Source organism: Chiloscyllium plagiosum, unplaced genomic scaffold (assembly GCF_037043375.1).
Source record: "Chiloscyllium plagiosum isolate Xiang-an unplaced genomic scaffold, Cpla_swu_hap1 HiC_scaffold_27, whole genome shotgun sequence".
Classification (NCBI taxonomy): Eukaryota; Metazoa; Chordata; class Chondrichthyes; order Orectolobiformes; family Hemiscylliidae; genus Chiloscyllium; species Chiloscyllium plagiosum.
Genome location: NW_028270165.1, coordinates 1,797,501 through 1,869,589, shown reverse-complemented (window position 1 = coordinate 1,869,589; position 72,089 = coordinate 1,797,501). Strand labels below are relative to the sequence as shown.

At 46.1% G+C, this 72,089-nt stretch overlaps 1 non-coding gene and 1 pseudogene across 1 annotated transcript; one reads left to right on the top strand and one right to left on the bottom strand.

Moving 5' to 3' along the window:
• Positions 1-31,476: 31,476 nt before the first annotated feature.
• trnae-cuc (transfer RNA glutamic acid (anticodon CUC)) lies at positions 31,477-31,548 on the top strand. The gene has a single exon. It is a non-coding gene; the product is annotated as a tRNA-Glu (tRNA).
• Positions 31,549-39,821: 8,273 nt separating this feature from the next.
• Positions 39,822-44,615, bottom strand: LOC148142832 (uncharacterized; annotated as a pseudogene).
• Positions 44,616-72,089: the final 27,474 nt, after the last annotated feature.

The following is a 72,089-nucleotide window of genomic DNA, read 5'->3' as shown; positions in this document are numbered from 1 at the left end:
GAATTCATAAAATCTCACATGGATTAACTGCCTGTAGATTGTATTTGGCTCAAAAAGCGCACAATGTATCTGCAAATACAAAATCACACCAAAGCCTTGTATGTAAGTGCGCATGCATGAGAGTATGGGTGAGTGTGTGCGTGCTTGATAAAGTGTGTGAGTGATGGAGTATCAGCCTGTGAGAGGGTGTATATGTGTGTGTGTCTGAGAGAGGGATCTGTGTGAATGTGAGAGTGTGTGTTTTGTGTGGGTGTGAGAGAGCGTGACAGTGAAGTGGGGTTACCTGTCATGTGACATGAATCCAAGGTCCTGGTTGATGCCATCCTCATGTGTTCCGAACTTGGCTACCAGCCTCTGCTGGGCCACTAAAACTGAATAAGCAGTTACATAGTACACATTGTAGAGGGCAGGGTGGGACTTGTCTTTCGATTTGCAGAAGGTGGGAGGTTCTGGGTGCTGGAAACGAGGGAAAACACATGCTGGAGGACCTTCGGCTCAGAGAGATGCAGCTGGAAGCCAGGCTGCAGACACGTTGGGGGAATCATCAAACCCCCTACACTGTAGAAACAGGCCCTTTGGACCAACAATCCACACTGACCCCCCCCCCCCCCCCCTCAGAGCATCCCACTCAATAAGCTCCACAGCTTATCCCTGAATTTAGAACACCCAAACCACTCTAAGCTGCACATCTTGGGAGGAAACCAGAGCACCAAGAGATTGGGTGGTGGGGGGGGGGGGGGGGGGGAGGTAGGAAAGTGCAAACTCCACACAGACAAACACCCTGAGGGTGGGATCGAACTCAACTCCCTGGTACTGTGAGGCAGCGGTGCTAACCACTGAGCTGCTTCCGCGCCGCCTACAGTCTTGGATTGAAGGAATCGATTGGCTCCATGCCAGTCCTGGTGACACTCCAGCCCGTTTGGGGAATTGAATTTACTTCCACAGAGTTTCCACGGTGCAGGGGTCATTGCGTCTCAGCAGCTTCAACGATCCAAAGAAGGGCTCGTCTACAGCGAGAACACTAGTCCACATTTCGCTACAGAGTTAAAGTTCTCTGCACAGCCAGAGCCCTGGAACACTCCCACGCAGGCTGCGTGTAATCACGGGGCTTCTCAAGTCACGTTGATGTTTGAAATAACTTCCCCTCCTGGATTTAAACGCTGCTGATATTCAGGCCCTGGATTCGTTGCTCTCTTTCTCCCCACCCTCTGCCCCCCTTTCCATTCTGGATTCAGGCCCTAAATTTCTTGTGCACGCCTGAACAGCAAATCCTCCTCTGCTAATACCTTGAGAAAACAGATCATTGCTGTCAGTGCAGGGCAGGAAATAGGATAAGAGAATTCTAGTTTGTACCGAACAGCCTTCCCTATCTCCTACCCGAAATCTCTGTCTCCCATTTCCTCCTCCTTTCAATGGATTCCAACTCGAATTCATCCTTCCATCCTCCTGTTTTTGCCCAGCTCCCCTCACCGGAAAGCGCTGACTCTCGGTTCAGCTTCTTAGTCACTTCTTGCCATTCCCAGTATATTGCCCACATCTTTATTTAGTTTTTAAAACAGAAAGACAGTGGTTTGCTGATGCCAGGATCTGAGGGGAATTGCGCTCACGCTCCAGATTCTCTCTCACGTCATTCACAATAATCTGCACTGCACATGTGCAAAGAAGGGGATGCTGGGAGTGGGTGGGACGCATTCACCAACTCCCCATTCAATCAAGATCCAATCGTGCCCACAGCGCCCCCTGTCTATTCTCTCTCGCTATCCCTAGCTCCCCCCTATCACACACGCCACCTTCTGCACCTCCGTCCATTCTATCTCCATACCCTCTGCCCCCTTTTCAGTCCAGTCTCTCGTCCACCCTCTGCTTTCGTCCATCCAGTCCCTCTCCCCACATTCATTCTCTCTCTCCTCCCACTCTCTGCCCCCCTCCATTCTCTCTCTTCCCCCACCGTCTGCTCTCCATCCATTCCCTCTCTCTCCCCCCACCCTGTCCTAACACTCATTGTTTCTCTGTTTCTCCCCACCCTCTGCCCCCCTTTCCATTCTCTCCCCACCCACTGACCCACGTCCATTCTCTCTCCCCACACTCTGCACCCTCATTCTCTCTCTCTCTGACAAACGCTTTGCCCCCCACCGTGTGCACCCCCAGGATTTCTCTAACTCCAATGCTCTGTCCCCGTGTCCATTTTTCTCTCTCTCTCTTCCCCCTAGCCTCTGTTTCCCTTTCTTGTGTCGGGAGCTCTCTTTGATCATTGTATCAGCCCTTCTAAGGATAGAGAGAGAGAGCGCGGATGGTGATGACTCTACCTGGGAGATGGGAGGGTGTGGTTTGAGAAATGGCTGATCTTTAACATTGAGAATCGCTAAAATTATATTTTCAAAAACATCAGTAAAGGTTGAAAGCAAATTCAATTATTTTTAAAAAATGCTCCAGACATTTTTCTGAAACTTGCATTGAAATCTCTGCAATTAGGCCACAGTTGAGGACAGGCTGTCAGGATGGAATGGCCAATTCCTCGTCTTGTGAAGTTGGTTTAAATTAAGTAGTAATAGAGTCATAGAGTTGCAGAATAGGGAAACAAACCTGTCGGTGCATGCCAACCACATATTCTAAATTAACCTGGTGATCCATTTGGCCCATATCTCTCTCAACCCTTCCTATTCATATACCCATCCAGATGCCTTTTAAATGTAATTGTTCCAGCCTCGACCACTGTCTCTGGCAGCTCATTCTATACATATACCACGCTATTCATGAAAATGTTACCAGTTCGGTCCCATTTAAACCTTTCCCTCTCACCCTAAACCTATGCCTCTCCAGTTTTGGATTTCCTCTACCATGGGGAAACGACATTCAAAAATTGAGCAGCCAGACAAAATGCAAAAGGAATAAACTGTTGAGCCCCAGGAAAACAAAAGAAGTGTGGCTCCAGCCTTTTTTTCTCTCCGATTGGCAGTTGGACCAGCATCTCCACGGGGCATACTGCGCATGCTTCTCGGTGTCAGGAAGCACTGCGCATGTACGCTGGTGTCAGCAAAATACTACGCATGCTCTTTGCTGTTAGCGGAAATAGCGCGCAACATTCTTCTGATCGACCAATGGGAAGCTCTGATGGACCGGAAGGAGTGTGGTTCTCCTGCCATTGAGAGCCTCCCCCCCTATTGTCGGAATGCGGAAGTTGGACAATGCGCTTGTGAAGGTGTTGCTGCTCCTCTCTCTATGCATGAAGATTGAACTTCATCCCAGACTGCAACCTCTTTCCTCTGTCCAACATCTGTGAGTACAACACACTCTTCTCACCCCTTTTCCATTTTATTTTTTCACTCTGGTGTTCAGTTCTTGACTTCCAGCAAAGTTGGCTCAGGTATGTGTCTCAATTGGCAAACACATGGTAAATGTAGTAATGCAGTGTGAAATTATAGCCTTTCCTATGAAATAAAAACAGAAAGGAGGTACATTGTTTAAATGGTGATATATTGGGATGTGGAGGAAGCGAGGATTGCAGATACCGGAAATCAGAGTCGAAAATTGTGGCGCTGGAAAAGCACAGCTGGTCAGATAGCATCCGAGGTGCAGAACAGTCAACGTTTTGGGCAAAAGCCCTTCATCAGGAATGATGTGTGGATGTACAAACGTGCCTCAGCTACCTTCTGCTCAGGCTTTCTACTCCAGTCAATGCCAGTTGTCACATAGGTGCAGCAAGCAATCAGCAAGGCAAGTGGTATATTAGCAAGAGGAATTGAGTTCAAAGTGGGGATGCCTTTCTGTAGTTAGGGAGATATTGAATATATTCAAAGCTGAGTTCGTCTGACTTTTGAATGTCAAAAATAGGAAGGCAATATTTTTTTAAAAATTTTTATTAGAAACTTTTTCAAATCTCTCACAAGACCTATATATACAAAAAAGAACAATACCAAAATACAGAAAAATAGCAGTACAACAATGTCATATTATGATACTATTAATAATGAGCTACCTATTATTCTACTAGAACAAAGTTAGCTTAAACTAAACTACAATCAAATTGAATAAAAATAAAATTAAACATAATTTAAGTTAATTTGAATTCTATCACATTACTTTATTCTATTTCACTCACCACATCTCCATTAAGGCTCCCATCCATGGGAGCACCAGTTATTGCATCCGTATTCCTTTCACCCAGCCTTGCCCTCCCAGGGCCCCATGAGCACCCAGACTGATTCCCACAGCTATACCACGGCTCTAATTAATACTGCTGATCAGTCTGCATCAATATAACTTAGAAAGGGCTGCCACATCTTGTAAAACTACTGTTTTGTGGTGCACCATATTTGTGAGGTCATCTTGGGGGAGATGCTCCATCACCAGCATATGCCACCCCATAAGCCCTGGGGGGTTTTCCAACGTCCAATTAATTAAAATGATCTTCCTTGCACAGTGCATAAGAATGTTACACAGTCTGTTGCTGTGTTCTCCAAGAGAAGGCAAATTTGGCAACCCCAGAAGAAGAAATACCGGATTCACATTAACTTCAATCCCCCAGGATGTCCTTCAGCTCCCTTACTATAGCACTCCAGTATCTCTGGATCTTACAACATGACCAATAGCAGTGTGTGAGTGCCTATACTAATTTTACATTTGGGACACCTTGGTGATGTGCCTATCTTGAACTTAGCTAGCCTCTCTCGTGCCACATAAGCCCTGTGTAAAATCTTCAATTGCATACCCTGTACTTGGTTACATATTGAAATTTTCCTTACATTTTCCCATATATCTTGTCATACTTCAAATGAAATATCGTATCCTAGCTCACGATTCCACATCCTAGAGAGTCCTCCACATGCCCGAAGGTACGTCCCTTCTGTAAATGATACGACGTACTAACTGAAAGAGCGCCTGTACACCAGAGTACTCTTTATTCCACATTTGACCTGTAATGCTGAGCCAGGAGCGTGGTATTCCTCTGTTTATAATCCCTTAGCTGAAAGTACCGGAAAAGGCCCCCATTAGACAATGCATATTTCTGACTTAGCTGGCTAAATGACATCAAGACCTAACCCTCAAATAAATCTCTCAGACAGAAGATTCCCTTATTCTCCCATGACTTAGAGCCGGAGTCCATTGCCCCAGGTTTAAATCCTTGGGCTGCCACCAGTGGGGTAATCAGTGAGCCAATTGCCCTTGTCTTGCCTCATTATCCTCCAGGCTTTCACTGTATTTAAAATGATTGTACTCTTACACTGCTCAGTCTCGGATTTCATCTTATCAATGAATAATAGATTAACTAGGGGACATCTCGACTGCAATGCTTCAACGTCAAGCAAATTCTACCCAAGTCCCCCCGTACCCAGTCACCCACATATGCTAAGAAAGCGCTTATTTGATATCTCTTCAAGTCCAAAAGGTCCACTCCTCCTCACCCTGTGAGAGCTGCAATTTGGTAAACTTAATTAGAGGGCGGCTGCGACACCAAATAAAAGAACCGAGCCAACCATTGAGCCTCAGTAATACTCATCTGGGTAGCAACAACAGGAGCATTCTCATGGGGTACAACAGGCGAGGAAGAACATTCATTTTAATCAGAGCTATTCGGCCTAACCATGATAACGGTAATCCGTCCCACCGCTGCAAATCCTGCTTTATCCTCTCCAGTAATTGTATATAGTTAGCTTTATACAGCTGGTGGAATGCAGGGGTAATAAAAATTCCCAAATACAAAAACCCTTTTGACGACCATCTAAACAGGAACTGCATTCCATCCTTCAGATCAGGCACCTCCACTATTTCTCTCCCCCCACCCACCCAAATAAATTAATTGTTCGAATCAATCGAGGAACTGACTCCTCCAGATTGGCCAAGAACAAAAGGACGTCATCAGTATATAGGGTAATCTTATGTTCCCCCATTCCCACTCCTGGCGCCACTATTTCAGGATCCCTCCTGATAGCTTCAGCTAATGGCTCAATTGCCAAGGTAAATAGCAGTGGTGAAAGAGGACACCCCTGTTGACTACCTCTTCCAGTATGAAAGTTATCTGACTTCGTGCCATTTGTGATGACTGCTGCCTTAGGATCATTATACAACACCACCACCATCTAGCAAAGTTTGTCCCCAGACCAAAGCGCTTGAGGACCCCAAACAGGTACAGCCATTCTATCTGGTCAAATGCCTTTTCTGCATCTAGGGAGGCCACCGAACCCAGGATCAACCTTTGCTGGCATACCTGCACCATGTTCAGTACCCTCCTAATATTGTTGGAGGAGCTACGGCCCTTAACAAAACCCATCTGATCTTCTTTCACAATACAGGACAACACCTTTTCCAACCTCAGGGCCAGCGTCTTGGGTAGAATTTTAAAATCTACATTCAACAGTGAAATGGGTCTGTCTGAAGCACATTCTTCGGGCTCTTTCCCCTTCTTTAAAATGAGGGAGATATTAGCCTTCCTAAGAGAGGGAGGAAGATAATCCTGTGCATATGAATAGCTATGCATCCCCACCAACACATTTATGAATTTCGTATAGAATTCACTTGGGAATCCATCTGACCCCAGTGCTTTGCCACCTTGGAGATGCTTTATTGCATCCTGCACCTCCTGTATCGTCATAGGCCCATTCAACAGGAAACCTGTTCCGCGTTTATACTAGGGACGTGCAGGATCTCAAAAAAAGGCCTGCATTCTCGCTGCACTGTGTTCATCTCCCTCCGACCGCTTTAACTCTGCAAAGTATTCCCTGAATCTTCTTTAACTCACAGGTAACTGTACCAGCCTTCTCGCTAACAGACATAATGGATTGGGAAACATTTTTCTTTCTGGCCAGACATCTACCTGGTTTAACTACAAAATCAAACAATCTTTGTTGTACAAAGCAGGCCTTTTTTTTCCCAGTGTGTGCAATGAGTTGGGAGCAGCCCGGAGAGCTACAGCTTGACCAGTGAAGGCCTATTGTAATATACGTCCTCAGCTATCTGCAGACGGGTCTCCAACATCTGTTGTTACTCCTTCCTCTGCGTCCTTCTAGTCGTTGAATAAAAAATAATCAGGCCTCATAAATATGCCTTAGTGGCCTCCTACAGTATTTCCAGATTACTGGCCGTACCAGAGTTGATATCCCAGAAGGCTCTGAACTCTTGTGATGTACTCAACACATTTGCTATCCCTTAACAGGAATGGGTCCATGCACCAGTGCTGTGCATCCATTCCACCACTCTTGATTTTACCATCTAAATACACTGGCACATGGTCCGAGACAGCTATATTGCCAATTTCACAAGCCAATGTACTGTCCAAGCAATCCAATGGCATTAAAAAGTGTCAGTTCCCATGTGGTACTTGTGTGGGTTGGAAGAGAAAGTAAAGTCTCTTCCATTAGGGTGGAGATGCCTCCACACATCCACTAATCCCAACTCCTCGCACATGCCCACCTACTGCTTAGGTTGCGCGGGTGTACCTGCCTGGCCCCTTGGCACCCTGTCTCCCTCGGGATCTATTAGGCGATTAAAATCCCCTCCAGTGACCATGCGGCGAACCCCAAGACTCATTAATTTAGCAACTGCATCAATTAGAAATTTAAGAGGGTGCACCGGGGGGACAATACACATTCAGGACGCCATACTCTTCACCATGTATTAGAGCTTTAAGAATGACGGACAGTCCATGTTTGTCCTTAATTTGCTCAATTACCTGGAAAGGTAGGTTCCTTCTCACCAGTTTTGCCACTCCTCTACACTTGGAGTTAAAGGAGGAGAAGAATACCCTATCATAACCTCCTTGCTGCAGTTTCTGATGTTCCTTATCAGTTAAATGTGTCCCCTGCAGCAGGGCGATGTCCACCTTTTCCTTCCTGAGGCTTGACAGCACCGTCTTTCTTTTTAATGGGGAAATGGCTCCCTTTTACATTCCAGGGGCACCACCTGAATGAATCAATAGCCATGGTCATCCTGGGCAGCCCGTGGTTTCCCAAGATGAGGAAGCTTATCTGAGGTGTGGTGAGCAACAAAGACATTAACTCTATAAAGTCTAAAAACTGCTCCTCTTCAAAACTGCTATAAATAAAAATATAACCACCACATATAACTTAAGCAAATGCGCAAATAACCCCCAAATATGTAGAGATCTCTTACCCCCCTCCCCAAACCCCACCATTGCCACCATCCTGGCTCCTTCCCACTGAGGCTGTGCCCCAAACTCCAGGCAATTCTCAGATTGAAAAAAACATGTTATTTACATTCTGAGAGTTAACAATGGTTGCCCATCTCCCTACACCCCTTCTCCATACATCTTAAGCACAGGTATAGCCACTCCCAATCCAAAAACAAAAGGACAGCAGTAAAGAAAAGCCCCCAGACATTACCTAACTGACCGATATACTATATAATTCCAGTTTGACGTCAAGGCAGTACGTATAAAGCCGATAACCACAAGAAAAAGGGCAAAAAAGTAATGATGTCCCTCCCGCCTTCACCCCGACTCGATTTCTTTAATTCAGAGAATTCACAAAGTCCTTCGCCTTTTCTGCTGAATCAAAATTATATACCACCCCTCCATGAGTGAGACGCAATACGGTCAGGGACCTCAAAGAATATTTTATGTTCAGATCCCTTAATTTTCTCTTAACTTCATCAAATGCCCTTTTCTTAATCCAGGCTCCTGAGAAGTCCTGAAAATATATTATTCTTAAGCCTTTGTGCATTAAAGCCTGTGGATCTCTTCCCAGTCTTCTTGCTGTTTCAATCACGAACTGTTTTTCTTTATAATGCAGGAGGTGCACTAGGACCACGCGGGGCTGCGGGTCCGATCCGGACCTGCGCATTTCGATCCGGTGGGCCCGCTCCACACTCAACAGGCCCGACTCCAACTCCAGCCCCAGGAATCCAATAAGGTCTTCGCCTTCCTCGCATTCCGGAAGACCCACGAGCTGGAAGATATTTCTTCTACTTTAATTTTCCAGGTCGTCCACCTGCTCCTGAAGGACCCGAACCTGGTCTTCCAGCGTTTGGATCCTTCCTCCTGAGACCTCCGCCGCAGTCTCCGATGCCACGGTCCTCTCCTCCGCTGCCTATTCTCTTCGGGCCAACATTTGAATTTCCTGCTCCATGCTTTTCCAGGTGGCAGATAATGGTTCCACCGCTGCTTCAATTTTTTCTCAGAGTTTGCCAAACTCCGAGAGTAACTGCTGCTGTCCCATTAAACCCAAAGGGACTGCCCTGGGAGTTTGAGCAATGGCTCCAGGCACCCCTGATGCAGTCGGGGAGTGCCCTGCCTGATGCACCCCTGTCAGCCCCTTTCCTTCATTTGCTTTCATTCTGGTCCTAAAGCTGTCAAACCACAATTATAGCAGCTCCAGACGTTCAGTAAGTTTATATTAGGAATTGTTTTCTCCTACAGATGGTTAATGAGGTGGGGGGAGGGGTAAAAGCCCACCTTGCCGGGGATATGGCACAGAGCCCAGCACAGCAGACCACTCAAACCACCGCCATCTTGGATTTCCAAGAAAATGATTTTAAGATCAGTACAGAACAGCTACAGGGTCATACAGCACAGAAACAGACCCTTCGGTCCAACTTTGCTGACTATGTTCTCAAACCCGACTATGTTCTCAAACTCAAGTAGTCCCGTCTGCCAGTGATTGGCCCATATCCCTCTGAACTTTCCTATTCATGTACATTTCCAAATGTATTTTAAACATTGTCACTGTACATGCATCCACTACTTCCTCTGGACACCCATTCCACACACAAACCACTCTGTGTTAAAAAAGTGGAGCTCTTCATGTCTTTTTAAAATCTTTCTCCTCTCCCCTTGAAAATTTGCTCCCTAATCTTGAAAGCCCCATCCTAGGGAAAGGACACCTGCCTTTCACCTCATCTGTACCCTTCATGATATTATAATCCTCCATAAGGTCACCTCTCAATCTCCTCTGCTCCAGTGAAAGAAAACCCATTCTATCCACCTGGCTGTAGGTATATTCATATTCAGTTATGATGTGTTCAGTGTTGGTGCAGGCTCAAATGGCCAACTCCTGCTCCCAATTCTCTCACTGTGTCCAGGACAGCATTAGGAGATTGGGAAAGGGGAGGGATAGATATCTTGTTTGTTTTTATTTTTAAAATGCACTTGATTCCCACAAATAAAATCAACAGGTACAAGTACAGCACGTGCAGTATTCCTCATTGCAGCTTCAAGGTTTTGTGTCCTCTTCTTACGCGTTGGCTCCAGCACATTCGGCTTCCTTCCCCCCCCCCCCCCCCCCCCCACCCCCCCTCCCCATCCCCGCCCTGAGCCGTTGATGCTTCCATTGTTTATAAAATCAAGAGAGGAATGGATAGGGTAAATAGACAAGGGCTTTTCTCTGGGAGTGTAGAACTATAGAGTAATAGGTTTAGGGTGAGGTGGCCCGGGGAGGTGGCGAGGAATTTAAAAGGAACCTAGGGGGCAATTCATGCAGAAGATGGCACGTGTAATGAAAGAGCTGCCAGAGGAAGTAGTAGATGCTGGTATAATTATGACACATTTAAAAGGCATCTGGGATAGGTTTATGAATAGGAAGGGTTTAGAGGGATATGGGCCAAATGCTGGCAAATGAGACCAGATTCTGTGAGGATATCTGGTCAGCAAAGGACCTGTTTCTGTGCTGTATATCTAGATGACTCTGGTTTGCCACGCCAGTCTGTTCAATTTCTCTCTGGTGTCATAGCCTTGATGTCTCATTCTAAAACTCCCCCACCCCCGTGGGGCACGTTAACCATTTTGTGTCTGATTGGTTGCCAAGAAGTTGCATTGCAGGTTCATCCTGCATTTACACACTATATGTTTACTTCCAAAAATCAGACCTGCTCACTCTCAACATTATCCCAATGTCGTGGAAGATATTAATTTTCAGGTGGAGGTATCCAAAATTCAGAGAGGTGTCAGTTGTGACTGTTTTGCTCTTCTGTCCCTGTCAGATCCTGAATCAGCACTTTCAGGGGAATTAGAATGGAGTGAGAACAGAGGGAGAGAGAGAGAGAGGGATGGTGCTTTCAGTTTTGTGGAATAACAAATGAAAAGAATGATCTGCAGAAAGTAGAATTGCTTGTTCTGAATTTCTACCCTGGACTGACAGTGATGACTTTTGTAATCTCTTTTTAAACTATTTGATCTGAAGATGAAGTGTCAAAATCAATAGATGAAGGGCTTATGCCTGAACCATTGACTCTCCTGCTCCTCAGATGCTGCCTGACCTGCAGTTGTCGACTCTGATTCTCCAGCATTTGTGAGTCTGCAACAATTTTCAACTGTGATCCAATTGGTTCCTGTTTCAGTAAGATTTCAGCATCAGTGGGACTGGAAGAGAGACCCTACGGTTGCAGCAATGCACTGAGTGTGGAGCCTGAAACAGTTATCTGGCCTGGAAAGAGGAATTCAAGGCAGGGAGGGGATATACACACGTTTGTGTGCAACTGTAGCTTCGGCCATGGAGAAACCATGGAAGTGTGGCGACTGTGGGAAAGGCTTCCGTGTCCCGTCTGCCCTGAAGACACATCGGCGCAGTCACACCAGGGAGAAGCCATTCTCCTGTCCTGAGTGTGGGAAGGCCTTCAGTAATTCCTCTGCCCTGCTGAGGCACCGGCAGGTGCACACAGGGGAGAGGCCCTTCAGCTGCCCTGAGTGCAGGAAGAGCTTCAGCGATTCCTCCGCCCGGCTGAGGCACTTGCGGGTTCACAGAGGGGAGAGACCCTTCAGCTGCCCCGATTGTGGGAAGGTGTTCACTCGCTCCTCCCACCTCGTGATTCACCGGCGGGTCCACACCGGTAAGAAGCCCTTCCCCTGCCCCAAATGTGGGAAGGCCTTCAGCGATTCTTCTGACCTGCTGGCCCACCGGCGGGTCCACACCAATGAGAGGCCATTCACCTGCTCTGCCTGCGGGAAGCGCTTTACACGCTCTTCCGACCTGCTGAAGCACCAGCGAGTCCACACTGGGGAAAAGCCCTTAAGCTGCTCTGAGTGCGGGAAGGGCTTTATCCAGGCCTCCAACCTGCTGACGCACCAGCGGGTCCACATTGGGGAAAGGCCGTTTGCCTGCCCCGAGTGAGGGCAGAGGTTCACAATGTCCTGCAGCTTGAACAAGCACCAGTGGAGGCATCAATGCTCCTAACAATCAGATCCTGCCGGTAACGCTGCTGAGGGTCACCCCCCGGACTGAACCTCCTGCCCTTTCTGACAGTGGGGGTAGTGGGAGAGTTGGTAGGCTTTTTTGTTTTCTACTGGGGGAGTTGGGGGGAAGGGGGGTGGTGGCTCAGTGGTTAGCACTGCTGCATCATAGCACCAGGGACCCAGATTTAATTCCATCCTCAGGGTGACTGTCTGTGTGGAAATGAATGTAATTCCCCCTTGTGTCTGCATGGGTTTCCTCTGCGTGTTCCAGTGTCTTCCCAAAGTCCAAACGTGCGCATGTTTGGGCGAATTGGCCAAGCTAAATAGTCCCATAGTGTTGATGAATGTGTAGGTGTGGTGCATTCGTTAGGGGTAAGGGCAGAGTGATCGGGTAGGAGAATGTGTCTGGGTGAGTTACTCTTCAAAGGGTCGCTCTGAACTTGTTGAGCAGAAGGGCCCGTTTCCACACTGTAGTGGTTCTATGTTTCTATGAACCTTGCTTCCAGTGGGCGCTGCTGCTCATTGAGCCCAAGACCCGCACAAACCTACGACCACAAGACCATTGGAGCAGAAGTTAGGATATTTTGACCCATCGAATCTGCTCCACCATTTGTTAGAGACAAAATAAAAAACTGCAGATGCTGGAATCTAAAATAGACAAACAGGAGGCTGGGCACAACAAGGCAGGCAGCACCAGGAGGTGGAGAAGTCAGCATTTCAGGTATTATCCCTCAGGACTGAAGAAGGGTTCTACCCGAAACGTTGACATCTCCATCAGAAATGATTTATCAGGATGTTGTTAGAACTAGAGGGCATAGTTTAGAGTGAGAGGGGAAAGATTTAAAAGGGACCTAAAGGGAAAACTTTTCATGCAGAGTGTGGTGCGTGGATGGAACAAGCTGCCAGAGAAAGTGGAGAAGGCTGGTAGAATTACAGAATTTAAAAAACATTTGGTTGGGGACATGAATAGAAAGGGTGAGAGGGATTTGGGCCAAGTGCTGGCAAATGGGACTAGATTAAGTTAGAATATCTGGTCAGCGTGGACGAGTTGGACTGAAGGATCTGTTTCCGCGCTGTACCTCTCTATGAAAACTGGTCCTGATGTAAGTTTAGAATTGAGTACTTTGAATAATTAAATCTTGTTGAATTCAACTCCTGAAAGGTTTCAAATGAACCGCTCCAAGCGATATGAGTTAACTACGCCGAGTTGGATAAAGTATCCCATCAAGTTCAACATGAATGCACAGTTGAAGAAGTCAGAAGTCACACAACACCAGGTTACATCCAACAGGTTTATTTGAAATCCCAAGCTTTGGGAGCATTGCTCCTTCATCAGTGCTGCTCCTTCATCACTTCACCTGATGAAGGAACAGTGCTTCGAAAGCTCATGAGTTCAAATCAATCTATTGGGATTGTCACCTGGTGTTGTCTGACTTCTGACCTGTCCACCCCCAGCACCTCCACATCAGAGTTGACGAATGAGATCAGATTTGATTCAGCATGATTTAGTGAGATATTCATCTGGATATCCTTATGCCTGAAACATCGATTCTCCTGCGCCTTGGGTGCTGCCTGACCTGCTGTGCTTTTCCAGCACCACACTCTCAACTCTGATCTCCAGCATTTTCAGTCCTCACTTTTTCTTGGTTCATGTGGAAACTCAACACTGTCAGAGTTACAAACCGGTCCATGCTGGCCAAAATGTTTGTCAACACTAACCTAATTTCCCTGCACTTGGCCCATATCTTTCTAAAGCTTTCCTATCCATGTATTTGTTGAAACGCCTTTTCAATGTTGTTAATGTACCTGCTTCAACCGCTTCCACTGGCAGCTGTTTCCCCAGGCGAACTACACTCTGTAAATATTTTGCCCCACATCTTTTCTTCCATCTTTCTCCTCTCACCATAAAAACGCGTCCTTGCTCTTGAAATCCTCCCCCTCGGGAAGAGACATCTACCATTAAGCTAACTCTACCCCTCATGGTTTGAAAATATTGCCTCTCAACTTCCTCTGCTCCAGTGGAAAAACATCCCAGCCTATCCAGCCTAAATTCTAATTTGATAATAATGGCAGTGATGATTTTGGCTGTGTGTGTGTCAAGGATCTCTCATTTCTAAGCTAATGCTGTGCCTCTTAAGTTCACCTGATCTTAAAACGAATGGCACCCCATTCAATTAAAATGTCCATGTTTTCTGTGTAAAGTCGGTCCTGGTCAGGAAATAGGCAGTGGTGTCTTATATTCCCGTAGACTTCTTGTGAGCGGGTTGATATGCTCTGTTTTGAGATGTATGAGTAAATCTTCAGAACTAAAGATTAATGCAGCACTTTATTCATGTCTCATTATTAAAAACACTTTCTCCATTTACAGATGTGATTGAGAAGCTTCTCCCAATGAATCTTTGACTGATAACAGCATTTGTCAGGCTTTTGAAAGTCACTGCAGCTCTGTCACAGCACAGGGGAGGGCTCTTTCAGACACAACGCGTCATGCAGAAAATTCTCCCACATTAGTCGAGCAAAGTTGACGTCTTTTTAAGACATTGTGAAACTTGAAAGGGTTCAGAAAAGGTTTGGAAGGATGTTGCCAGGGCTGCAAGATTTCAGCTACAGGGGGAGGCTGAATACGCTGGTACTATTTTCCCTGAAGCTTCAGAGTCAGCCAGAAACATCTGTTGAATCAGGAAACATCTCTTCCTGCAGCAGCTTCAGACAGACTGCTTGCTAAAACCCAAACCAGGGGACAACTGCCCTTTCATTGTAGAAGTGTTTTAGAAAAAAAAATATCAAACCCTTTTCCCGGATTCTTGCCTTAGCCAGTATCTGTTAACCATTAGCGAAATCCTTAATCCTAAACGAATGGGAAGCTCTGCCTTTTACAACTCCTCCTGAAAATAAACCAACAAAGTAATCTTCTTAAAGGAGCAGCATGATCACAACAAAAAGCACCTGAACTGAAACGTTTGTAACAGAAGGCTGTACAGTTAGCAGGACAAGAAAACGGTTTTCAATTTCACCAATCAATTTAAATCAGCCCCCTTGGCTACCAAATACTTATTGAATTTAAATCCTAAAGTTTTGACAACAGGACCAATCCTATCATAAAGAATTGGCGCTCTCAGTCATCTGTGTATTAGAGAAAGCATCATTTAGAAAAACAGAGAAGGGCATTCCTGACAGAGGAATCGGAGGAGGCATCCCCGACAGAAGATGGCACAGAATATTCCGGAAGACACATAACCTGGTTGTAATCTGAGAGATTAAATTCTATTTTATGTTATCTGAGTGGGACATGTATTGATTGGAACAGCATACCAGAAGAATCTTGATTTATTCCAGAATACCCAGTAGTTAGGACGGATTTATTCAGTTTGTTAGTAGTGTTATTCATTTATTCACCGTGAGAGTTGGCTAAATAAATTGCTGATTGTCGATTTTAAAGTGTCAGGGATTTATTTTTAACACTACAGCAGGTTACACCACTTATCACACTGACTTTACAGATTAAAGGGCAACGTGCCACTCTTTGGACGTTTCAGTTTGAGATCTTGGTGAGGGGGGAGGGGGGTTCAGTCTTCGCTTTGTAACAGTATTGATGACATTCTCTTGAATGCAATGGAGTCAATACTAATCCCAGCCTCTTAGTGTGGTTGTGGGTGAATCAACTTAATTTGGCTCCTGACTCAGAAACCGCACAGAGAATCAACTGCTGAAATAATGATTTGCACTTTATTGCATGTAGCAACCACAAATAAAACCCCTCAAGTTCATTCAGCTTCACCCCCCCCCCCCCAAACATGGCTATCACCCAGTTGATGGCTGAATTTAAATGGGTTTCCACAGAAGTTGCCCATCTCTGGAAGTTCCAGGGGTTTGATGCAGTATCATTCTTCTAAGCACTGCTGCGGCTGCATCATTCTGGAGTTGAATTTTGGTGGCGTTTCCTCAATTTCAAATCTGTGGTGTGACTTTTTTTTAAGACTCTAACATCACCTCACATTGCTGGAGACCTCAGGTCTGTAGCTTACCTTCTTATCCTTGAGGGTTAGCTGTCTGTTTGAAACAGTCTGCCCTGCAATTAACCCCGCTATGTCAGGGCTTTCCTTCTACAGGCAGAATTAATTGTACTTTTGTCACACCATTATTAAATAACATTATCTTACCTGTCCCAAGAAACAACTTATTGTGTTGCCTCCTTCTTCCCAGGGACGGTTAATAAGCCATTTATCGTATTGAATCTGTCTGCCATTCAATCATAGCTGATATGTTTCTTAATCCCATTCTCCCTGTAACCTTTGAGCCCCTTGATACTCAAGAATGAGTAAATGGTAGAGCAGACTCAATGGGCTGAATGGCCTAATTTCACTTCCTGTGGTGTCACAGTTTCTCGTCAGCCCTTTCGTTTCTTGGTCCAGAAAGCGTTATTGTTGACCCGTGAAGTTTGGGAAGCTCTGGAGTTTACAGGTGCACACCATGCTCCTCTCTGCCTCCTCCCAGAATAACGATTCCTCCTGAGATACTGGCAGTTCTTGAGATCCCTGGATATCCCGGAATACAAATCAGTGTGTCTGGAAGTCTCTGCTGCTACCCTGGAACAGAAGGATTATGGGGAGAAAATTCAGAAATCCGAAGAGCAAAGAGACTTGGGACTTCTAGCCCAGGATTCTCTCAAGGTAAACTTACAGGTTGAGTCAGTAGTTAGGAAGGCAAATGCAACAATGGCATTTATTTTGACAGGACTTGAATATAAAAGCAGGGATGTACTTCTGAGGATCTATAAGGTTCCGGTCAGGCCACAATTGGAGTACTGTACACGGTTTTGGGCCCCATATCTCAGGAAGGATGTACTGGCCCTGGAACATGTTCAGAGGAGGTTGATGACAAAGGTCCCAGGATTGAAAAGCTTAACATACGAAGAACATTTGATGACTCTGGGTCTGTACTCAATGGAGTTTAGAAGATGACAAGGGAACTAATTGAAACCTTCAGCATACTGAACAGCTTAGACAGAGTGGATGTTGGGAAAATATTTCCATGGGTAGGAGAAAATAGGAGCCGAGGGCTCAGCCTTCAAGTAAAGGGAAGATCTTTTGGAACGGAGATAAGGAGAACTTCTTCAGACAGAGAGTGGTGTATCTATGGAATTCACTGCCCCAGAAAGCTCTGTAGGCCAGATCGTTAAATATATTTAAGATGGGATAACTAGGTTCTTGAGTATCAAGAGGATTAAAGATTACGGGGAGAATGGGGTTGAGAAACGTATCAGCCATGATTGAATGGTGGAGCAGATTCAATGGGCTGAATGGCATAATTTCTGCTCCTATAGTCTAATGATATGCTGATGTGTGGAGGGGTGAGAATGGGGGAAAAGAGATAAAGAGGGGAACACAATTAAGGTGAAGCTGGATACAGATACATAGGAAATACAAGAATTGTACGATAAATTTCAGACCACATAGAAGCACTGGCATACAGAGGGATCTGGCCATATAGATCTCCAAAAGTGGCAATACAGGCGGGTAACGTGATCAAGAAGGCACACAGCACGTTTGCCTTGAATGTCAGAGTTGGCGAGTTATGTTACAGCTATTTATTCCGGTCACATTTAGAATATTGCGTGCAGTTCTGGTCCCCCACACTACCAGAAGGACATGGATGCTCTGGGAGAGGGTATAGAGAAGGTTCACTCGGACATTGCCTGGTCTGGAGGTCTCATTATGTGAAGAGATGTGTGAACCTGGATTATTTTCACTGTAAAGATGGAGGCAGAGGGATGGCCTCATCAAAATAATGAGACACACAGATTGACTGGACGGGGACGGCATGGTGGCACAATCATTAGCACTGATGCCTCACAGCGCCAGGGAAACTGGTTCGATTTCAGTCCCAGGTGACTGTCTGTGTGGAGTTTGCACATTCTCCCTGTGTCGATATGAGTTTCCCCCGGTTTCCTCTCACAATCCAAATGTGTAGGATATGGTGGAGTGGCTATGCTAAATTATCCCAATGCCCAGGGATTGGCAGGTTAAGTTGGATTGTCCGTGCTTAAATTGCCCCACAGTGTTCAGGAATGTGAAAGTTAGGTACATTATTCAGGGGTAAATGTCGAGTAATAGGGGTAGGGAAATGGGTCTGTGTGGATTATTCTTTGGATGTTTGGTGTTGGGCCAGATAGTCTGTTAGATAGTCAGAGGCCCCCCAGGGTGGAAAAGTCAACTACAAGAGGGCACAAGTTCAAGGCGAGAAGGGGACAGTCTGGGGGAGAATTGAAAGGGAAAGTTTTTCACACAGTTGGATGGTGGATGCCTGGAATGCACTGCCAGTGGATGTAGTGGTAAGAGGCACCTTAGCAACACTTAAGGTGTATCTGGATAGACACATGAATGGGAGATGAATACAGGGACAGAAACCACGCATCGGAAATCAATAGCAGGTCTAAGTTAGGATTAAGAATTGGCACAGGCTTGGGCGGGGAGGGGGCAGGGGGTAAAGTGAACTTTCAAAAAGCAGGGGATACCTGTATGCTGATGAAGGGGTGGGTGGAGGCTCAGGTGGAGCATAAACACTGACAGAGGCCAATTGGATCGACTGTGCTGGAGACTCAATGGGACAGAGACAAATGTATCTATTTCAGATCTACCTGCACTTCAGCCGCTTCTGTGGACTGTGTCCGTAGGGAAGGTGCAATCCCAGGCTCAGAGAGCGTCAGCCCCAACTGGAAGTAAAGTGGGTGAGAGAGCGTCCATTCAGCATAAAGGAACCCCTTACCCCTCCTACTTCACCCATTAAACAGGGTTCAAGATGTGACTCTCAGCAGCGGTAACAGCAGAGTCCAACCCGAATCCCTGCACCATCTCACTTGTGAAGTTGCTGGTGTCTCCACAAGTTGCACGACTGGGTGAAGCCCTTCCCACATACTGGACAGGTGAACGGCCGCTCCTTGGTGTGGATGCGCTGGTGTTTGCGCAGGGTGGAGGAATCACAGAAGTTATTGCTCCACATGGGACAGGTGAACGGCTTCTCCCCAGTGTGGACGCGGAAGCTGAGCAGCAGGTGATACGACTGGGTGTAGCCCTTCCCGCACACGGAGCAGGAAAACGGTTTCTCCCTGGTGTGCATCCGCTGGTGCGGCAGCATTTGGTGTGACTGAGTGAAGCCCTGCCCACACACGGGGAAGATGAACGGGTTCTTGCTGGTGTGGACACACTGGTGGGACAGGAGATTGTGTAACTGAGTGAAGCCTTTCCTGCACTGAGTGCAGGTGAACAGCCGTTGCCCGGTGTGCAAACGCCAATGAATCTCCAGCACAGATGGCGAAGGGAAACCATTCCCACACTCCCCACATTTCCACGGTTTCTCCATGGTGCAGGTGCCCTCGTCTGTCTCAGACCTTAACAATCAGTTGAAAACTCGCTCACGCTTACAGCATGTGTGTGGTGTTACTGGTGAACCCTCTGATAATTGGAACACTCTCATTCAGTCTGTAAAGCTTGTTCCAGTCACTACTCTGGTGTGTGGGTATGTGAGACTCTGAGTTTCCAGTCACACTGACGTTTAAAACCTAACTAAGCTGACAGACCTTCTCTCCTTTGTTTTCAAGGCCATCAATATCCACGTCCTCGTGAATCAAGTGACTGTCAGACTTTGATCTGATGTTTGGTCTGAGATTTCTGCCGCCAAATTCTTCTCTTGTAATATTCCTGTGAAGTGATTGCAAAGGTCATCACAGTCAGTCCATGACAGAAAATCTGAACGTAATTCTAGTTACTGTGGAACATTCTTTCCTCTCAATCCCAAAGATTGTAGATCTATAGATCTATATGTAACTGTAAACCAACAGGGTTATGAGGCAGACTGCATACCTCCACGAAGAGTTCACATGGACTCAAGTTGCTGAATGGACCTCTGTCGTGCAGTATTGACACTCTTACTGAAGATCTACAATATGCTACAGTACGATATTATAAGCCCAAGAACAACTGCAAATCAGACGAGGTCTTTTCTGAAGTTTGACCATGAACTTCTGAAGGTGCTGCTGCTCTTCCCCTCCCTCCCTGAATGAAGATTGATCTTCACCCAAACTGCAACTTCCTTCCTCTGTCCAAATATTTGTGAACACATCCCTTTTTTTGAAGGATGGCATGTTTTCTGATCATCACAATTAAAGGGGTGTTTTCCCCCTGATATGCAAAGGGACAGTCAGTCAGGGGAGGGCAGGGTCACGTCTGGTGTTGTAGTGTGGAATCTGTGGTAGCTGCAACAATTCATCCCAACTCCTGTACTCAGTGCTCTGACTGATGAAAGCAAGCATGCCGAAAGTCTTCTTCACTGCCCTGTCTACCCATGATTCCACTTTCTAGGAGCTATGAACCTGCACCCTTACATCTCTTGGTTTGAAATACTGCATATGAAACAGATTTGGTGCTTGTTGGTATGTGTTATTATTAGGTGCTTATCTCGACTCTAATTCGGTATTTTATACTGAATGCCATGACTGATGAAGGCCAGTGTGCCAAAACTTTCTACCTGAGACTCCACTTTCAGAGAACTGTGAACATGTACTCTAAGATCCCTCTGTTCCACTACACTCCTTAAGGTCCTACCATTCACCATGAAATTCCTACCTTGATTTGACTATACAAAATGTAAGACCTCACACTTATCTATATTAAGCTCTATTTGCCATTAAACTTAAATCTGTGCCCTCTAATTTTGGACTCCCCCAACCCAAAGGAGAAGACCTTGCCTATTTACCCTACCCATGTCGCTCATGATTTTATAAATGTCTTTAATGACACCCCTCAGCCTCCAAAGCTCCAGAGAAAATAGCTCCAGTCTATTCAGCCTCTTCCTGTAGCTCAAACCCTCAAACCCTGGCAGCATCCTTGTAAATGTTTTCTGACCCTTTCAAGTTTCACAACACCCTTCCTGCAGCAGAAAGCAAAGAATTGCATCCAGTATTGCAACAATGATGGAACCAATGTCTTCTCTGAAGAGGATTTTAAAACAATATTTATAACTACAAGCAAATCAGGTTAGTTGGGCATGGTTTTCCAATAGCAGTTTGTTTTGGTTGTCCTTCATTAACCTATGCTTTATAATATATAAGAAAATATTTTGAGGGATGGGATTGTTCCTAGCATGTCCAACATTTGCTCCCCATCCCTCATGGCCTTTGGACTGAGCAATTGGCTACATGCTAGAAGGCAGTTGAGAGTCAACCACATTGTAGTAGGTCTGGAGTCATGTGATGTGAGCGTATGCACGCGTGTGTCGGGTTGTGAGTGGTAGATTTCCCTCCCTAAAAGAACACTTTCACAACATTATGTAATGATTGGACAAAAACAACAGTTCTGGCAGCATCTATGAGGAGACGACAGTGTTACTGTTTTGAGTCCGGTGGCCCTTCAAAATTAGGCTGGATTCAAAACATTGACTGTTTTCTTTCCACAGATGCTGCCAGACCTGCTGCATTTCCCCAGCAATTGTGCCTTTTGTTGCTGATCTCCAACATCTGCAATTCATTGTCTTAGCCAATAATGGTTTCCTGGTTGCCATACAGAGACACACTCTCACTTCCAGATTTTTTTGTTCGTTGAAAATAAAGTCCACTAGCATCCATGATGGGATCTTAATTTTTGTTCTCAGAAGACCGAGATCTCTGGGCTACTTAACCACTATCACGAGATCACAATCTTCCCTTCACTGACAGTGACATTGACCATCTTGTCCTGAATATTTTTCATTATTCATTCATGGAACGTGACACTTGGTCTCCCAAAAAATAACCAAGTGCCAATTCAGAGGGCAGTTAAGAGTCAACCACATGACTTTGGATCAAGAGTGACACATTCACCAAACGGGGAAGGACTGAAGATTTCCTTCCTTAAAAAAGATTATTAGTGAACAAGATAGGTACATATGACAATTGATAAGATCACCAAAGCAGCGATAAGTTTATATTCCAGATACATAAATTGATTTCAAATTGCATCGAGGCCATAGCAGCATCAATTTGAAACTCCAGATGTTAAATCCAGTAACAATGCCCAAATGCCACCAACTCCCTACAATCTCAAGGCTTCCCAACACTGACTGGTCTGTAATTGCCAGTTGCATCCTTTTCCACCTTACGATTGACTATTCAATTCAGCCCTTTGAGTTGACTCTACGATTTATTCAGATCACGATTATTCTGGGAAACATTTACTCCATTTTGCTGCCATTTCCCCATAATCCTCAATTTGCTTAATGATTAAAAAAAATCTATCTCAGCCTTGAATGCACGTAACAACTCAGGCTCAACAGCCCTCTGTAGTATCAAGTTCCACAGATTTACTGCCCTCAGGAGAAATTCCTATGTGTCCTAAACATGCAATCTCTTATTTGGAGGTTACTTCCTCTGGTCCCAGACTCACCCACTTTTCCACGTCTAGCCTGTCAAGTCTCCTCAGAATCTTGTACGTGACAATAAGGTTACCTCGAATTCTTCTAACTTCTAATAAGCACAGGTCCAACCTATTCAGTTCTCCTCATAAGACATTCTTTCCATCCCTGGTATCATCATGGTAAACCTTCTCTGGCCTGCCTCCAATGCCAATATATCTTTCCTCAGGTAAAGGGCCCTAAACTATTCACAGTATTCAGTTGTGGCCTGACTAATGCCTTACATAGGTTCACTATAACCTCCCTACATTTCTACTCTGTTGAAAAGGCCAACCTCCCATTTGCCTCCCTATTACTCACTGAAATTGGATGAAGAGATTCGTGGACGTGATTCCAAATCCCTCTATTCTAAAGCTTTCTCCATTTAATATTCACTTCTTCACCTCCTAACAAACTGCATTACCTCATTTTCCCATCTGCCAAGCTTTCGCTCATTTGCTTAACCTGTCTATATCCCTCTCCAGATATCTAATGTCATCGTCACCACCTGCTTTCACATCAACTGTCTCTTCTGCAAATTTAGCAATAGTACATTCACTTTACTTATCCAAGTAATTCGTGTATATATTGTAAATAATGTTGCCCCCAGCGCTCATCCCTGTGGTACACCACTAGTTGCAAGTTGTCATCCTGAACATGCCACTTACCACAACTGTGGTAGTTAGCCAATCCTCTATCCATGCTAACATACAGCCTCCCAACACCGTGGGCTCTTTGCTTACTATTTCATGAGATGTGAATATCATTGGCTGTGCCAACAACTCTTCCCAAACTTACCTTGAAAAGGTGGTGCTGAACTGCTTCTTAAATTGCTTCACAAATATGGTGTGGACTGCAACAATGTTCAGGAGTGATTTCCAGCATTTTGTTTAGTACCAAAGAAACAATGCGATATATCTTGCAGTCGGAATCCTGTGTTCACATTTGTTTGTTCTTGGTGGTTGAGGTCATGACTTGGAAGGTGCTTTTGAAGAACCACCACTCATGCAATCAAGCCAGACTGATAGATTGTGGCCCGAGACTCTGCCATTTTGACTTCCCTCATCAATCTACATTCTTTCCAGCGAAGTTTCAGTCTCAAACCGCCACGCAATGCCTTCTGTTATGGCTTAAAAGATAAGAATACACATGATTACCAACCGTATTTTGGGTTGTATAAATCTTTGCCTGCCAGAATTATTTTCCAAAAGACTTTAATTAAACTGGGTGACTGCATGAAATGGTTTGTTGGTCAGACTATAATCATCATCCTCAAAGGAGACAATGCCAGTAATACCATTGAACTCGTCTTTTTGCTTAAAAAGCACAAGTTCTTGAGTTATTTTTACAACTTACTGGCATTCACACCTGCACATTCAATGTCAAACTCAGACAACATAAATGAAATTACACCATTAATTTTATTTTACAACAATCCAACAGATTAATTAATAATACACAGTGAATACCAAGGCTTATTAATGTGAAATTAAATTTGACTTTAAATGTAAAATCGAGATGAGAGATAACAAATGGGGGAAGGGCAGAAGGCAAGAAATGCAGCATCATAGAAGGTGCTCCTCCAGGGAGTGTATTTTACCAACTACAACTGCTAAATATAAACAAACACTCTGACATGATCCTCCGGTTTTAATGTAAACCATACTCCCATACAGGAGGTACCATTTAAATAAGTTAATAGATACAAGCCTTGAGCAAATCCAGCCTCCAGCCGGGCCCCCCGCTTCTTGGAGCTACGAGAGGGGTTCCCACTCATTCATTCAACAGGAGAAGGCTCAATTTATTGTAATGGGCACGGAGGGTACAGTGGTCGTGTCTCATGTTGAGGAGGAAGCTGTTTCCTCTCATTCAACAGAAGAGGACCTATTTACTAGAGTTTTTTGTGGTGCAGCTGTAGTCTCCCAGAGAGCCCTGAAGCTCAGGTTCAAATCCCACTGCTCCAGTTTGTGTAATAACATGACTGCCCAAGCCACGTGCCAATTGGCACAGGGATAAGAAAATTAGGGAAGTAAACACGTCAACCTGTTCAATGCTATCTCCAATCATTTCACTTCCTGTCCCATTCGTACTCCAGGGAGCCCAGCCTCTTTTAACGAAGGTTCTTTTTGAGAAGTTTATTCGGGCATTTTTGTACAAGTCAAGTTAAGAAAGCCGGGATCTCTCGCAAGACTGCACGGTAGACAACAACTGTAATTCTCGGCGGGGAGGCTGAATTATGAATTCACTAATAGTTTCGCTGAAGCGATGGTGCAGCCTGCACCCGCAATTGGTCAGCGCGTTGGGGTGTTAACCGAAAGTTTGGTGGTTCTATCCCACCCAGGGGCGGTGTGTTCGCTGCTCTTCCTTGCCCTCAACGCTGTCCCCTTTTAATGGGGTCAGGAAAATGTTCCACAAGCGGAAATCTTCTCCACAAAGGGGTTTCTGAATTGAATTAATGTCTAAAGTAAGGGACTGTGGATGCTGAGAAGCCGAGACAAAAAGAGAAACTCGGCAGGTTTGACAGTACCTGTCGGAGAAAACAGAATTGTGAAATATTGTCTCTGATTCTCTTTCCACAGATGTTGCCTGACCTGCTGAGTTCCTCCTGCAATTTCTAGTTTTGTTTTTAACGGAAAGTTCATTTCACCTTTTGGGATGAAACACCTAGACTCGCCATGTGCAGATATTTAACCCTTTCGAATCACTGTGAAGTGATTGGATTCAAACAAACTCTGCGATGATTCACTCTTTCTCAGCTCCACAGGCAGACAGACCTGGGAAGTGAAGTTGTCAGTGTGGTTCTGTATTCGTGGGCCGACTGGTTAATGCGATGGACTTGAAATCCATTGCGGTTTCCCCACGCAGGTGTGAACCCTGCCGACGACAAAATGAGAAATGTCGTCGAAAAGAAAGGGAGCTTGCTCCCCGGCTTCTTCTTTAAGATTCAAATCAGTGGAGGGGGAAAAATATTTCACTCACATTGTGACTGGTGGGAATCTGCAACCCACTGCCTGTTCGGAACAAAAAGATACCCTCAGAGCTTCGTTTGAGGCTATGAGCAAAGTGTTTGGAAATGAGACTAGAACAGTGAGGGGCATGAAATCGTGATCGAAATGAAGCAGGCACCTGTGGACAAGGGTGTTTCCTTTGCCAGTGAAAGATACTGCTTCACAAAGTTGGGCCTGTGGAAGGGAAGCAGTGACGATGATTATCTTTAGTTGTTCAACTTGTGAATGTTCCCATTGCTGCGCATGTCCGTGTTAACGTCAGAACTCTGCAGCATGGTGCCGTAAGAGACGCACAGGGCCCGGGCGCAATGGATGACGCATCTGACTCCACCTACCTGTTTGAAATGCAGCTCACAGCTTCTTCACACACCCAAATTAATCTTTCTCATTGTCCTGAAGCCGGCATACGGTTTGAATTCCTGATCTGCGGGAATGGGAATCTTTTCACTGTGTCGCGTCAGTTAATGTCTCTGAGAACATCGGAGTCAAGTCACAGCGCTGTCAGATGAGGGGAAGCTGAAATAGCCCTACACGCTGCTCACGGGCACATTTTACTTTCCCCAACTCACCGCCTCAACCACTGCAGCTCCTGGGAGTGGAAAGGAAACAATCACCAAAAACCAGTCTTAGCTTTGTGAATCTTCAGAAAATCAGCAAACGTTCATCCCTTCGGATTTTCTATCCTGGGCTGAGAGGGAAGGGTTTTGTCACTCTTTTGTAGGACATTGCAAGTGGATGTTTTGCAGAAAAGCTCCACAATGCAATCTGATTAATCAGGACCTGGATGTTTTCGGTCTTTGAATGTAAGTGTTGTGCTCCAGAACTTTGTTGTTCACAGTTTATAATACTTATCTTCCCAGTCCCCTGTATCACTTGTAGAAAATGTTTAGATTGCGTCTTGTAATCCTTTCACTGTCTGCTAATGAGGATAGCGTTTCCGTGTTTTACCTAAATTATCTTGACCTTGCATACCTCAAGCCTCAAGCTAATTTCACGAGAAACCTTCTCCAGTTCAAAAGCCAACTGTTAATGATGGCTCTGTTTCTTGTCACGTATCCAATTTCAGATCGATGTTGTTAATGTCCCTTTTATTCCTTCAGATCCAGGTTTCGCTCACAGGGCTAGAACAGAACTGTCACCAAATACATTTACCAATCTACGTTCATCTATCGATTGTATTAGCATCATCAACACTTCTCATCAAAATAACTCGATAGACTTTCATCACAATTTTCTGTGAACAGTTCTGCATTAGCTTTGCTGAATGAACCCCAAATTTCTTGACGTGGCTCCTTATTTTCGGCCATGATTATGAATCTCTCTACGCATGGGAATGGATCCTTCCCACCCGCTCTATCTCTCATCAGTGTGTGTAGTTCAATTCGATCTCCCATCAGCCTCCTCTGTCCTGATCAAATCCAGGGCAACAAGATACGTTGGGGCTATGGCGCGGACAGACAAAGCCCAGTACTCACCTTTCCTGTTAGAACCATTCCATGAGAAATTTTACACCACAACTTTGGGCGTGCAGTTGTGGCCGAACACTTCAGGTGTTGGCGTAGAGATCCTTTGGGGCTCCCCCGCCCAGGTTGGTAACCTGCTGACTATGCTTTCTTCGCTGGCGATTTTAAATGACTTCCTGTTGGTTACATTATCGCTCAAACTTCACAAAACCCGTCTCAATAAAGTCCCGTTTTCTCATGTCTAGGAATTGATTGCCATGCAGGAAACTCGGGTTCTGAACAAACAACGTCCCAGCCTCACAACGTCAGCTCTGTTTACCTTTCCACAGATGCTGCTCGACCTGTTGGCTTTCTGCAGTATTCTCTGTGTTTCTTAGGCACAAGTGCTGCTTTTCATTCAAGAACTTCAATCCCTGTCCTCTGGGAACTGACTCTGGTCAGTGGCAATTGATTCTTCTGATCATTAATCTGCCCATTCCCACCGCTTCTTCTCCCATCATTACCAACAGCCCCAGGAAATCTCCAGTTAACCTTCTTTGCTCCAAAGCGAACATTTCCAAACTTGGGAATGTCTCTCCAAAATGGAAATTCCTCATCCCTGGACATTACGCAAGGGGTACAATTGGGAAGAGATTTTGGCAAAATATTCTCAGTAAGGAGATGGAAAAATGTTCATGAAGCAAAACAGAAATCCCAGTCTCCAGCTTTGTGAATCTTCAGAAACTCTTTGGGAAGCGGATTTAGAGGAGAATGAAAGATGAACTGTCCCACTGAGCAGAGACAGTGCAGACACCGTCCCCTTGTTGAAGAGGCCGGGAGATTGACTCTGATGTTCTCGGGACATGAACTGATCTGAGACATTGAAAGAATTGTCGTTCCTGCACATCAGGAATTCAAACCCCTTCTCGCCTCCGAGCCAATGAGAGAACTCGGGAACAGGCAAAACACTGAAAGGCTCGAAGGGCGACGGCCCCGGAGTAAGAAAGCTAGTTCCTCCTGACATGGATGTGTCTCCAGCCTGTCCCCGGTGTCTCCACAATGAATGTCCCAGGCTTTATTATGGAAAAGTAAAACTGATAGACGACAACTGGAATTCGAGGCCGGGAGGCTGAATTATGAATTCACTAATAGCCTCCCCTTAGCGATGGCGCAGCCCATGTCATCGCCTGTCTCTGTGGCGCAATTGGTCAGCGCGTTCGGCTGTTAACCGAAAGGTTGGTGGTTTGAGCCCACCCAGTAGGCGATGAGCTTCTGGTTGCCTGTCACTTTAACACGCCACCCTGTTCCCTGGCCCATATCTCTGTCTCCGGCATGCAGCAGTGTTCCAGCAAAGCTCCGCTCCAGATGGAAGACCAGCGCCTCATTTACCGCTTGGAATCCTCCAGTCTTCAAGTTCGAGTTCAATATTATTTGGACCCGAACTCCCGCATGCCCTTGATCCCTACCACACCCACACGAGGCCGTGTTATCATATCGTCTGCTGTTACACTCGACTTATTGTTAGCCAGGAATAGTCTCCATGAACAGTTAGTCACCCTCCTACACAGATCGTTATTCTCTCCTTTGTCCCTCCAATGTTCTCCCTCTGAACTCGTGGCAAAGAGAGCAATGTGGATTGATATCCCTGAGCCCGCTCTTTGTCCCATCTCCAGGAACCGGGTTCTCTCCACTGGCGGATAATTAATTAAGCCACTTTGTTGTTGCGTTGACGTGAGGAGATTGTATAAATATAAACTTTTCTAAATCCCCACCTTCCGTTGATTGAACTGTGAGTTCACTCTGAATCACAACACGTGTCACAGCGCAATTTGAGGCCCACATTAGCTCTGCTGGTTCTACACAGCAAGTAAATGAGAGTCTCTATTCGTATCATTCTCTTGCCTTCGCCCTGTAAATCTCCACATTGTTACTTTGGACATGACCACCGAATTCCCTTTTGTGTTCTTGAATCTGCCTCCTTGTCAAGGTCAGACAGGGACAAGAAAGTGTTCTCCCTAATGTCACTTTTACTTTTTTTTTCCAAATGCCTTGAAATCTCTGCCAATTTTTGGGAAATTGAAAAGATTCTCATTCCTGCACATGAGGCTGAATTGATTTAATTTCTAACGTAAAGGACTGCGGATGCTGAGAATCAGAGACACAAAGAGGAGCTGCTGGAGAAACTCAGCAGGTTTGGCAGTACCTGTGGGAGAAAACAGAGTTCTGAAATATTGTCTCTGATTCTCTTTCCACCGATGGTGCCTGACCTGCTGAGTTGCTCCTGCAATTTCTGTTTTTGCTTTTAACTGAAAGTTTATTTCATCTTTCGTGATGAAACAACCAGACTCGCCATGTGCAGATATGTAATCCTTTCGAAACCTGTGAAGTGATTGTATTCAAACAAACCCAGCAATAACTCACTATTTCTCAGCTCCACAGGCAGAGAGACCTGGGAAATGAAGCTGTCAGTGAGGTTCTTTATTCGTGGGTCGAGTGGTTAATACGATGGATTTGAGATCGATTGCGGTTTCCCCACGCAGGTGTGAACCCTGCCGACTACAGTTGAGAAATGTCGTCAAAAAGAAAGGAAGACTGTTCCCCGGTTTCTTCTTTAAGATTCACATCAGTGGAGGGGTTGGAAATCTGCAACCCACTGCCTGTCAGGGTGGAACAAGCAGATACCCACAGAGCTACTTTTGAGGCTATGAGCCAAGTGTTTGGAAATGAGACGAGAACAGTGAGGGGCGTGAAGTCGTGATCGAAATGAAGCAGGCACCTGAGGACAAAGGTGTTTTATTTGCCAGTGAAAGATACTGCTTCACCAAGTTGGGACAATGGAAGGGAAGCAGTGACGGTGATTATCTTTGGCTGTTCCTCTTGTGAATGTTCCCATTGCTGCGCATGTCTGTGTTAACGTCAGAACTCTGCAGCATGGTGGCGTCAGGTACGCACAGTGCCGGGGCGCAATGGATGACGCATCTGACTCCACTTACCTCTTTGAAATGCAGCTCACAGCTTCTTCACACACTCAAATTAATCTTTCTCATTGTCCTGAAGCCGGCATACGGTTTGAATTCCTGATTTGCGGGAATGGGAATCTTTTCACTGTCTCGCGTCAGTAAGTGTCCCTGAGAACATCAGAGTCACGTCACAGCGCTGTCAGAGGAGGGGAAGCTGAAATCGCCCCACACGCTGCTCATGGACATATTTCACTTTCTCCAACTCACCTCCCCAACCACTGCGGCTCCTGGGAGTGGAAAGGGAACAAACACCAAAACCCAGTCTCAGCTTTGTAAATCTTCAGGAAATAAGAAATCTGTTCATCCTGTTGGATCTTGCATCCTGGCCTGACAGCGTTGATTTTAAATGGCTGTCCATTCAGTGCCGATTCGTTTTGGCTGAAAAAAATCTTCCTTATCTCATCCCAGCATTTCTTGCCACAGAGAACTGTGCGGCAGAGTTCATGTATATATTTCCTTGTATGGTATTTTGTAAATAACATTCGTTTGCGGGTTGTTTGTATAGGCTATTCCAGGTTCATTAGCCGCTGTTTAAGTGTGTTGGTAGGTTTGTGGGCTACCATGATGCTGAGAGCGTTGAGTTGTCTGGACATCATTTCCCAGATGTCTTTTATGTAAAGTAATGTGGCTAGGGCTTCTGCACACGTTGTGTCTGCTTGTGTCAGTTTGTTGATGTGAAATCGACACACTGGGTTTATTGGGTACGCAAAAGTGCGGATTACAGATGCTGGAAACCAGAGTTTAGATTAGAGTGGTGCTGGAAAAGCACAGCAGGTCAGACAGCTTCCGAGGAGCAGGAAAATCGACTTTTCGGGCAAAAGCCCTTCATCAGGAATGGAAGCAGGACGCCTCCAGGGCGGAGAGATAAATCGGGGGGTGGAGGTGTGCTGGGCCGAAGGTAGCAAAGAGTACAATAGGTGAATGGGGGTGGGGATGAAGGTGAAAGGTCAGAGAGGAGGGTAGAGCGGATAGGTGGGAAGGGAGATTGGCAGGTAGGACAGGTCATGAGGATAGCACTGTGCTGGAAGTTTGGAACTGAAGTAAGGTGTGGGGAGGGGAAATGAGGAAACTGGTGAAGTCTACATTAATGTTCTGGGTTTGAATTTATCCGAGGCGGAAGATGGGGCGTTCTTCCTCCAGGCATCGGGTGGGGAGGGAGCGGCGATGGAGGAGGCCCAGGACCCGCATGTCCTCGGCAGAGTGGGAGGGGGTGTTGAAATGTTGGGCCAGAGGGCGATGGGGTTGATTGTTGCGGGTGTCCTGGAAATATCCCCTCAAGTGCCGTGACTGGACTCTGCGAGGAGTCTCCAGCCTCCACAATGTAGAGGAGACCGCACCGAGAGCAATGGATACAAGAAATGACATTGTTGGATGCACAGGTGAAAGCTTGATGACGACCGCGGCCTAGGTTCGATTTCCGGGCAGGAAAGTAATTTTTAGGAGAGCTGACAAGCAGAACCCGCATCTCCCTGGTGGTCTAGTGGTTAGGATTTGGCGCTCTCACCGCCGCAGCCCGGGTTCGATTCCCGGTCAGGGAAACCATTTTCAGGGGTGCAGGCTACCCATTCTTCTTAAGTGCACTGTGTCATTATTAAAAGTCGTTTCTGGGTGCTGCAGTGTGTCGTGGCTCGTTGAAATAGTGTCCTGATTCAGATTTGTTTGTATGTGGAGGGGTGATTGCTTCTGTAGTTCAGTACTTGGTTCGTGTGCGTTGTTTTCCTGGAGACGCTGTTTTGAATTTACCATTGACTGTTCGCTCTACTGTGACATCTAGAAATGGCACTTTGTTGTTGTTCTCCTCTTTTGTGAATTTTATGTCAGCGAGGATATTGTTGATGGTGTTGTAGGTTTCCTCTAATTTGTTTCATTTTTTGATGACAAAAGTGTCATCACTGTAGTGGACCCAAAGTTTGGGTTGGATCGTTGGAAGGGCTGTTTGTTCGAGTCTCTGCATTATTGCTTCTGCGAGGAATCCTGATACTGGTGGTTTCATGGGTATTTCGTTGATTTGTTTGGAGGGCTTGTTACTGAATATGAAGTGGGTGGTAAGATACAGTTCTACGAGGTTGACAGTGCTATCTTTGCTGATGAAGTTGGTGCTGTGTTTGTGTCTCTGGTTCTTCGAGTGGTGTCTTCAGTTTTCTTTGGCCAAGTTGATGTTAATGGATGTGAACAGGGCTGTTATGTCAAAGGACAGCATTATTCCATCCTCTTCTATCTTAGTGTCTTTGGTGTTCAGGAATTCTTGGATGGAGTAAATGGAGTGGCGTGAATCTTCGACTTGGTGTTTTCAGTGGAGGCCTTTGACTAGTCTGCATATTGGTGTTCCAAATGGTGAGGCTTTGGGGCTGAGGGGGGCTCCTGGTTTGAAGAGGAGAACAACAACAAAGTGCCATTCTTAGATGTCACAGTAGAGCGAACAGTCAATGGGGAACTTCAAACGAGCATCTCCAGAAAAACAACACACACAAACCAAATTCTTAACCACAGAAACAATCATCCCAACACCCACAAACGTTGCTGCATCAGGACATTATTTCAACGAGCCACTACACACTGCAGCACAGAGAAACTACGAAGCGCAGAAGAGGAATACGTATATAGTGTATTTAAGTAGAACGGGTACCCAATAAACCCAGTCCGCCGATTTCTCATTGATGCTTCCAAGCTGACTTTCAAAAATTCGTTTGGCCCTCCATTCTTTCCTGTTTGTTTTTTGTGGGTTTTGAAGCTTTCCCAATCCTCTGACTGAGTATTTGAGTTGGGAAGTTATGTTGTGGCTGTACAGGACATTGGTTAGACCAGTTTTGGAATATTGTGTGCAATTCTGGTCTCCTATCAGAAGGACACTCTGAAATTTGAAAGGGTTCTGAAGCACCAGTGGGTCCACAGAGGGGAATAGGCCCTTCTGCTGCCCTGAGAGTGATTCCTCCAGCCCCAAGTGCGAGATGGCCTTCAGCAGTTCTTCCCACCTGCTGAGACACCAATGGGTCCACACTGAGGAGAGGCCGTTCTTCTGCCCCGAGTGTAGGAAGGGCTTTGCTCTTTCCTCCGACCTGCTGGCCCATTGGTGAGTCCACATGGGGGAGTGGTCGTTCAGTTGCCCTAAGTGCAGGAAGTCCTTCAGCAATTCCTCAGCCCTGCTGAGGCACCAGTCCGTCCACACCGGGGAGAAGCCGTTCTCCTGCCCCGAGTGTGGGAAGGGCTTTATCCGCTCCTCCACACTGCGAAAGCATCAGCTGGTCCACACGGGGGCGGGGGGGGGGGGGGGGGGCGGTGAGGCCATTCTGCTGACCTGAGTGCGGGAAGGCCTTCAGCAATTCCTCCACCCTGCTGAAACACCTGTGTGTCCTTCAGCAGTGGGAGGCCCTTCAGCTGGCCCGAGTGTGGGAAGAGGTTCATGTTTGCTTGCAACTTGCGGAAGCACCAGCGGGGGCACTGCTGCTCATTGAGCCAGGGACTGCACATTGCCAATGAAATGATCCAAATAAACCTCAGACCGCAAGACCATCGGAGCAGAAGTTAGGCCATTGGGCCCGTCGAGTCTACTCTGTCATTCGTTAGAGACAAAATTAGTGCAGATGAGATTAGCTACAGGAAATAGGCCATTTGTCCCAACAAGTCCACACAAACCCTCCGAAGAGTAACCCATCCACACCCATTTCCCTCTAACTAATGTACCTAACTCTATGGGCAATTAAGCATGGCCAATCAACATGACCTGCACATCTTTGGTTTATGTAAGAAGACAGGATCACCCAGAGAAAACCCATGCAGACACTGGGAGATTGTGCAAACTCCTCACAGACAGCTATCCAAGGCTGGAATCAAACCTGGGTCCCGTGCACTGTGAGGCTGCAGTGGTAACCACTGAACCACTACATATTGCAACCCGACGTTGCAAGCAGGAGGTTGGGAGAATACAGCCTCAGAATGTGGAGTAGTCAGCGTTTTGGGTATTAACCCTTCTTCAGGACTGAAACGTTAACTGCTCCATGAGAAACGATTTATGGGAATGATGCTGGGGGTTGTAGGGTTTGAGCTCCAGGGAGAGGCTGAATAGGCTGGAGCTGTTTTACCTGGAGCATCGGAGGCAGAGGAGTGTTTTAAAAAATTCTCAAGGTCAAGGACCAGGCTCGCAGGAAAGTAGTCTGACACAGAACAAACAGCCAAGAGGCGAGTCTGCTAGAATATAAGTGTTTTATTCCCCGCAGCGTCGCCACAACCAGTCTCGTACTTACAACGGGTCTGGTTTATACTCACTCTACGTGTTACCGGAACTGGGAGCCGTCAGTTCTCGTAGAGCGGTTGCCAACAACCCACGCTCGGTGGTTAAACGCAACCCCGGAGCAGACTCTACCGAACTGGAGACTTTTCCAGCTGATATACTCTTTTCCAGATATAAACATTCATGTGAACAGCAGAGCAAGGCTAAAAAACACATTCCATTCTGGTTACATACAGATAAGAAGATTCACACGGGAAGGTGTATAATAAGATTCACACGGGACTAAGCGACACCTTCCATTTTCGGTTAGATTCACACATGTAGCAGAGCAAGGCTAAAAAACACATTCCATTCTGGTTATTCACACGGGAAGGTGTATAATAAGATTCACACGGGACTAAGCGACACCTTCCATTTTCGGTTAGATTCACACATGTATTGGGACACAATTTTAACCCTTTCACCACATTCCACTGCTTGGCCCAATACATGTGTTGCATAATGATTCACACATGTATTGGGACATAATTTTACACCACAAGGAGTGACCTAATAGAGGTTACAAAATCATGAGGGGCATGGACAGGGTAATAGACAAGGTCTTTTCTCAGGGGTGGGGGAGTCCAGAACTACAGGGCATAGGTTTAGGGTGAGAGGCGAAATATATTAAAGGGACAACGTCTTCATGCAGGGGGTGGTACATATATGAAATGAGCTGCCAGAATATATGGGTCAGGTGCTGTCAAATGGGACTAGATTAATTTAGGATATCAGGTCAGCATGGACAAGTTGGACCGAAGGGTCTGTTTCCATGCTGTACGTGTCTTTGACTACTGGTCCTCATGTAATTTTAAAATAGGGTCCAAGTAACTTTGAATAGTTCAATCTTATTGAGCTCACTTCCTGAAAAGTTTCAAATCAATCATCTGAGCGATACTGTTTAAACATGCTAAGTTGGACAAAGTATCCCATCAAGTTCAACACAAACCCAGAGTTGAAGAAGTCAGAACACCAAGGGGACCAAAACTGATCACAATATTCCAGGTGCAACCTTATCAACGTCCTGTATAACTACAACATAACTTGCCAACATCTATACTCAATTCCCTAATTGATGAAGGCCAGTGTGCTGAAATCTTTCTTCACTGCCTTGTGTACCGATGTTGTCAGAGATATAGGACCTACTTTAAACTGATCCACAATCCAGCTACTGGGAGCCCAGAAGCAGAGTAGTGCTGCGTGAGTGTGCTGGGCACATAACCCAGAGGTCGATGGGTAAAAACCATGTGATGCTATTGCCCAATGTCTTCGTAAGCTGCTTTCATTTACAATGGTGCTCTGTTCTGTATCTTGCCTTTGCATTTGCTTCCCAAAGCTTCTTCAGTGGAGGAGTGGCAGCTGGAGCCCAGGAGTTCAACGACCCGCCAGAGCTTGAGGAAGGTCCAAGCTCCAAGAAGCGGGGGGTAAGGCTGGAGGCTGGATTTGCTCCAGGCTTGTATTTTTAACTCATTTAATGGTTCCTACTGTATGGGGCTATGGTTTACATTAAAACCGGAGGATCATATCAGTGTGTTTATATTTAGCAGCGGTAGTTGGTAAAATACACTCCCTGGAGGAGCACCTTCTATGATGCTGCATTTCTTGCTTTATGCCCTTCCCCCATTTCTTATCTCCCAGCTTGGTTTTATGTTTTTTTGGTTAAATTTAATTTCATATTATTCAGACTGGGTATTGACTGTGTGCTATTAATTTGCTTCTTCGAATATTGAAAGTCAAAATTAATGGTGTAATTTCATTTCTGATGTCAGAGTTTGACATTGAATGTGCAGAGGTGAATATCAGTAAGTTGTGAAAATACATCAAGAACTTGTGGTTTTTAACAAAAAGAGCAGTTCACTGATATTCATGGCATTGTCTCATTTGGGAATGATGATTCAAATCTGACCAACAAACCGTTTCATGCAGTCACCCAATTTAGTTAAAATTTTCTTTAATTTAATTAAAGAAAAGAGCTCTGGCAGGCTAAGATTTATGCAATCTATTTATAAGATTCTGTCCATTGCTTGCAATATGGTCTCATCCACATTGGGGAAACTGGACGCCAACTCGCGGAACGTTTCAGGGAACAGCTCTGGGACACTAAAACTAAACGACCGACGCCCTGTGGCTGAACGCTTTAACTCGCCCTCCCATTCCGCCAAGGACATGCAAGTCCTGGGCCGCCTCCACTGCCAAACTCTTGCTACCCGATGCTTGTAAGAAAAACACCTCACCTTCTGACTTGGGACCCTCCAACCACATGGTATCAATGTAGATTTCATCAGTTTCCTCATTTCCTCTCCCCCACCTTGTCCCAGATCCAACCTTCCAATTCGACACCAACCTCTTGACCTGTCATACCTGTCCACCTTGCTTCTCACCTACCTGCTCCACCCTCATCTCTGACCTATTACCATCAATCCCTACCTCCATCTACCTATTGCATTCCCAGCTGCCATTCATCCAGCCCCACTTCCTTCCCATTTACCTCTCAGCCCCCTTGGGCCACCCTTTATTCCTGATGAAGAGCTTATGCTCTAAACCAAGACTGTGATGAAACAACATTCTCAACAATTAGGAAATAGCTCCCAAGTCAGATTTCATTCCCTCTTCTGTTTCCCAGTTCTTTCAGAAATAAGATATGTCTTTTTCTTCCACTAGAAAGTGATCTTCCACTTTGCGCTGTCTGAAGTGTTATGTCACATTATTACTTCAGCCACCTTTTAAGAATCCTTTCAACCTGTTTTTCTAACAATTGTGGAGGTGACCAAAAGCAAACATTACACTCCTCCTGAATGTCCCATTTCTCCTCCTATGAGCCATTTTGTCATGTTGTCTGTGTTACAAGCAGCCGAGTGCACTTGGTTTCTGAATTGAAATTTGGCCATTGAAGTGATCAGAATTACTATATATCGATGGATAGCTATGTTTGCACTAACTGTAATTATCCACCAATACGATGTCGTTTGTTCCACCAAAACTGGAAACAATGCTTTGTGATTATATTGCAGTCGGATGTAGAAAATCATCCCAGCGATCTTCACGTTATTATAGTTTACTGTGGCCATACAGCATTGCGAGGCAGTTTGATGTGACTAAAACTTGGATGGTAAGAATGTAGATTGATGAGAAGTCAAAATGGCAGTGTCTCTGGCCACAATTGATCTGTCTGGCTTGATTATATGAGTGGCGGCTCTTCAAGAGCAACTTCCACTCCATCACTTCAACCAGCAAGAGGAGATAAGTGTGAACACAACATTCCAACTGTGACATATACGCATTGCTTCGATGTTATTGATCAAAATCCTGGAACTCGCTCCTGAACCTTTATTATAGACCACATCATATTTGTGAAGTAATTTAAGAGGCAGCTCACCACCACTTTTTCAAGGACAGTTTGGGAAGACTTGCTGGCAGAGCCAATGATATGCAGATGATATTGGAAACAGTCTAATCGTATGGATAGATGATTGGCTAACCAATGATACAGAAGGGATAAGGGGCATGCTCAGGATCGCAACTTATAACTAGCAACGTTCCACAGGGATCAGTGCTGGGGCACAAAATTATTTACTATATTTATATGAATTACTTGGATAAGTAAAGTGAATGTACTATTGCCAGGACTGCAGTCGAGACAGTTGATTAGAATGCAGGTGGTGAGGATGACATCCAAGTTCAGTGAGTAATCGGGAAGGCAAAAGGGAGATTGGCCTTTCAATGGAATATAAAAGTAGGGAGGTTATAGTGAACTTCCGCCTGGAGGTTATGATTGAAAGTGCAGTGAAGATTCAACCAGCTGACAGTGGATCTGAATCACATGTCGATCAGACCTGGTTTGGACAGCAGGAAACCAGATAAGTTTTTACAACAAACCACAACGATTTCATCATTTGACTCTTAATTCCAGATTTATATTGAATTCAGATTCCACCATCTGCCGTGGCAGGTTTTGAACCCAAGTCCCGTGAACATTACCTGGGTGAATGGTCTGGTGACAATAAAGTGGCCATCGCCTCCCCTGAACACATTGGCATATTGTGTTCAGAGGTAACAAAGGAGCAAGAGGTTTCAGCAGCTGCTAAGTTGTTGATATTACACAAGGGAACATCAGCACTCTCAGTAATGGCACAAACTGAAGTCAGTGTCCTGTATCAGAGGTAAGGGCTCGGGATCCACAAGAAATAGGAACAGCAATACGCCATTCAGCCTCTTGAGCCTGCTCCTCCATTCAGTTGGATCGTGGCTGATCTGGCATTCCCCACATCCACTTTCCTGCCCTTTTCCTGTAACTGTTCATCCCCCGACTGATCACGAATCTATCGATCCTAGTTTTAAATGTGACAAGAAGGATGTCAACAGAGTTACTGGGGTTGGGGGAGGGGCGGGGGGTGCTCAGGTCGAACTTGGGGACGAAAACAATGGCTTCACACTTCACAATATTTAACGAAGGGAATGTTTATGGTTATCCAATGCTGGAAATTGGGCAGGCATTCAGATGAAATTATTGATAAATTATGAATGACAGAGGAGTCGGGAGAGAAGTGGTGTTCAGGTACAGTTGGATATCATCAGTATAGATGCCAACACCAGCAGCTACGGTTAAATAAATAAGAACGGATGACGCTCAAAGCAGACCCTCCCAGAGGATACAGCGATGTTGGAGAGGGTCAGTACTGTCATTAACCCTGATCAAGGCTGTCCGCAGGTCGACGAGGGAATGTTCATCCCTGTCACCGTTACAAAGGATGTCAAATATGACCTTGATCAGAACTGTTTCAGGGGTAGAAACCAGACTCGAGGGCTTTAAATATAGAATTCTGGAAAAGATGGGAATGGCTAATTCAATAATGTTACATCCAAACCAACACTTCCATTGGTGCGATAATTATAGAAGTGTTTTGGTTTTTATTTAGATGATTCTCAGCAATACTGAGTAAGAAGCAACAAAATTAACACAAGAAATATTGCAATTGCTACAATATGCCTGCTCCCAATAGGAGACCATCTGGTGTTCACTTAACTGTCTGCAAGGCGCAATATTGGAAAGGAATTATCCAGTTCACAGCTATAAGAGGGGAGACACAGACTACTTGATACAAAGGGCGGGAGTTGACCACTAGGCCCTACGAGCCTGCTGCAACATTCAATAAGATCATGGCTGATCTGAATACAACCTCAGCTCTACATTCCTCCACATCCCCGACAATCTGTCACCCACTTGGTTAGCAAGAACCTATCTACCTCTGCCTTAAAGATTTTGAATTCACTGCCTTTTGAGGAAGACACACAACCATGAGAAAGAAAAAAAATCATCCTCATTTTTGTCTTCTACTTTTAAAATATGACCCTCTATTTTCAGATATTAAGATAGGGATACAAGCTGCATTCAAATAATACCTGTGGTACAGTTAACTATCTCAAAGTGCTTCACGTGAACATAATGAGAATTCCTTTAAAAATCACAAGAGTGGAGCACAGATTAGGACAGGTGACCAAAGACTTGGTCAAAGGGGCAGGTTTAGGGCAATCTTTTAAACAGGTTCAATTTCCCAAACATCTGAGGACAAAGACGTAAAGAGCAAACACAAAATAGCAAAAGATGGGAAACAACAGTGTGGACATAATGTCACAGGATGAGTAATCCAGGGAACATGAGTTCAAATCCCACCACAGCAAGAGGTGAGATGTGAATAATTCAAATCATAAATGGGGAACACAAAATTAGTCTCAGTATGGTATCGATGGCACTGACGTCAATTGTCATAAAAGCCCATGTTCACCAATGTCCTTTCAGGAGGGAAACTGCCATGCTTACCTGGTCTGGCTTACATGTGACTCCAGACACACAGCAATGTGGTTGACTCTTAAATTGCCCTCTGAATTGGCATAAGCAAGACACCTTGCACTTAGGGATGGATAACAAACATCAACCTTGTGAAAGTGTCAGAACAGAAAGTGCTGGAGAAACTCAGCCAGTCTGGCAACACCGGTGGAGAGAGAAAGAAACAGAGTCAAGATCCTGGCATGTGTCCAGAACAGTTGTGAAGAAGGGTCACAGCACTTGAAATGCTAACTCTGCTTCTCTCTCCACTTGTGCTTCCAGTCCTATTGAGTTTCTCCAGCAATTGGTGCATTTTTGTGTTTCAGATCTCCAGCATTGCAGTTCTTCATTACACTGACTTAGGGAAGCTTACATCCGATAAAAGAATAAAACAGAAGGGCTGGAATTACTCAGAAAGTCTGGCAGCAGCTATGGAGATAAAAACAGTTAGTTCTTCGGGTCATTGAATGATCTTACATCGGGGACAAACTTTTGGCAAGCTGCAAGAGTAAAAGGCACTGGTGTAACTTCAACATCTGGGAGAACTCTCTCAGCCATGGAGGTCAGACTGACTCAGCATTCTGGTCCTGCTCATTACCTGTTAACTTCTCCATTTGTTGTTCTTGTTATATTTCTACATGGTTGACACATTCCTATGTTTTAAAATGATATTCCAAACTGACAGGAATTTTCCATGTAAGTAATCATACATTAGAGGGTTTGAAACGTGAATGTAACTTTTAAACAAAAAGTATTTATTCATGCATGGTGTGTGGGCATCGCTGGCAATGTTTGCATTTATACCATCCTTAACCACCCTGTGGTTGGTTGGAAAAGTGAATGAAGGTGTCTGAGATTGTCTTGATTAGCACAGCAATCTCAAAGATGGGTGTGCTCAGGTAGAAGTACCCTCCACTCCCACAGCCAAGTCTGCATTCACTTCAATTACAGATGCCATCTCACACTCCCAGGAAAAGGACAGCATGGGATTACAATCAGAATAAAGCTTCCTCTACTCTTAAATTGAAAGTGAAGCTACCTCAACACTGTCCCCAACAAACACTGTCAAGACAGAGAGAGCATTGGGTTAGATACAGAGTAAAACTCCCTCTACACTTCCCCATTCATTCAGTCCCTGGACAATGACAGCAAAGGCTTAAATAAACAGTAGAGCTTCTTCCATTATGACTGACACTTAGTACGTTCTACACCAATCCTCAAGGATAATTCAGAACTGAGCCTATTATCTGGTTCTGAATTCACACACCCAAAGGGAATGACAGCAACAGAAAATCAGGTAAAACACACACAATGTACAACAAAACTAGACCGTTATTGGGATCTAAGATATTTAAATGAGAGGAGATATGTCCCTGCAATGATCTGAATGTGAGCTGAACAACTTTCTCACTTGAACAATATTCTCTGGGAATGCAATGTCCACCTCACTGCTGTCTATTCAGTTCCTCTGCTCTCATTCAGGGCGGAGTTGCGGCTGACCACATGGTGGCGTGGGCGTCAAGAGGTTAGACAATTAAGGTCAACTTGGATTGAGGGCATCCTGTGTCATGCCAGTGAGGTCGAGGGTCGCTGATTTACTCAACTTATAATCGGGGACAAGGAGATGTCAGGCTGGGCTTGTATCAATTTGCGTTTAGAAGAAACAGATGATCTGATGAAGCTGTATAACATCTGGAGAGGACTGAATGTAAATGTAATGTCCACTCATTTCTAGCCAGATACTAGCCTCTCATTTAAGATAGGAGAGTTTTGTTTTTCTCTCAAGTGTTCCCAAGTCTTTGAAATTCACTTCTTTAGAAAGCAGCATGTGGTGGTGGCACGGTGGGTAGCACTGCTGCCTCACGGCATCAGTGATCTGAGTTTGAACCCACCCTTTGTGAGGAGTTTGCACATTCTCCCCTTGTGTCTGCGTTGGTTTCCTCTGGTGCTCTGGCCTCCTACCACAGTCCAAAGGATGTGCAGGTGACTGTAGATTGATCATGGGAGATGCAGTGTTACAGAGATAGAGTAACGAACTGGTTTTGGGTGGGACGGTCAGTCAATGTTGACTCGATAGGCTGAATGGCCTACTTGCACGCAATTGACCTATATCAAGCAACAGTATACTCTTGCTTTATGGTTACCGGCATCAAATTACATTCGTGGTTTTGGTTATTTCATCGCTTACGTCATCATATTCAACCAACTGCAGCATCTCGAAACTTGCTTAATTACAATATCCAATATCAGCAGAGTACTTTTTCTTTTTGTCACGACCATTATCTTGAAATCTGACGTGTGACCTCTTCATTGCTGTCAAAGTTCCTTATTTGTCCCTACATTGTCATGGTTTTACTTTGTCGAATGACTTCCTGGCTTTTGCATTTAAGACCCTATATTCTGCCCTCGTCAACACTTTCCCTTCCAATTCTGTACTAAAGATTTCATGAAAAACCTCAGAGTGTGGTGAGACTGTGGAACTCACTCCGAGAGTGAATAGTTGGGGTGAAAGACATTACAACTAAGGGTAAGCAACCAAATACAAATGAATGTCACTCTTACCAGATTCACAACACAGTGAAATTAAAACATGCAATGTCCCTCAATTTCTCAACTGTTCCTAACCAGACTTGATGAAGAGCAGATCTTGCACATCAACATTATAATTTAAACAAAAACCAACAATTATAAATACGGCAACTTTTCTAGGCCAAAGTTAAGTCGATAATCTAATTAATAGCAATGAATTAAACCCTTTGATCAAGTCCCCCATCATCTCAGAAATAGAAATTTCAGCGGCAAATTAAGAAAGAATTTTTTTAAAAAACTTACCAATTCAAACAAACGGTTTCCAACAATGTATTGCCAAGGCTTTGTGCAATACTTGGACTATGAGTGTTTCACAGACACGTAACTGTAAATCCAATTTAAAAGTCACTGCTGAATGTGAATAGACACCCCAAAGTATTCAGCTATTTCTTACAGGCTGGGACTCATTCCCAGAAAGTGCCAACAATTCTTTAAATGGACAGTAGAATCTAGAGAGAACAGCTCCTGGGCTCAACAAGCAGCAACGCCCAATGGAAGCAAAGTTGGCGGCGGGACAGGGCGGGGCAAGGGCATAAAACAAAAAAGCCCACTGACTCTCCCACTGCACACACACTGTCAGAATGCACAGGGGCTCAGTCCTGGGAGTGACCCACAGCAGTTTCATCAAGAGGACCACACTTGATGAACACATCTTGCACACCAGAATTATAATTTAAACAAGAACAAACAATTATGAATACCGCAAATTTACTAGGGCAAAGTTAAACAAAATAATCCAGTTAATAGCGATGATTTAAGCCTTATGATCAAGTCCTCCACCATCCCATAGACACAAAATTAAGGGGTAAATTATGGAAGAGAATTTTTTAAATTATCAATTGAAGCAATCAATTCCCAACAATGGATAGCCAAGCCGTTGGGCAATCCTTCGATGATGAGTTGTTCACAGGCACATAACCGTAAATTTAATTTCAAGGTCACTGCTGAATGTGAATGGACACCCTGAAGTATTCAGCTATTTCTTAGAGACTGGGGCTCGTTCCCAGACAGAGCCAATAATTCTTTAACTGGACAGAAAACACTAGAGAGAACAGCTCCTGGTCTCAACGAGCAGCAGTGCCCACTGGAAGCAAAGTTGCGGGGGTGGGGAGCACGACGGCATAAAACAAAAAAATCCGACCGACTCTCCCGCTATAAGCACTGTCAGAATGGGCAGGGGTTCAGTCCTGGCAGTGGCCCACAGCAGTTTCACCAGCAGAATCAGATTGTTGGGAGCACTGGTGTGCCCGCTGGTGTTTCTGCAAGGTGCAGAATGATGAGAACCTCCGCCTGCACTCGGGGCAGGTGAACGGCCTCTCCCCGGTATGGTCCCCGCGTGTGCCTCAGCAGGTGGGAGGAATTGCTGAAGGCCTGCCCGCACTCTGGGCAGGGGAAAGGCCTCTCCCCGGTATGGACCCGAAGGTGGGATGCCTGGTTAAAGCCCTTCCCGCACTTGAGGCAGGAGACCGGGCTCTCCCCGGTGTGGACCCGCTGGTGCCTCAGCAGGGCAGAGGTATCGTTGAAGGCCTTCCCGCACTTGGAGCAGCTGAAGGGCTTCTCCAATATGTGGACCCGGCGGTGGGTCAGCAGGACGGAGGAATAGCTGAAGGCCTTCCCGCATTCGGGGCAGGAGAATGGCCTCTCGCTTGTGTGACCCGCTGGTACCTCTGCAGGACAGAGGAAATGCTGAAGGTCTTCCCGCACTCAGGGCAGCTGAAGGGTCTCTCCCTAATGTGGACCCGCTGATGGCTCAGCAGGCGGGAGGAATTGCTGAAGCCCTTTCCGCACTCAGAGCAGGAGAACAGTCTCTCCCCGGTGTGACTGCGCCCATGAGTCTCCAGGTCAGATGGGAAACGGAAGCCTTTCCCACAGTCGCCACACTTCCACGGTTTCTCCACGGGACGGGATTCCTTAGGTTTCTCCATGACCGAAGCTTCACCTGCACACAAACGCGTGTCCAGTACCTCTCTGCCGTGAATTCCTCTTCCCAGTCTGTATAACATTTACTGGCTCCACAACCAAAGTGCTGCAACAGTCGGGTCTCTCTTCCAGTCTCACTGATGCTGAAAACGTACTGAAACAGGAACTAAAACGCTTGGTTCCTTCTCACAGAATCATGGTCGAAAATTGTTATAGTCCCGATGGATTCAGTGACTGTCAGACATTGACGTGAAATTGAGGACAGCAAATGCTGGAGAGTCAGAGTCAAAGTGCAATGCTGGAAAATCACAACAGATCAGGCAGCATCCGAGGAGCAGTCGAGTCAATGTTTCAGGTAAAGCACTTCAGCTATTGATATTGAAACTTCCGTCTTCAGATCTTCAAATAATCTGTAAAAAGGGATTACAAAAATCATCACTGTCAGTCCAGGTTAGAAATTCCAAACAAACAATTCTACTTTCCGCAGAACATTCTTTTCTTTTTCCACAAAATTGAAAGCACCATCCCACCCCGTCTCACCCCTCTATTCTCACTCCGCTCAAGCTAATTCTACCGACGGTACTGATTCAAGATCTTACAGAGACTGAAAAGTGAAAATATCAAGATAGACACCTCTGAATTTTGGATACCTCCACCTGAAAGTTAGTATCTTTCACGGTATGTTGGAGTGAGTAAGTCTGATTTTGGGAAGCAAAAAAAGTATCAATTCAGGATGAACCTTCAATGCAGCTTCTTGAGAAACAACCAGACACGGAATGGTTAACATCTGGGGAGGTGGAGGAAATGAGATATCAAGGCATTGGCACCGACACCAGACAGAAACTGAAAATACAGGCATGGCAAACATTACGGGCAAGCCAGAGTCATAGAGATACACAACACAAAAACAGGTCCTTCGGTCCAACTCATCCGTGCCGACCAGATAGCCTAAATTAATCCCGTCTCATTTACTAGCACTTGGCCCATATCCCTCTGAACGCTTCCTATTCATATATCCATCCAGACGCCTTTTAAATGTTATAATTGGACCTACATCCACTACTTCCTCCGGCAGATCATGCCTTTCACTTGCCTCCCTCACCCCAAACATATTACCCTCCTGTTCCGGGCTTCTCCCATCCCTGGGAAATGACCTTGTCTATTTAACCTATCCATGCCTCGCATGACTCTATAAACGTCTGTAAGGTCACTCCTCAGCTTCTGGTATACCGGGGAAAACAGCTCAAGCAATGCACTGCGTGTACTTTTAGCTTCACACTCGCTGAACCTTCCTCCCGTGTAAAACGTTGTTTCCCTCCCCAACACTGTCCATGGGAACAGCCAAGAGTGCTGAGACTCTGGAGTTGGGGGAATGGCACGTAGAATTCCTACAATGTGGAAATACGCCAATCAGCCCAACAAGTCCACACAGACCATCCAAAGTGTAACCCATGCATACACTTTCCCCTATCCCATTACACTACACTTACTGCACACTATGGGCCCATTTAGTATGGTCACTTCTCCCGAAACTGCACATCGTTAGACTTTGGGAGGAAACCAGAGCAGCCGGAGGAAACCCACGCAGACACGGCAGGGAGAATGTACAAACTCCACACAGATAGTCGCCCCAAGGCTGGAATCGAACGAGGGTCCTTGGTGCTGTGAGGCAGCAGTGCTCACCACTGATCCATCGTGCAACTTACGTGTGCAAAAAGAGGTGGGGACTGGGAACTTTGTTAATTGTACCACACAGTGGATTGTTGAGTAAGGTTAAATCTCACGGGAATCAGGGAGAGCTAACCACCTGGGTATAAAATTTAGAAGCGCATTGTTGTAGATGCTGGAATCCTTCCTGAAAACAACAAATGCTGAAAATCACAGAGGGTCAGGCAGCGCTGTGCTACTCTATGACTGGATAGTGTGGATGAGGAGATGATGTTTCCACGAGGAGAAGGTTTCAGGATGCCAAATCATTGAGGGCATTTAAGACAGAGATAGGTTCTTGATTAGGAAGGGGTCAAGGGTTATGAGGAGAAGGCAGCATAATGGGATGGAGAAACATATCACCCATGATCGACTGGTGGAGCAGACTCGATGGGCCAAATGGCCTCATCCTACTCCTGTGTATTATGGTCTTAAAGTGGAGCAGTAGTCTTAAGAGGTTCTCACAAACTATTTCAGAATCCTGAAGAGGAGTTGTTGGACTGGAAACCTTAACTCTGCTTTCTCTCCACAGATGCTTCCAGTCCTGCTGAGTTTTTCCAGTGTTGTCAGTTTTTGTTTCAGATTTCCAGTATCCACAGTTCTTTGTCTTATTTATCACAGTCATTTCTTGCCTTTCCCAAGTGTCTGGAACTTCATCTCCCTGATCTACAAACTGTTCACTTACCCTAGAAATGACCACTACCTCCTTATCAGAGTTGACCCCTTTGTTGCAAAATGATTGTTCAATTCTGTGACCAAAATAATTGCATTCGTAATTACTTACACCAGGGACTCTCAATATCACAGGCAAGAACACAGCCAGATTATTTCAGACAGTACATTTATGAGATTTGATACAATTTCCTATTCCCTACTTTACCAGCGTGCTGCTGGGAATGGAGGGTTTGAGTTAAGAAGAAGCTGGGACATTTTTCCAACGGAGCCTAGCAAGTTGACAGATAACTTTATAGAGTTTTTTTTTAATCAGGAGGGGTATAGATAAGGTGTCATTTCCAGGAGGGTCAGAATATTTTCTTGCTCCAGAAGGTGTAAAATGGGGTCAAAGATTCAGCAGAAATCGAGCAGAGATGAGAACAGACAACATTTAACTCTGTTGGAACAGGGAGACCAGAGGACAGAGAAATTAGGACCTGAAATCCGAGCTGACACCAGACTACCATGTCATCAGTGCTTTGATGAGCAGTGCCCACCCTCTACCTTTACTGAGCCTCTCACTCGACTTGAATGCCACGTATCCCCTCGATTTTCCGGATCCAATCCTTGTCATTCTGAAGCCATATCTGTGTAAGGAGTCTTAGATCATAATTATTCTCTTCAACGTGTGTAGTCAATTAATTCGCTTTTGTTACAATGCAGCACACATTCACATACTGAGCTTTTAGTTTTATTTTTGGTGATGATTAGAATCCCGTTTTGATTGCTACTACATTTATTCTCCTTGTCCCTTTCTATCATTGTCTGATATTTGGTTTCCATTTCACTACATTTCTCACTGGCCTTGATTTGGACAGGCTATGCAAAATTGCCCAGTGTGCAGGGATGTGCAGGTTAGGTAGGTTAGTCATGGGAAACGCAGGGTTATAGTTTCAAAGTAATAGAAGGAGTAGGCCATTTGGCCCATCGGCCCTGCTCTGCCATTCATTAAAATAATGGCTGATCTATCAATCATCTCAGCTCCTCCTAGTTGCTTTATCCCAACTACCCTTAATTCCCCTACCACGCAAAAACCCATCCCACAGTGTCTTAATGAAGCTGCCTCTACTGCGTCCTTGAGCACAGAATTCCATTAATTTACCATTAACCACATAGGTCCAGCGCTGATTTGCCTCATCAAAATGCAACAGCTCATATTTGTCTAAATTAAACTCCAATCCACTACTCCTTAGCCCATCGGCTCATCTGATCAATTATAATTTATATTAAACTTTCTTTCCCATCTTATTCCCTAAAAGCTGAAAATCTCCATCCCACACACTCACTCTCCATTCTCACTTTGTTGAACCTAATCCCGGCTGTCCTCATCCTGAAGGGTTTGGTTCATGCTGATTAACAGACCCACAGTCAAGGGGGATCTAACTGAAACGTACAGAATATTGAACGGCCTGGACAGCGTGGACATTGGGAAGATGATTTCATTGGGAGGAGAGACTAATACCCATGGGCATAGCCTCAGCATAAAGGGAGAATGGAGATTAAGAGAAATTTCTTTAGCCAGAGAGTGGTGAATCTATGGAATTAATTGTCACAGAAAGCTGTGGAGGCCAGGTCACTGAGTATGTTTCACACTGAGATAGAGTATCAAGGGTTGAGAGTTGCAAGGAAGAAAATGGGAGAAACGTAGCAGCCAGGATGAATTGGGAGCAGGAGTAGACCACTTGATCTTTCCAGCCTGCACCAGCATTGAATACTTCATAACTGGATATGGATATACCTACATCTAGGGCGGATATGCTGGAACTTTTCTCACTGGAACATAGGAGATTGAGAGGATTATAAAATCATGAGGGATACAGATGAGGGGAACAACCGGTGTCCTCTCCCTCAGCTGGGGGTTTCAGGATCTGGGAGCAAATATTTTGAGGTGAGTAGAGAAAGATTTTATAAAGACAGGACAAGGATTGTTTTTTAAGAGAGTGGTCTGAATGCAGAATGAATGTCCAGAGGAAGTCATGGAGTCATAGAGATGTACAGCACAGAAACAGACTGTTTGGTCAAACTTGTCCAAGCCGACCAACTATCCCAACCCAATCTAGTCCCACCTGACAGCACACGGCCCCATATTCCTCCAAACCCTTCCTATTCATATACCTAACCAAATGCCTTTTAAATGTTGCAATCGTTCTAAACTTCATCACTTCCTCTGGCAGTTTATTCAATAAACGTACCATCCTCTGCGTGAAAAAGTTGACCCTTAGATCTCTTTTATATCTTTCCCCTCTAACGCTAAACCCATGCCCTCTCGTTCTGGACTCCCCACCCCAGGGAAAAGACTTTGTCTATGTATCCCATCCATACCCCGCATGATTTTATACATGTACAGATACAACGTTTTAAAGACATTTGGATAAGTACATGAATATGAAAGGTTCGAAGGTTTATGGGCCAAACACTGGTGGGTGGGACGAGTTTAGTTTGAGAACATACTCAGCATGGACTAGTTGGATGAAGGGTCTGTTCAGTGCTGTCAGACTCTGTGACTGACCTGTACTCGTCTTAAAACCATTTTCTTACCTCCCCCCATAACCATCCACTTCTTTGTTGTTCAAAACTCAATGACCCCACTTCTGAACTGAATTCCTCTTCGTAATATACACTTGCCTTGCTCATTGCCTGCTGCATCTGCCCGACAACTGGCATTGACTGGTGTGGAGGGACTCTGCTACCCCTTTGTATATCCATACATCATTCCTGATAAAGGGCTAGTGCCCGAAACGTTCACTGTCCTGCTCCTCAGATGCTGCCTGACCTGTTGTGCTTTTCCTGTGCCACATTTTCCGACTTTCACCTCTTGTCCTCACTTTCTCCACTTTCCAATATCTCACCATTTAAACAATGCGCTTCTTTTTATTAAACAGCAAAGTCTATAACTTCACATTGCGGCACTGCACTTGCCATGTGTTTGCCAATTGAGACACAGACCTGGACCAACTTCGGGAAGAGGCAAAACACTGAGTTTTGAACAAAAACCGCAGCACACTCAAAACGTCGGCTCTGTTTACCTTTCCACAGATGCTGCTCGACCCGTTGGCTTTCTGCAGTATTCGCTGTGTCTGTTCTACACAAGTGCTGCTTTCCATTAAAGAACTTCAATCCCTGTCCTTTGATAACTGACCCAAGTCAGTGTCAATGGGTTCTTCTTATCATTAACCTGCCCATTCCCACCACGTCCTCTCCCATCATTGACAAAAGCCTCTGGAAATCTCCAGTTAACCTTCTTTGCTCCAAAAGAGAACATTCCCAAAATTGCTGCAAAATTGGGAATGTCTCCACAAAATGGAAATTGCTCATCCCTGGACATGATGCAAATGTTACAATGTGGAAGAGGTTTTGTCAAAATATTGTCAGTTAGCAGGTGGAATAATGTTCAGGAAGTAAAACAGAAATCCCAGTCTCCAGCTTTGTGAATCTTTAGAAACTCTTTGGGAAGTGGAATTAGAGGAGAATGAAGGATGAACTGTTCGACTGAGCAGAGACAGTCCAGACACCGTCCTCATGTTTAAGAGACCGGGAGATTGACTCTGATATTCTCGGGACATGAACTGACCCGAGACATTGAAAGAATACTCTGCACATCAGGAATTCAAACCCCTTCTCGGTTCGGAGCCAATAAGAAAATTCGGGAAGAGGCAAAACACTGAATGGCTTGGAGGGCGATGGCCCCGGTGCAGGAGAGTTCGTCCCTCGTGACATGGATGGGCCCGCAGATGGTGGGATCAGACTGACCCCATGTCTCTGCAATGATTGTCCAAGGCTTTATTATGGAAAAGTAAAACTGATAAAAGACAATGGTAATTCTGGGCGGGGCAGGTTGAATTATGAATTGAATAGTAGCTTCCTCAACGAGACTGTGCCAGGCATCCTCGGACTTGTCTCTGTGGGGCAACTGGTCAGCGCCTTCGGCTGTTAACCGAAAGGTTGGTGGTTCGATACCACCCAGGGACGGGGCGTTTGTTGTTCTCGCTCCTACCGCTTTCTTGGCTGACAAGATGCGCGTTTTTAATGGTGTCAGGAAAATGTTTCCCAAACGGAAATCTTTTCCACTGAGGAAGCACAAAGGGGTTTCTGAATTGATTGAATTTCTAACGAAAAGGACTGCGGATGCTTAGAGTCCGAGACAGAAAGCGAAAGTGCTGGAGCAACTCAGTAGGTTTGGCTGTACCTGGATGAGGGAAAAAAAGAGTTCTGAAATGTTGTCTCTGATTCTCTTTCTACAGATGCTGCCTGACCTGCTGAGTTGCTCCTGCAATTTCTAGTTTTGTTTTTAACTGAACGTCCATTTCAGCTTTCGGGATGAAACACCCAGACTCGCCATTTGCAGATATTTAACCCTTTCGAAACCTGTGAAGTGATTGGATTCAAACAAACTCTGCAATGATTTACTCTTTCTCAGCTCCACAGGCAGAGAGACCTGGGAAATGAAGCTGTCAGTGTGGTTCTGTATTGGTGGGCCGAGTGGTGAATGCGATGGATATGAAATCCATTGCGGTTTCCCCACGCAGGTGTGAACCCTGCCGACTACAGTTGAGAACTGTCGTCAAAAAGAAAGGGAGATTGCTCCGCGTTTTTTTTAAAGATGCAAATCAGTGGAGGGGTTGAAAGATTTCAATCACATTGGGACTGGTCGGGAATCTGCAACCCACTGTCTGTCAGGGTGGAACAAGCAGAAACCCACAGAGCTGCTTTTGAGGCGATGAGCCAAGTGTTTGGAAATGAGACTAGAACAGTGAGGGGCTTGAAATCGTGATCGAAATGAAGCAGGCACCTGAGGACAAAGGTGTTTTGTTTGCCAGTGAAAGATACTGCTTCACAAAGTTGGGACTATGGAAGGGAAGCAGTGACGATGATTATCTTTGGCTGTTCACCTTGTGAATGTTCCCATTGCTGCGCATGTCCGTATTAACGTCAGAACTCTGCATCATGGCGGCGTCAGGTACGCACAGTGCCAGGGGCGCAATGAATGACGCATCTGACTCCACCTACCTGTTTGAAATGCAGCTCACAGCTTCTTCACACACCCCAATTAATCTTTCTCATTGTCCTGAAGCCGGCATACGGTTTGAATTCCAGATCTGCGGGAATGAGAATCTTTTCACTGTCTCGCGTCAGTAAGTGTCCCTGAGAACATCAGAGTCACGTCACAGCGCTGTCAGAGGAGGGGAAGCTGAAAGAGCCCCTCACGCTGCTCACGGGCACATTTCACTTTCCCCAACTCACCGCCCCAACCACTGCGGCTTCTGGGAGTGGAAAGGGAAGAAACGCCAAAACCCAGTCTCAGCTTTGTAAATCTTCAGGAAATAAGAGAACTGTTCATCCCTTCGGGTCTTCCATTCTGACCTGACAGCGTTGATTTAAATGGCTGTCCAGTCAGTGCCGATTCGTTTTGGCTGAAAAAATCTTCCTTATCTCATCCCAGCATTTCTTGCCACAGAGAACTGTGCGGCAGAGTTCATGTATATATTTCCTTGTATGGTATTTTGTAAATAACATTCGTTTGCGGGTTGTTTGTATAGGGTATTTAAGGTTCACTAGCCGTTGTTTAATGCTGAGAGGGTTGAGTTCTCTGGAAATCATTTCACAGATGTCATTAATGTAAAGTAATGTGGCTAGGGTTCTGCAGACGTTGTGTCTGCTAGTGTCAGTTTGTTGATGTGAAATCGTCACACTGGGTTTATTGGGTCGGCAAAAGTGAGGACTGCAGATGCTGGAAACCAGAGTTAGATCAGAGTGGTGCTGGAAAAGCACAGCAGGTCAGTCAGCTTCCGAGGATCAGGAAAATGACGTTTCGGACAAAAGCCCTTCAGCAGGAATAGAGGCAGGACGCTTCCATGGGTGGCGAGATAAATTGGGGGTGGGGGTGTGCTGGGCCGAAGGTAGCAAAGAGTACAATAGATGAATGGGGGTGGGGATGGAGGTGACAGGTCAGAGAGGAGGTGGAGCGAACAGTTGAGAAGGGAGATTGGCAGGTAGGACATGTCATGAGGACAGCGCTGAGCTGGAAGGTTCGAACTGAGGTAAGGTGGGGGAGGGGAAATGAAGAAACTGGTGAAGTCCACATTGATGTCCTGGGGTTGAATTTATCCGAGGCGAAAGATGGGGCATTCTTCCTTCAGGCATCGGGTGGGGAGTGAGCGGCGATGGAGGAGGCCCAGGACCTGCATGTCCTCGGCAGAGTGGGAGGGGGAGTTGAAATGTTGGGCCAGAGGGTGATGGGGTTGATTGGTGCGGGTGTCCTGGAGATGTTCCCTCAAGCGCTGTGATTTGACTCTGTGAGGAGTCTCCAGTCTCCCCATTGTAGACGAGACCGCATCGGGAGCAATGGATACAAGCAATGACATGGGTGGAAGCCTTCTCACGATCGTGGCCCGGGTTCGATTTCCGGGCGGGTAAGTAATTTACAATAGGCCTGTGAACCGGCATTGCTGTCTCCCTGGTGGTCTTGTGGTTAGGACTTGCCGCTTTCGCGGCTGGGGCCCGGGTTCGGTTCTCCGTCAGGCAAATATCTCTCAGTGGTTTTTCTGCCTACCCATTCTCCTTAAATGCACAGTACAGTTACTTATTGGTCTTCATCGTTACTGGCTACTGCAGTGTGTCGTGCCTCGTTGAAATCGTGTCCTGATGCAAGCTTGTTTGTATGTGTCGGGATCATTGCTTCTGTAGCTAAGTACTTGGTTCGTGTGTGTTGTTTTCCTGTAGACGCTGTTTTGAATTTACCATTGACTGTTCGCCCTACTGTGACATCTAGAAATCGCACTTTGTTGTTGTTCTCCTCGTTTGTGAATTTTATGCCAGTAAGAATATTGTTGATGGTGTTGTAGGTTTCCTCTAATTTGCTTCATATTTTGATGACAAAAGTGTCATCACTGTGGCGGACACAAAGTTTGTGTTGGATCGTTGGAAGGGCTGTTGGTTTGAGCCTCTGCATTATTGCTTCTGCTGGGAATCCTGATACTGGTGGTTTCATGGGTGTTTCGTTGATTTATTTGTAGGGCTTGTTACTGAATATGAAGTGGGTGGTTAAGGCACAGTTCCACGAGCTGGATAGTGCTATATTTGCTGATAAAGTTGGTGCTGTGTTTGTGTCTTTGGTTCTTCGAGTAGTGTCTCCAGTTTTCTTTGACCACGTTGATGTTAATGAATGTGAACAGAGCTGTTATGTCAAAGGACATCATTATTCCATCCTCTTCTATCTTAGTGTCTTTGGTGTTCAGGAATTCTTGGATGGAGTAAATGGAGTGGCGTGAATCTTCGACTTGGTGTTTTAGTCTTCAGTGGAGGCCTTTGACTAGTCTGTATATTGGTGTTCCAAGTAGTGAGACGATGGCCTGAGGGGGGCTTCTGGTTTGAAGAGGAGGAGAACAACAACAAAGTGCCATTCTTAGATGTCACAGTAGAGCGAACAGTCAATGGCGAACTTCAAACTAGCGTCTACAGAAAAACAACACACACAAACCAAGTGCTTAACCACAGAAGCAATCATCACAACACCCACAAAGGAAGCTGCATCAGGACATTATTTCAATGAGCCACTACACACGGCATATAGAGGATTATAAAATCATGAGGGATACGGATGAGGTGAACAGCAGGTGTCCTTTCCCTCAGCTGGGGGTTTCAGGATCAGGGAGCAAATATTTTGAGGTGAGTAGGGAAAGATTTTATAAAGACAGGACAAGGATCGTTTTTTAAGAGAGTGGTCTGAGTGCAGAATGAATGTCCAGAAGAAGTCATACAGTCATAGAGATGTACAGCACAGAAACAGACTGTTTAGTCCAACTTGTCCATGCCGACCAACTATCCCAACTCAATCTAGTCCCACCTGACAGCACACGGCCCCATATCCCTCCAAACCCTTCCTATTCATATACCTAACCAAATGCCTTTTAAATGTTGCAATCGTACTAGACTTCACCACTTCCTCTGGCAGTTCATTCAATAAACGTACCATCCTCTGCGTGAAAACGTTGCCCCTTAGATCTCTTTTGTATCTTTCCCCTCCAACGCTAAACCTATGCCCTCTCGTTCTGGATTCCCCCACCCCAGGGAAAAGACTTTGTCTATTTATCCTATCCATACCCCTCATGATTTTATACACGTACAGTTACAACGTTTAAAAGACATTTAGATAAGTACATGAATATGAAAGTTTCAAAGGTTTATGGGCCAAACACTGGTAGGTGGGACGAGTTTAGTTTGAGAACATACTCAGCATGGACTAGTTGGATGAAGGGTCTGTTCAGTGCTGTCAGACTCTGTGACTGACCTGTACTGGTCTTAAAACCATTTTCTTACCTCCCCCCATAACCATCCACTTCTTTGTTGTTCAAAACTCAGATGAATTTAGCCTTGAATATGTTAAAATACCCCACTTCTGAACTGAATTCCTCTTCGTAATATACCACTTGCCTCGCTCTTTGCCTGCTGCATCTGCCCGACAACTGGCATTGACTGGAGTGGAGGGACTCTGAGACCCCTTTGTACATCCATACATCATTCCTGATGAAGGGCTTGTGCCCGAAACGTTCACTGTCCTGCTTCTCAGATGCTGCCTGACCTGTTGTGCTTTTCCAGTGCCACATTTTCCAATATATCACCATTTAAACAATGCACTGCTTTTTTTTTAAACAGCCAAGGCTATAACTTCACATTGCGGCACTGCACGTGCCATGTGTTTGCCAATTGAGATACAGACCTGGACCAACTTCGGGAAGAGGCAAAACACTGAGTTCTGAACAAAAACCGTCGCACACTCAAAACGTCGGCTCTGTTTACCTTTCCACAGATGCTGCTCGACCCGTTGGCTTTCTGCAGTATTCGCTGTGTTTGAACTGACAGAAGACAATGGTAATTCTGGGCGGGGCAGGTTGAATTATGAATTGAATAGATGCTTCCTCAACGAGACTGTGCGAGCGATGCCCGGGCCTGTCTCTGTGGTGCAATTGGTCAGCGCGTTCGGCTATTAACCGAGACCACCCAGGGACGGGCCGTTTGTTGTTCGCGCTCCTGCAGCTTTCTTGTCTGCAAAGATGCGCGTTTTCAATGGTGTCAGGAAAATGTTTCGAAACGGAAATCTTTTCCACTGAGGAAGCACAAAGGGGTTTCTGAATTGATTGAATTTCTAACGTAAAGGAGTGCGGATGCTGAGAGTCCGAGACAGAAGGCGAAAGTGCTAGAGCAACTCAGTAGGTTTGGCTGTACCTGGATGAGGAAAAAAAAAGTCCTGAAATGTTGTCTCTGATTCTCTTTCTACAGATGCTGCCTGACCTGCTGAGTTGCTCCTGCAATTTCTGGTTTTGTTTTTAACTGAACGTCCATTTCATCTTTCGGGATGAAACACCCAGACTCGCCATTTGCAGATATTTAACCCTTTCGAAACCTGTGAAGTGATTGGATTCAAACAAACTCTGCAAGGATTTACTCTTTCTCAGCTCCACAGGCAGAGAGACCTGGGAAATGAAGCTGTCAGTGTGGTTCTGTATTGGTGGGCCGAGTGGTGAATGCGATGGATATGAAATCCATTGCGGTTTCCCCACGCAGGTGTGAACCCTGCCGACTACAGTTGAGAACTGTCGTCAAAAAGAAAGGGAGATTGCTCCACGGCTTTTTTAAAGATGCAAATCAGTGGGGGGGTTGAAATATTTCAATCACATTGGGACTGATCGGGAATCTGCAACCCACTGCCTGTCAGGGTGGAACAAGCAGATACCCACAGAGCTGTTTTTGAGGATATGAGCCAAGTGTTTGGAAGTGAGACGAGAACAGTGAGGGGCGTGAAGTCGTGGTCGAATTGAAGCAGGCACCTGAGGACAAAGGTGTTTTATTTGCCAGTGAAAGATACTGATTCACAAAGTTGAGTCGATGGAAGGGAAGCAGTGACGGTGATTATCTTTTGCTGTTTACCTCTACCTCAAAAATTCGGCAGAATTTTAAAGTCACAATGAAAAGAACTAAAAGTGACATTAGGAAGAACGTTTTCGTGCAGGGAGTGGTTAGGGTCAGTAAGTCCCTGTAAGTCATTGACAAAGAGGAAGATTCAATGGACACAAAAGGGAATTCGGTGGTCACGTTCAGATGTGCAGATTTACGCTGAGAAGGCGAGAGAATGAAACGAATAGAGACACACGTTTACTTAAGTGTAGAACCAGCAGAGCGAAGGTGGGCCGCATGGCCTCCGTCTGCGCTGTGACACATGTTGTGATTCAGTGTGAAATCACAGTTCGACCAACAGAATGTGGGAATTTAGAAATAAGTTTATATTTACACAGCCTCCATACGTCTGCGAAACAGCATATTACACGACAGCAGTGGAGGTCTTTGAAATCAGGCTCGAACGTGCCTGCCACGTGCCAGACGAAAACCTGAAGTGTTCTGTGGAAGGGCCACCGGGCGTGGCAGCAGAGTGGCGCAGTGGGAGCGTGCTGGACCCATAACCGATGGATCGAAACCGTCGTCTGCCTGTTGTTCAATGTCACCTCGAGCTGCTTTCCTTAAGATCGGTGCTCTCTTCTGCAAGCTGCCTGCCTTTGCGTCTACTTACCAAGTGTCCAAATGTCGCATATCGATGCACTCGCCAAATCCACTCAACTCATGTGGCAAGATTTTAGAGGTCTCAGTGGTAGTCTGTACTTCGTCTGTTTCCTCTGAACTGAATCGCAAACCCAGTTCTCTGCGATGCCAATCAGCTGGTAAAGTTGAAACACATGCCTTGCGGTTTCGTCCATTCCTTGCAGTAATTCGCCACCCTGGTTCAGACGAGAATGACAAGCACGTCAGAAACCGCATCACGACTCAGACATTGTCCCCTCCTATTATTACGTATACCACCGATTGTGAATAACCTCAGAGAGAGAGACAAGTGACAGACAGTCGCCGTGGACTCGATGGGCTGAACGGCTTCTGTCTGCGCGAGAATGATGCTACGTGTTTATGGCGTCCCACTGCCTGTCTCTGGGACAGAGAGGCTGAGGGAGCAAAACTGGTTCATTTTTAACCGTCCCTTCTGTGTTGGACAGCCTGCAGTCCCTCAGCTCAGAGCCGTGGGGATGACTCTCAGTGAGTGAAGGTTTCACTCGGATTCTCTTCATCTGGGACACTTTGCGGCTCAGATGTTAACTGCTGCGCAGTCGCAGCAAAGAAAGCGATGCCCACTTTGCAATAGACTTTCCGTAAGATCGCTGCGTGAAGACGATTTCTGAACACCAAGAAGGCTGCACAGCAATGTGAATTTACCTGGGCGAAGAGTTCTCGGTGTCCATTTCTTTCTGTCCTGCCAGTACAGCATCTTTCTATCTCTCCGATAACAGACCCTTGGAGAAAGTTCACAATCAAAGTTGTTCATGTTCCCCGCATTAATGTAACTGACACCTCTCACCCCAAGGGTTTCAGAGAGAGAGAGAGAGTGAGAGAGCCGAAGAGCGAATGGACTCTACCCGCCGCCCACCGTACACCCCGTCCCATCCCCCAGAACAACGTGCAAGTAGAAATAAAAATGGTTTCATTATCCACCAGTGGAGATAGTCCAGTTCCTGGGGATCAGACAAAGTGGGCATTCTGCCCCGGGGGCAGAATGACAAGCAGATGTTCTGGAAACGCTTTACTGATTGCAATTCTTGCAGCAATGTGGAATGTACTTCACACTGAGCAAGTTTCAGCTGGTGCAGAGTCTCCGATGTACATTGCTGTGTTTGCCGCCAGCTCAGAGAGAGAACAATAAGTTCCACTCTTCCTTCACTCGCAACACCCCACACCCACCTCCCATAGTGCCAAGGCACTTTCCCCTGCAACCGCCGAATGTGTAACACCTGCTCATTTACCTGCTCCCTCCTGAATATCCAAGGGCTCAAACATACCTGCCTGGTGAAGCAACACTTTTGCCACAACCTAGTCCACTGCATTCGCTCCTCACAGTGTCGTTTCCCCAATGGAACATGAAGCATAAACTGGGTGACTGCTTCGCAGAACATCCCGATTCTGCCCGCAGAAATAAAGGCCCTGACCTTGCGGTTGCCTGCCACTTTAACACATCACCCTGTTCCCTGGCCAACATCTCTGTCTCAGGCTTGCAGCAGTGTTCTCGCTCCAGATGAAAGAACACCTCATTTTCCACTTGGAGACCATACAGCCCTCCGGTCTTCAACATCGAGTTCCATAACTTTAGGGCCTGAACTCCCCCATGTCCTTGACCCCTACCACACAAACGACTCCTTGTTATCACCTCGTCTGCTATGACACACTACGTATTGTTAGCCGCTAACAGTCTCCATTAACAGTTATTCGCCCTCTCACGCGGATCGTTATTCACTCCTACGTCCTTCCTATTGTTCTCTTTTTGAGCTGGCGGCAAACGCAGCAACGTTCTTCGGAGACTCTGAAATAGCTGAAACTTGCTCAGTGTGAAGTACCTTCCACATTGCTGCAAGAATTGCAAGCAGCAAAGCGTTTCCAGAACATCTGCTTGCCATTCTGTCCCCGGGGCGCTGATATTTGTCTCATCCCCAGGAACTGGACTACCCCCACTGGTGGATAATTAAACCATTTTATTTCTACTTGCACGTTGTTCTGGGGGTGGGACGAAGTGTAGGGTGGGGGGCGGGTAGAGTCCATTCGCTCTTCTGCTCTCTCTCTCTCTCTCTCTGAAACCCTTGGGGTCTGAGGTGTCAGTTACATTAATGCGGGGAACATGAACAACTTTGATTGTGAACTTTCTCCATGGGTCTGTTATCGTGGAGATAGAAAGATGCTGTTTTGGCAGGACAGAAAGAAATGGACACCGAGGACTCTTCGCCCAGGTAAATTTACATTGTTGTGCAGCCTTCTTGCTGTTCAGAAATCGTCCTCACGTAGCAATCTTACGGAAAGTCTATTGCAAAGTGGGCATCGCTTTCTTTGCTGCGACAGCACAGCAGTTAACATCTGAGCCCCAAGTGTCCCAGATGAAGAGAATCCGAGTGAAACCTTCACTCACTGAGAGTCATCCCCATGGCCCTGAGCTGAGGGACTGCAGGCAGTCCAACACGGAAGGGACGGTTAAAAATGAACCAGTTTTGCTCCCTCAGCCTCTCTGTCCCAGAGACAGGCAGTGGGACGGCACAAACACGTAGCATCATTCTCGCGCACAGAAGCTGTTCAGCCCATCGAGTCCACGGCGATTATCTGTCACTTGCCTCTCTCTGAAGTTATTCACAATCGGTGATCTGTCCTAATCGTGGGGGAATGTGTCTGAGTCGTAATGCGGTTTCTGACAAGCCGCCCGCTTATCATTCACGTCCGAACCGGCATGGCGAATTACTGCAGGGAATGGACCAAAACGTAAGGCATGTGTTTCAACTTTATCAGCTCATTGACATCTCAGAAAAGTGGTTTTACAATTCACTTCAGAGGAACTCGACGGAGAACAGGAGAAGACCACTCAGACCTCCAGAAGCGAGTCACTTCGCCTGCGTGAATTTGGCGAGTCTATCAGTACGATACATGTCACTCAGACACTCGAAGTTTTGGGGAGCAGATGCAAAGGAAAGATATAGAACAGAGACTCACGACAAAGGAAAGCTGCTCAAGGAGAGTTTGAGCAATAGCAATAGAGGATGGTCTCGAGCTATGGGCCTCTGCGTTGTGGGGCCCGCACGCTTTCGTTGCGTCACTCTGTGTTTAGTATGCCGTGCGTTTTCTCAGAACCCTTCAGCTTTTCGACAGTCATCTGGCATGCACGTTCCAGACTCATATCAAAGATCTCCACTGCTGTTATGTAATATACTGCTGCGCAGAGGTGTGGAGGCTGTGTTAATATGAACATTCTGTTGGTCGAACATGTCCACCGAATTCAATTTTGTGTCCATTGAATCTGCCTCTTTATCACTGTCAGACAGGGATTTACTGACCCTAACCATTCCTTGTACGAAAACGTTCTTCCGAATGTCACTTTTACTTCTTTTCCTCATGAATTTAAAACGCTGCCGAATCGTTCTCGATACTTTCAGGCGTGGGAACACTTTCACGACATTGTTTCCAATCTCTAGTCCCCTCATGACTTGGAAAACTTGCCACGCCGGATTTCAAACTTCTGTTCTCCGAGGAGAGCTGTCCCAATGTTTCAAACTACCTTCATCGCTGACCTTCCTCAAACACGGGATCACTCACATCAACCTGTTCAACGCTATCTCCAATCATTTCACTTCCCCGCTACCTGCCCCATTCGTACTCCAGGGAGCCCAGCCTCGTTTAACGAAGGTGCCTTTTGAGAAGTTTAATCTGGCATTTTTGCACAAGTCAAGAAAGCCGGGATCTCTCGCAAGTCTGCCCGTTAGAAGACCCAATGCGAGAATCATACCCCTAGACCAACGAGCCACTGGCTCCAGCACCTCCTGAACCAGCTGAGACTTGCTCAGTGTGAAATACATTCGCCATTGTTCTCAGAATTGCAAGCAGCAAAAGAGTTTCCAGAACAGTGCTTCTCATTCTGTCTCCCTACTCATTTTGTTTATTTTCAAATTAACAAAACCAGCAGGTCTAGTCCATCTGTGGAGAAAAAGGAGAGATAATGTTTTGAGCCCAACGATCCGTCTTCGGAACTGATGGAATCAGTGGGCGGGTAAAGACCGTGGAAGAAGGTGGACAGGTTCTAAAATGATTGAACTCGGCGTTGGGTCCTGAAGGTAGCACGGTCTCTCAGGAGAAAATGAGGTTCCGCTCTTCCAGCTTGCGCTGTGCCTTGTGGCAGCACTGCAGCAAATCAGAGACTGAAATGTTGTCATGGGAACACAGTGGGAAGTTGAAGTGACAGGAAACTGGAAGCTAACGGTCTATGGGAGAAAGGACACAGAACGGGGGATGTGCTACAAAAGTGTACAGAAAAGCCACACCCCCAGACCAGACCCTGAACTACAACCATCAAAACACAGACAAGAGAAGCTGCATTAGGACGCTGTTCCAAAGGGTGACTACACACTGCAGCACTGCCGACCTGTGAAAGGAAGAAGAACACGTCTACAGAGGCTTCACCAGGAACGGATATGCCCGCAACTTCATCCACAAGAGCCGAGCAGACAAACAACGAGACAAGGATCTGCCACGACCCAACACACTCACCACTTTACCTTATATAATAAACCTCACAGAACTTACAGCCAGACATCTCCGACCACTCGGATTCATGACAGCCCATAAACTGACAGCCACGCTCAGACAACAACTCACCAGAACAAAAGACTCAACCACATCATGTGGAAAACAAATATAGTTTACAAGATTCCATGCAAAGGCTGCACGAAAAGTCGACAGTACAGGACAAACAGGCAGACAACTAGCAATCTGTAACCATGAACAACATCTACCCATTAAACACTATCTCTGGTACCCACACAAACACAGATGACAAGGACGATAAAATCGACTGGGACAGCACAACGGTCATAGTACATCTAAACAGACGTCAGCCAGAGAAATTCAACAAACACGGCACTCATCCACGGACTCCACCAATAAACACATTGACATACGCCAACCAGAACGGTCAAACAAAAGCAGCAGAAACAGAACCAAATACATTCCAGAAGACACAGTACAGCAGCGCTTCACAGGTGGCTCCAACGCACTGAAGATGTCAACTAGACAGAGGATGTAACGCCTGCAAATCAACTTCCCAGCTCGGTGAGCTCTGACAATCGGCAGCCGAGCTACAGAGCTTTCCGCAAATCTTGAACGGAAGTGTAATTCCTGTCGAAATTTGAGAGCATCCTGTTTATGTCACTCAGTTCCTGCAAGCAAAACCTTTGTTGTGATTCTGTTCGCCGAGCTGGGAATTTGTGTTGCAGACGTTTAGTCCCCTGTCTAGGTGACATCCTCAGTGCTTGGGAGCCTCCTGTGAAGCTCTTCTGTGATGTTTCCTCCGGCATTTATAGTGGTTTGTACCTGCCGCTTCCGGTTGTCAGTTCCAGCTGTCCGCTGCAGTGGCCGGTATATTGGGTCCAGGTCGATGTGCTTGTTGATAGAATCTGTGGATGAGTCCCATGCCTCTACGAATTCCATGGCTGTTCTCTGTTTTGGCTTGTCCTATAATAGTAGTGTTGTCCCAGTCAAACTCATGTTGCTTGTCATCTGAGAGAGATCCCGGGTTCAAATGGCCGTTTCGGACGTGAATGACAAGACGATCCGCATGTCAGAAACCGCATCCCGGGGACAGAATGACAAGCAGATGTTCTGGAAACTCTTTGTTGCTTGCAATTCTTGGAGCAAAGTGGAATGTATTTCACACTGAGCAAGTTTCAGCTGGCTCAGAGTCTCCAGTGTACATTGCTCACTTTCCCGCCAGCTCAGAGAGAAAACAATAGGAGGAACAAAGGAGTGAATAACGATCCGTGTTGGAGGGTGAATAACTGTTAATGGAGACCGTTAGTGGCTAACAATAAGTAGTGTGTCGTAGCAGACTATGTGATAACAAGGGCTCCTATGTATGTGGTAGGGGTCAACGACATGGGGGATTTCAGGCCATAAAGTCATGGAACTCGATCTTGAAGACCGGACGGCTGTAGGCTTTGGAAGTGGAATATGAGGCGTTGTTCTTCCATCTGGAGCTGAGCTTTGCTGGAACACTGCTGCAAGCCTGAGTCAGAGATGTTGGCCAGGGAACAGGGTGGCGTGTTAAAGTGGCAGGAAAGCAGAAGCTCAGGGCCTTTATTTGCGGGCAGAACCAAGATGTTCTGCGAAGCAGTCATCCAGTTTATACTTCATGCTCCGTTGGGGAAACCACACTGAGCAGCGAATGCAGTAGACGAGGTTGCGGCAAATGTGCAGGTAAAGTGCTGCTTCACCTGGAAGGTATGTTCGAACCTGGAAGGATATTCAGGAGGGAGCAGGTAAATTGTGCTTCTGAGTGAAATCACGGTTCATAAAAACAGAATGTGGTAATTTAGACAGAGTTCATATTTGCTTGTCGGCGATATGTCTGCCGGTGCGTGATGGGAGCATAACCCAGAAGGGAAACCATCTCTCCTATTCACTCAATGTGATCTTTAGCAGCTTTCCCGCGTAACGGCGCACTGTTGTGCACCTCGCCTTCTCATCTGCTTCCCAAAAAACTTCGACGTAAATATTTCACATTGATGCACAGGCCCAGTATGCACAGTTGAGATGACACACTCATAGAGGTCTGCGGGGTCTTCTCCTGTTCTCTGTACCCTATGTTGAGGAGGGCAATACCTGTCACTGGTCACTCCGGTGTCAGAGAAAAGTTTAGAAAGAAAACGGTTTAATTTTCTGCCAGTAGAGAGGGTCCGGTTCCTGGGGACGGGCAAACGGCAGCAGAGAGACAGAATGATAAGCAGCTGTTCATAGAGTCGTAGAGATATACAGCATGGAAACAGACCCTTCGATCCAACCCGTCCATGCCGATCAGATATTCCCCCCTAATCGTGTCCCACCTGCCAGCACCCGGCCCATATACCTCCAAACCCTTCCTATTCATATATCCATCCAAGCGCCTCTTAAATGTTGCAATTTTACCAGCCTCCGCCATTTTCTCTGGCAGCTCATTCCATACACGCACCACCCTCTGCGTGAAAAAGTTGCCCCTTAGGTCTCTTTTATATCTTTCTCCTCTCACCCTAAATCTATGCCCCCCTAGTTCTTGACACCCCGACCCCAGGGAAAAGACTTTGCCTATTTATCCTATCCATGCCCCTCATAATTTTGCATAAAGTCACCCTCCGACGTTCCAGAGAAAACAGCCCCAGCCTGTTAAATGTCAACTACACTTCACTCTGAGCAAGACTCAGCTGGTTCAAGAGGTAGAGTGGGGTCGCAGGGTCGCAGGGTCGCCCGCTGGGTGGCTCGTTGGTCTAGGGGTGTGATTCTCGCTTTGGGTCTTCATCGATGCAGACGTGCGAGAGATCCCAGGTTCAAATCCCGGACAAACCCACGTTTCGTGACTTATGCAAACGTGCCTGCTTAATTTTCTCAAAAAGCACTTTCGTTTTACGAGGTTGGGCTCCCTGGCGTACCAATGGGACAGAAAGCAGCGAAGTGAAATGATTGGCGATACCGTTGAAAAGGTTGACGTGAGTGGTGCGGTGTTTGAGGGCTGTCAGCGATGAGGGTGGATTGGAAATTTGGGACAGCTCTCTTCGGAGAACAGAAGTTTGAAATCTGGCCCGATTGAAGCTTTCCAAGTCATGCGAAGTCTAGACAGAGAAAGTAATGTCGTCAAAATGCTCCCACGCCTGAAAGGATCGGCAACGATTCGGCAGACTTTTAAAGTCATGAGGAAAATAACCAAAAGTGACATCAGGAAGAACGCTTTCGTACAGGGAGTGGTTGGGGTCAGTAAATCCCTAACTGACACTGACACAGAGGCAGATTCATTAGACGCAAACGGGAATCCGGTGGTCATGTTTAAAGTAACAATGTGCAGAATTACAGGGAGAAGGCAAGAGAATGATACGAACAGAGACCCACGTTCACTTACTGTGTCGACCCAGCAGAGCAAAGGTGGGCCGCATGGCGTCTATTCAGAGTGAAATCACAGTTCGACCAACAGAATGTGGGAAGTTAGAAAAAGTTTGTATTTACACAGCCTCCATACGTCGGCGCAACACCATATTAGACGACAGCAGTGGAGATCTTTGACATCAGTCTCGAACGTGCCTGCCACGCGCCAGACGAAAGGCTGAAGGGACCTGCAGCAGAGGGCGCTGTGCGGCGGGGCAGCGTGGCGCAGCGGGAGCTGTGCGGCGGGGCAACGTGGCGCAGCGGGAGCCTGCTGGTCCCGTAACCCCGAGGTCGATGGATCGAAACCATCCTCTGCTATTGCTCAGTGTCTCCATGAGCAACTTTCCTTTGTAATGGCACTCTGCTCAGCATCTTGCCTTTCAAATGACTGTCTGAATGCCCCGGATCATACCGAAACTCACACAGTTCAAGTAACTTGGTTTTCGAAGTTTGAGTGGTCTTCTCTTGTTCTTCGTCGGCTTCCGACGAACTGAATCGCAGACCCACTTCTCTGAGATGCCAGTGAGCTGAGACGCATACCTTGTGATCTCGTGCCTTGCCTGCCGCAGTTCGCCACGCCGGTTCGGACGTGAATGACAAGACGATCAGCACGTCAGAAACTGTATCACCATTCAGACACAGCCCCTTAGTATTCGGACAGATATCACTGATTGTGAATCACCTCAGAGAGAGACACGTGGCAGAGAGTCGTCGTGGACACGATGGGCTGGACCGCCTCTGTCGGCGGCAGAACGATGGTACGCGTATATGCCGTCCCGCTGCCTGTTTATGGGACAGAGAGGCTGAGGGAGCGACAATGGTTCATTTAACCGCCCCTTCCGTGTTGGACTGCCTGCAGTCCCGCAGCTCAGTGCCGTGGGGATGACTCTCAGTGAGTGACGGTTTCACTCGGATTCTGTTCCTCTGAGGCACTTGGGCTCGGATGTTAACTCCTGCACGGTCGCAGCGATGAAAGCAATGCCCACTTTGCGAGAGATTTTCTGTAAGATTGCTGCGTGAAGACGAATTCTTAACACCAAGCAGGCTGCACAACAATGTACTCATATGAATCTACCTGAGGGAAGAGTCCTCGGTGTCCACTTCTCTCTGCCCCGCCAGCACAGCATCTTTCTATCTCTCCGATAACAGACGTTTGGAGGAAATTCACAATCAAAGTTACTCACTTCCCACGCATTAGATTACTTCCAGTGTGGAAACAGGCCCTTCGGCCCAACAAGTCCACAAGGACCCGCCGAAGCGCAACTCGCCCATACCCCTACATTTACCCCTTACCTAACAATACGGGGAATTTAGCATGGCCAATTCACCTGACCTGCACATCTTTGGACTGTGGGAGGAAACCGGAGCACCCGGAGGAAACCCACGCAGACACGGGGAGAACCTGCAAACTCCACACAGTCAGTAGCCTGAGGCGGGAATTTAACCCGGGTCTCTAGCGCTGTGAGGCAGCAGTGCTAACCACTGTGCCACCGTGCCACCCACAAAGTGTAAGTGATACCTCTCACCCCAAGGGATTGGGAGTTAAAGAGCAGCAGAGCGAATCGACTCTTCCTTCCCTCCAGAAAAGAGTACAAGTAGAAACAAATTGGTTTAATTATCCGCCAGTGGAGATAGACCAGTTCCTGGGGATGAGACAAACATCAGCGCCCCAGGGACAGCATGACAAGCAGATGTTCTGGAAACAATTTGCTGCTTGCAATTCTTGGAGCAATGTGGAATGTATTTCACACTGAGAAAGTTTCAACTGACTCAGGATTGTTGTGTTTAGACAAATTCTGAACACCAAGCAGGCTGCACAAAAATGTACTGATATCAATTTACCTGAGGGAAGAGTCTCTTGTGTCCATTTCTCTCTGTCCCGGCAGCACAGCATCTTTCTATCTCTCCGTTAACAGGACCTTTGGAACAAGTTCAAAGTTGCCCATTTCCTACGCATGACTGTAACTGACTTCTCCTGCCTCACCTAATAGTGTGAGAGAGCAGAAGAGTGAATGGGCTCTGCCTTCCACCAGCACAGCTTGCAAGTAGAAACGAAATGGTTCAATTATCCACCAGTGGAGAGAGTCTGGTCCCTGGGGACGGGACAAACAGCAGCGTCCTGGGAGCAGCGAGACAGATTGAGAAGCAGATGTTCTTGAAACTCTTCTCTTCTTGCAATTCTGGGAGCAATGCACAATGTATTTCGTACTGAGCATGTCTCAGCTGCTTCCGGAGGTGGCTGCACTCATGGCTGGTGGCTCGTTAGTCTGGGATTTGATTCTAGCTTTGGGTCTTCGAGCATATGCAGCCGTGTTAGAATTCCCGGGTTCCAATCCCAGGCGAATCATCATTCCTTAAATTGACCTGAGCAAAAATACCTGATGAAATTTCTCAAAAAGCCGCTTCGTTAAATAAGATCGGACTGCCTGAATTAGGGACGGCGCAGAGCTGCCATTGCAGTGAACATGGCGAAGGGAAACACTTGTTCAAAGTGAAAAAAACTATTGCAGATTTTTCGACCAAGCAATCCGAGTCTGAATGAATTCTCCACCTGTATTACGCTCAATTCTGAGGGTGATACTTCAGGAAGCGGGGAAGTGAAGTGATTGCAGACGGCGCTGAACAGGTTAACGTGAATGGTACCGTCCTGAGGAATGTCAGCAATGAAGGGAGATTGGAAAGTTTGGGGTAGCTCTCGTTGGAGAACAGAGGGCTGAAAGCTGGTCTGATTGAAGTTTTCCACGTCATGAGGGTTTTAGACAGAGTCACGAAATGTGTGACAGCGCAGACTGAGGCTACGCAGCCCACCTGGCTCAACACAGACAGAGGAAATAATACAGTGAAAATGCTCCCAGGCCTGAAAGGATCGAGAACGATTATGGCAGAGATTTAAAGTCATTAGCAAAATAAGTAAAAGTGACATTAGGAAGACCGTTTTCGCACAGGGAGTGGGGTCAGTAAGTCGCTGTCTGACTGTGACAAAGAGGCAGATTCAATGGACACAAAAGGGAATTCGGTGGGCATGTTCAATGTGACGATTTACAGGGAGAAGGCACTTATTTACATATTGTGTTGAGCCAGCAGAGCTAAGGTGGGCTGCGTAGCCTCAGTCTGCGCTGTCACACATTTCGTGATTCTGAGTGAAATCGGAGTTTTTTTTTTAGATTAGATTACAGTGTGGAAACAGGCCCTTCGGCCCAACAATTCCAAACCAACCCGCCGAAGCGAAACCCACCCATCCCCCTACATTTACCCCTTACCTAACACTACAGGTAATTTAGTATGGCCAATTCACCTGGCCCTGCACATCTTTGGATTGTGGGAGGAACCCGGAGCACCCGGAGAAAACCCACACAGACACGGGGAGAATGTGCAAACTCCACACAGTCAGTCGCCTGAGGCGGGAATTGAACCCGGGTCTCTGGCGCTGTGAGGCAGCAGTGCTAACCACTGTACCACCGTGCCGCCCAACAGAACGTAGGAAATTTGACAACGGATATTTTCTGCCCAACTGTGTACTCCATCACAGCAATGAAGGTGTTTTGACATCATTCTCGAGGGTACATGACACAATGCAGATTCAAAACCCAGTATTCCTTTGAATCACTGAGTAATTTGTTTACAGTTATACAGTTGAGGTGAACGGAGTTGCGCATTGGGACCTATCCAGTTGATAGGTCGAAGCCGTTTTCTCCTGTGTGATATTCCCACCAGCTCTCCAATTTGCTGTGCTTCCAGTCAGTAGATGCAGATTACTATCCCAAACTGATACACGGGCCACGATGACCCAGCTGTGGTGAAAAGCTTGTGAAGGTCTGAGTGCTCTTCTCCTGTCCTCTGTCTGGCTGCTATGATCCGAATCATCAAACCTCTCTTCTCCGAGATAGGAATAAACTGGTGAAGGTGAAACACATCAGTTGCGGTGTGTTCCATGTGCAGGAGTCCCTGTAGTAATTCCCCACGCTGTTTCACACGGCAGCATCCTCCCAGTGAATTATGCTTGGCAAAAAAAAATCGATTGAACCAAATCAGTGTCCGCCACTGGATTTTACTGCCACCGTTTATAAAATTCAGGCTCACCGTTAATGTGGAGAGGCGTCAGACTCGAGTTTCCGCTCCTCCTGTTGAATAAAGATAATTTTAACTGTGTCCAGTGAGAGGAAAGGATTTTCTGTTGGTGGGAAACATTTCTATCTGAACTCGCTATCACTCTCCTGATAGATTGAAACATAAAGCTGGGAGTCTCTGGATTATGTTGTACAAATATCGGTATTACGTTATTCACACCGCGCTGTCACCAACTGAACGAAGCGGCTGCCCAGAGGGAGGCGGCTGTGTTTAAATCCCGTGATGAACTGGGGGGAGCTGAGCAGTTACCCAGACAATGGGCACACCACCTCCCTGACCCAGTGTTCAATAATCAAATTGACAGCAAAGCCTCACGTGTGATCGAAAATTTCTGCAAAGAAGATTTGGCCCAACAGATATACGGAGTAAACGGACTCCTTTATTGATTTGAAATGTAAGAAGTTGACGCCAGTGAGCCTGACGTGATTCGAACACGCAACCTTCTGATCTGAAGTCAGACGCGCTAACGTTGCGCCACAACCTCACGAAGCGGCTACCAGCATCCTGCAACCTCTATTCATACTATAGGGAAATGATCGCACTGCAATGATTTTACGTTATGAGAAACAACGGAGATCAACAGTTCATGTCTGTTCTGTCTCTCCCTCCTCTCCTTCTGTCTGTCGAAACAATTTCCAACTCGACCTCACTAAAAAGGTGAAAGAACTGTGGATGCTGTATATCAGAAACAAAAAAACAGTAGTTGCCGGTGACCCTTCCACAGAACTGATGGTGATTGGGAAAACGTTGGTTTATATGCAGGAGATATTGTGGGAGGAAGGCGGATGCAGTAAATGATAGACCAGGACAGAGCCCAAAGCGAGGGAAGAACTGTTGTACAGGAAAGGGAGTTGACAACCATCTGCGTGGGAGGGTGAATGAAGACTGTTCGTGGCTAAGAATAGGTAGTGTGTAATGACAGACTATGTGATAACAAGGCTTGGTGTGTGTGGAAGGGACGATGATACTATGGATTTCAGGCCCTAGAATTATTGAATTCGATATTGGGACCAGAGGGATGTATGGTCCCCAAGTGTAATATTCGGTGCTCGTCGTTCTGCTGGTGCTGAGCTTCGCTGGAACACTACAGCAAACCTGAGACAGAGATGTTGGCCAGGGAACAGGGTGGGGTGTGGAATTGGCAGGCAACCGGAAGCTCAGGGTCTTTTTGCGTGCAGAACGTAGATGTTCTGTGCAGCAGTCACCCAGTTAATGCTTCATTTTCCCCAATGTAGATGAGACCACATTGTGAGCAGCAAATGCAGTAGACTGGGTTGTGGGAAGTGCAGGTAAAGTGCTGCTTCACCTGGAAGGTAAGTTTGGGCCCTTGGATAGTGAGGAGGGAGCAGGTAAATGGGCTGGTGTCACACATTCGGCAGTTGCAGGGGAAAGTGCCGTTAGACTATTGGGGTGGGAATGGGGTTAGGGTTGATGGGAATGAAGGAAGAGTGGACCCAAGGTATAACTCCTGCCCATTTACCTATCTGCAAAATACAGGAATTTGTCAAGTGTGTCCAAGGACATTTTCTAATTCACAATATGGATGTACATACTGGCGAGGGTGCAAAACCTAAGGGCCAGCAACTATGATCCTATGAACATTAGAATAGTGATTGAAAATAATATATCAGATCTAAAAGTTGAAGTTCTAAATTGGAGGAAGACTCAGGTATTAGGCAAGATCTTTCAAAAGCTGATTGGGGGCAGATGTTCGCAGGTTAAAGGACTGCTGGAAAATGGGAAGCATTCAAATATGAGATAACAAGAGTCCAGACACAGTATATTCCTGATTCGGAGATGCCGGTGTTGGACTGGGGTGTACAAAGTTAAAAATCACACAACACCAGGTTATCGTCCAACAGGTTTACGTGGAAGCACACTAGCTTTCGGAGCGACGCTCCTTCATCAGGTGATTGTCTGATGTAGAGTATATTCCTGTTAGGGTGAAAGGAAAGGCTGGTAGGTTGGGGAATGCTGGATGACTAGAGAAAATGAGATTTTGGTTAAGATAAAGAAGGATGCCTATATCAGGTATCGGCAGAGAGATCGAGTGAATCCTTAGAGTATAAAGGCAGTACGAGCATACTTAAGAGGGAAATCATGAGGGCAAAAAGGGGACATGCGATAGTTTTGGCAAATAGAGTCATGGATAACCCAAAGCGTTTTTATAAATACGTTAAGGACAAAAGGATAACAAGGGAAAGAATAGGGCCCCTCAAAGATCAGCAAGGCAGCCTTTGTGTGGAGCTGCAGTAGATGGGGTGGGGGGTGCGGGATACAGAACGGATATTGTGCATCACTGTTTACTGTGGAGAAGGGCATGCAAGATATAGAATGTGAGAAAGTAGATGGTGACATGTTGAAAAAAATGCCCATATTACAGATGAGAAATTGCTGGATATCTTGATATGCATAAAAGTGAATAA